Here is a 67,155-nt window from a genome sequence, read left to right on the forward strand (position 1 = left end):
TCCAGCGCCTTTTAGAGAATTGTCTCTACGTGAAGGCTGAGAAGTGCGCCTTTCATGTCTCCTCTGTCACTTTTCTCGGTTCTGTTATTTCCGCTGAAGGCATTCAGATGGATCCCGCTAAGGTCCAGGCTGTCAGCGATTGGCCCGTCCCTAAGTCACGTGTCGAGTTGCAGCGTTTTCTCGGTTTCGCTAATTTCTATCGGCGTTTCATTCGTAATTTCGGTCAAGTGGCTGCCCCTCTCACCGCTCTGACTTCTGTCAAGACTTGCTTTAAGTGGTCCGGTTCCGCCCAGGGAGCTTTTGATCTCCTCAAGAAGCGTTTTACATCCGCTCCTATCCTTGTTACTCCTGACGTCACTAAACAATTCATTGTCGAGGTTGACGCTTCAGAGGTGGGCGTGGGAGCCATTCTGTCTCAGCGCTTCCAGTCTGACGATAAGGTCCATCCTTGCGCTTACTTTTCTCATCGCCTGTCGCCATCGGAACGCAACTATGATGTGGGTAACCGCGAACTGCTCGCCATCCGCTTAGCCATAGGCGAATGGCGACAGTGGTTGGAGGGGGCGACCGTCCCTTTTGTCGTTTGGACTGACCATAAGAACCTTGAGTACATCCGTTCGGCCAAACGACTTAATGCACGTCAAGCTCGTTGGTCGTTGTTTTTCGCTCGTTTCGAGTTCGTGATTTCCTATCGTCCGGGAAATAAGAACACCAAGCCTGATGCCTTATCCCGTCTCTTTAGTTCTTCTGTGGCTTCTACCGACCCCGAGGGGATTCTCCCTGAAGGGCGTGTTGTCGGGTTGACTGTCTGGGGAATTGAGAGACAGGTAAAGCAAGCACTCACTCACACTGCGTCGCCGCGCGCTTGTCCTAGTAACCTTCTGTTCGTTCCTGTCTCTACTCGTCTGGCTGTTCTTCAGTGGGCTCACTCTGCCAAGTTAGCTGGCCACCCCGGCGTTCGGGGTACGCTTGCTTCTATTCGCCAGCGGTTTTGGTGGCCTACTCAGGAGCGGGACACGCGTCGTTTCGTGGCTGCTTGTTCGGACTGCGCGCAGACTAAGTCAGGTAACTCTCCTCCTGCCGGTCGTCTCAGACCGCTTCCCATTCCTTCTCGACCATGGTCTCACATCGCCTTAGACTTTATTACCGGTCTGCCTTCGTCTGCGGGGAAGACTGTGATTCTTACGGTTATCGATAGGTTCTCTAAGGCGGCACATTTCATTCCCCTCGCTAAGCTTCCTTCCGCTAAGGAGACGGCACAAATCATCATTGAGAATGTGTTCAGAATTCATGGCCTCCCGTTAGACGCCGTTTCAGACAGAGGTCCGCAATTCACGTCACAGTTTTGGAGGGAGTTCTGTCGTTTGATTGGTGCTTCCGTCAGTCTCTCTTCCGGGTTTCATCCCCAGTCTAACGGTCAAGCAGAAAGGGCCAATCAGTCGATTGGTCGCATTTTACGCAGCCTTTCGTTTCGAAACCCTGCGTCTTGGGCAGAACAGCTCCCCTGGGCTGAGTACGCTCACAACTCGCTTCCTTCGTCTGCTACCGGGCTGTCCCCGTTTCAGAGTAGTCTTGGCTACCAGCCTCCTCTGTTCTCGTCCCAGCTCGCCGAGTCCAGCGTTCCCTCCGCTCAGGCTTTTGTCCAACGTTGTGAGCGCACCTGGAGGAGGGTCAGGTCTGCACTTTGCCGTTACAGGGCGCAGACTGTGAGAGCCGCCAATAAACGTAGGATTAAGAGTCCTAGGTATTGTCGCGGTCAGAGAGTGTGGCTTTCCACTCGTAACCTTCCTCTTACGACAGCTTCTCGCAAGTTGACTCCGCGGTTCATTGGTCCGTTCCGTGTCTCTCAGGTCGTCAATCCTGTCGCTGTGCGACTGCTTCTTCCGCGACATCTTCGTCGCGTCCACCCTGTCTTCCATGTCTCTTGTGTCAAGCCTTTTCTTCGCGCCCCCGTTCGTCTTCCCTCCCCCCCCCCCGTCCTTGTCGAGGGCGCTCCTATTTACAAGGTACGGAAGATCATGGACATGCGTTCTCGGGGACGTGGTCACCAGTACTTAGTGGATTGGGAGGGTTACGGTCCTGAGGAGAGGAGTTGGGTTCCATCTCGGGACGTGCTGGACCGTTCGTTGATCGATGATTTCCTTCGTTGCCGCCAGGGTTCCTCCTCGAGTGCGCCAGGAGGCGCTCGGTGAGTGGGGGGGTACTGTCATGTTGTCTTTGATCATGTCTTGTCCCTGTGCTTCCCTCTGCTGGTCTTATTAGGTTCTTTCTCTTTCTCTCTCTCTATCGTTCCGTTCATGCTCCCAGCTGTTTCTCATTCTCCCTACGACCTCATTTACTCTTTCACACCTGTCCCCTATTTTGCCCTCTGATTAGAGTCCCTATTTCTCCCTCTGTTTTCCGCTCCTGTCCTTGTCGGATTCTTGTTTGATGTTTGCAGTTTCTGTGTCCTTGTTCCGCCCTGTCGTGTTCTTTTGCCTTCTTCAGATGCTGCGTGTGAGCAGGTGTCTATGTCAGCTACGGCCTGTGCCTTCCTGAAGCGACCTGCAGTCTGTGGTCGCGTCTCCAGTCGTTCCTCTCTATTGACGAGAGGATTTCAGTTTCCTGTTTTGGATTACCATTGATTTATATCCAGGAGAATCATTATTTGTTTTATACTGGAATAAAGACTCTGTTACTATTACGTCGCTTTTGGGTCCTCATTCATCTGCATAACAGATGTAACACTCTGTTAGTCAGGTTAGGGCCTAGATTCAATCAGCTCAAGCGTTAACCGGTGATTGTTGTTTTGACGTGTCGCAGGTGTAGCGTCAGAGCTGTCAAATTGGTGAGCGGCTGCTTGTGTGGTCATTGACACGAACACACCTGTTCCACTCGCGTAAGAAATTTAGAACAAGAAAGTGTCTGCTATATAGAAATAATGACACTCACATGAAAATCATTAAATTAAATAATGATTTACACAATATATACTTAAGTGTGTGGACAACCCTTCAAATTAATGGATTCGGCTATTTCAGCCACACCCATTGCTGACAGTGTATAAAATCGAGCACACAGACATGCAATCTCCATAGACAAACATTGGTAGAAGAATGTTCTTGCTGAAGAGCTCAGTGACTTTCAACGTGCTTCGAGTGTTGTGGCAACAGTTTGGGGAAGGCCCTTTCCTGTTTCAGCATGGCAATGCCCCTGTGCACAAAGCGAGGTCCATATAGAAACGGTTTGTCGAGATCAGTGTGGAAGAACTTGACTGGCCTGAACAGAACCCTGACCTCAACCCCATCGAACACTTTTGGGATGAATTGGAACTCTTGTGGCTGAATGGAAGCAAGTCCCCGCAGCAATGTTCCAACATCTAGTGGAAAGCCTTCCCAGAAGAGTGGAGGCTGTTATGGCAGCAAAGGGGGGACAAACTCCATATTAATGCCCATGATTTTGGAATGAGATGTTCGACGAGCAGGTGTCTACATACCTTTGGTCATGTACAGAGCCCCCTCTTTAGTCTCAACAGCTTTTTCACTGACCCCTAATCAGTGTCTCAATGTCCCCTGCAGAAATATGACAGACCCAATAGCTTTTTTACTGATTCCAAAACAGTGTCTTGATGTCCTGTCTCCTCTTAGGGGTAGGGGGCAGTGTTCGGAAGTTCGGATGACAGACGTGTCCAAAGTAAACTGCCTGTTACTCAGGCCCAGAAGCTAGGATATGCATATAATAGGTAGCATTGGATAGACAACACTCTGAAGTGTCTAAAACTGTTAAAATAATGTCTATGAGCATAACAGAACTGATATGGCAGGGAAAATCCCATCCTGATTTTTTTTTTGAGGTCACAGGCCATTTCAATGCTAGCCTATGGGACATACAAATAAAAAGGACCCAGATTGCAGTTCCTATGGCTTCCACTAGATGTCAACAGTCTTTAGAAAGGGTTTCAGGCTTGTTTTTTGAAAAATTAACAAGTAGTTTTTCCAAGGTGTCCCTCATTAGAAAAGTAGTCTTGTTGTGCGCGTGAATGAGGTGCACGCTCTTCGTTATTTATCTTCCCTATTGAACATACTATTCTCCGTCTTAAATTGTATTGTTTATTTAGATATTAGAGTACCTGAGGATTAGAAACACCGTTTGACTTGTTTGGACGAACTTTACCGGAAACCTTTTGGATTTGTTTGTATGCATGTTGAACTAATGGATTACTGAAATCAATGGCACCACATAAACATACTTTTTTGGATATAAACAACCATTCATTGTGTAGCTGGGACCCTTGGGATTGCAAACAGAGGAAGATCTTCAAAGGTAAGTGATTTATTTAATCACTATTTGTGATTTTTGTGACGCCTGTGCTGGTTTGAAAACGTATTTTGATGTCCTCACTGTCCTCAGATAATCGCATGGTATGCTTTTGCCGTAAAGCCTTTTTTAAATCTGACAACGCGGTTGGATTAACAAGAAGTTAAGCTTTTAAATGATGTAGGACACTTGTATGTTCATGAATGTTTAATATGACTATTTTGTCATTTGAATTTGGCGCGCTCCCACTTCACCGGATGTTGTCGGTTTTGATCCCGGTAACGGGATGGGATCCCTAAGAGAGGGGAAAGATGAGACTTTGTAAAGATTGGACAGACGCTGATGATGTACCAGTTCCCTGTGCATTAAAGGGGGGGACCAACTCTATACTAATATCGATGAATTTGTTCGATGAGGAGGTGTCCACGTACTGTTGGTCATGCATGTATATCAGTGTATATCAGCCTAATGGAGGTGTAGATTATTACAACACACATTCTAGTGTTCCAACTCGTAACAAGGCTACATGGGATTATTACTAATGCGACTCAGCACATCCAATGGCCATGTCCGCGATAGGTAGAACGCCAGGAGCCGTTTGCTAATTTGACACCTCCGACGTCTTAGAAATAAAAAACAAAGAAAATGCTATGCTGTTGTTGGTTATCGCAGGTTAAGGCAGAACTGATTGAATCTGGCCCCGAGTCAATGTATTTAAGTTGACATTTTAACCTGATTTCAATCTCCACAGCACTGGTTGAAATTAGATGAAAACAGTATTGCAGAAACCAAATTTACATTCTACAAATGATTTGTAATTGCATGCTCCGGCCTCCTGACCAGCCACTCAAGAAAAAATCGTCCTGCAGCTGAATTTAGTTGATGTTCCCTACTGTACTGGTTGATGATCCCTGCTGTACTGGTTGATGATCCCTGCTGTACTGGTTGATGATCCCTGCTGTACTGGTTGATGATCCCTGCTGTACTGGTTGATGATCCCTGCTGTACTGGTTGATGATCCCTACTGTACTGGTTGATGATCCCTGCTGTACTGGTTGATGATCCCTGCTGTACTGGTTGATGATCCCTGCTGTACTGGTTGATGATCCCTGCTGTACTGGTTGATGATCCCTGCTGTACTGGTTGATGATCCCTACTGTACTGGTTGATGATCCCTGCTGTACTGGTTGATGATCCCTGCTGTACTGGTTGATGATCCCTGCTGTACTGGTTGATGATCCCTGCTGTACTGGTTGATGATCCCTGCTGTACTGGTTGATGATCCCTACTGTACTGGTTGATGATCCCTGCTGTACTGGTTGATGATCCCTGCTGTACTGGTTGATGATCCATGCTGTACTGGTTGATGATCCCTGCTGTACTGGTTGATGATCCCTGCTTTACTGGTTGATGATCCCTGATGTACTGGTTGATGATCCCTGCTGTACTGGTTGATGATCCCTGCTGTACTGGTTGATGATCCCTGCTGTACTGGTTGATGATCCCTGCTGTACTGGTTGATGATCCCTACTGTACTGGTTGATGATCCCTGCTTTACTGGTTGATGATCCCTGCTGTACTGGTTGATGATCCCTGCTGTACTGGTTGATGGTCCCTACTGTACTGGTTGATGATCCCTGCTGTACTGGTTGATGATCCCTGCTGTACTGGTTGATGATCCCTGCTGTACTGGTTGATGATCCCTGCTGTACTGGTTGATGATCCCTACTGTACTGGTTGATGATCCCTGCTGTACTGGTTGATGATCCCTGCTGTACTGGTTGATGATCCATGCTGTACTGGTTGATGATCCCTGCTGTACTGGTTGATGATCCCTGCTTTACTGGTTGATGATCCCTGCTGTACTGGTTGATGATCCCTGCTGTACTGGTTGATGATCCCTGCTGTACTGGTTGATGATCCCTGCTGTACTGGTTGATGATCCCTGCTGTACTGGTTGATGATCCCTACTGTACTGGTTGATGATCCCTGCTTTACTGGTTGATGATCCCTGCTGTACTGGTTGATGATCCCTGCTGTACTGGTTGATGGTCCCTACTGTACTGGTTGATGATCCCTGCTGTACTGGTTGATGATCCCTGCTGTACTGGTTGATGGTCCCTACTGTACTGGTTGATGATCCCTGCTGTACTGGTTGATGATCCCTGCTGGACTGGTTGATGATCCCTGCTGTACTGTTTGATGATCCCTGCTGTACTGTTTGATGATCCCTGCTGTACTGGTTGATGACCTTTTTCAAATTCAGTGTACTTTCCACGTTGATTGCATGTCGCAATACGTTGAAAAATTACTTTGAAACAACATTGATTCAACCAGTGTGTGTCCAGTGGGTTGAGACATGTGATTTATACTACTTTCTACTACTACTAGGATGTCGGGAGTTTACAGTGGACCTGGGCATTTGTTCCCCAAAACCTCCTCACTAAACCCACTGTTCAATGTGACTTCCTCTGTCTGAGACCAAGGCTACTGTATGAGTAATGGTGGATATGGACCCGATGATGCTCCTCTGTCTCCCTCTTTGATGTGTCCCATCACACTGAACATAACAGAACAGACATTCTGTCCTTGGGCTCTGTAGAACGTCCTGTCTGTGTTGTGTAGACATGGTGGATGTCAGCTCAGTCAACTGGGCTCCTGCCTAAAGACACCCCCCCAGCCCCCCCACACTGGAAAGACTTGGCAAATCCCTTCAGCTCCACTGCTGAATACCTTCAGTCATGTGGTGGTGGTATAGTGGTGAGCATAGCTACCTTCCAAGCAGTTAACCCAGGTTTGATTCCAGGCCATCGCAGCCAAACTCTTTTACAAAGTTGTTACAATGCATTTACAGTATTATATGCAAACTGAAGTCGTAGAATTACAAATTACTGCAGCACTGCATCACCAGCCTGTGTTTGAGTTCATGTACTTGAAGTTCTAATTTATTTGTGTGTGTGTGTGTGTGTGTGTGTGTGTGTGTGTGTGTGTGTGTGTGTGTGTGTGTGTGTGTGTGTGTGTGTGTGTGTGTGTGTGTGTGTGTGTGTGTGTGTGTGTGTGTGTGTGTGTGTGTGTGTGTGTGTGTGTGTGTGTCTGCGTGTGTGTGTGTGTGTGATACAATTCCATATGGATAGACAAGATAAAGTTTTGTCACTCATCATTTGACCAATGGGGCCCCCTTCAGGTTAGGAGGCTGTACTATCACAGCTCTGCAAAGGCCCCAAAATACAGATCAGAATGTGAAAGTATCAAAATTTAATCAGCAATTCAGATTCAACAGCAACAAAAAGATTCAGTAATTGGGGAATCATTAAAAATAGCATTGATAAATGTCTACCAAACCGACTGTAACTGTAACTAACATTAATCAAACACAGGAGATTGAAGATCTTTCCGTAGAACAGAATAGTTATTTATTAATTCATTATACAGAGAAAACGGAAATTAATGTTTTTTTGCTCACACAATAGGTTACCCAACTACCCACTACCCACACGAAATAGTTTATTTTATTTTATTATTATCTTCAAAGCAGTAGATTTGTAACCAAAGTTATACCAGTAATTGTCAGTATCAGGGCTGGCTAATGTTGTCAGTTAAATTTAATTAAATGTTATTAGGAACTTTGGATAAGCCTGCACATCATTGAAGATTAAAAACGTGGTTGGATTGGATGTGTTATCTGTGACACTGTCGTACAAGTCAGCACGCCTCCCTAAAGGTTTGGCAGGGGGAATAATCCAGCCTGGGTGTCCCTGGGTGTCCCTGAGTGTCCCTGAGTGTCCCTGAGTGTGGTCTCCAACAAGAACCCTGGCCAGGTACATGCGATTGGACCCTTGTGCATCAGGTGGGACGTATCCTCTTGGTGAAAACAATGGGTATACGGCAAAGTAAGATCCAATTGCAATTTCAGCTCCTGGAGAAAAACATTCTTGTTTCTAGTGTAACACGTGTATTACACAAGGCTGATCAGTTCCTTATTTTAGGCAGCACCTCTATTCCAGTAAAACTACAGTAACAGTCAAAAGTTTGGACACCTACTCATTCAAGGGTTTTTCTTTATTTTTTATATTTTCTACATTGTAAAATAATAGTGAAGACATCAAAACTATGAAATAACACATATGGAATCATGTAGTAACCAAAAAAGTGTTAAACAAATCAAAATATATTTTAGAAAATAGTCAAAATAAAGATAAACCCTTGAATGAGTAGGTGTGTCCAAACTTTTGACTGGTACTGTATATCTTATCAAAATACCATGAGGAGATCTCCCATTCCTGTTTTCATACCACGTGTTCCTTCGTAGCTGCGATTGAAGCCATGATTGTTGATCTGACTGATGGAGTTTGAATTGGTGCCATGGAAGAGCAGTCTCTCGTTGTTGTAGTGATCTGACTGATGGAGGTTGAACTGGTGTCATGGAAGAGAAGTCTCTCGTTGTTGTAGTGATCTGACTGATGGAGGTTGAACTGGTGCCGTGGAAGAGCAGTCTCTCGTTGTTATAGTGATCTGACTGATGGAGGTTGAACTGGTGCCATGGAAGAGCAGTCTCTCGTTGTTGTAGTGATCTGACTGATGGAGGTTGAACTGGTGTCGTGGAAGAGCAGTCTCTCGTTGTTGTAGTGATCTGACTGATGGAGGTTGAACTGGTGCCATGGAAGAGCAGTCTCTCGTTGTTGTAGTGATCTGACTGATGGAGGTTGAACTGGTGCCATGGAAGAGCAGTCTCTCGTTGTTGTAGTGATCTGACTGATGGAGGTTGAACTGGTGCCGTGGAAGAGCAGTCTCTCGTTGTTGTAGTGATCTGACTGATGGAGGTTGAACTGGTGCCGTGGAAGAGCAGTCTCTCGTTGTTATAGTGATCTGACTGATGGAGGTTGAACTGGTGTCATGGAAGAGCAGTCTCTCGTTGTTGTAGTGATCTGACTGATGGAGGTTGAACTGGTGTCATGGAAGAGCAGTCTCTCGTTGTTATAGTGATCTGACTGATGGAGGTTGAACTGGTGTCATGGAAGAGCAGTCTCTCATTGTTGTAGTGATCTGACTGATGGAGGTTGAACTGGTGCCATGGAAGAGCAGTCTCTCGTTGTTGTAGTGATCTGACTGATGGAGGTTGAACTGGTGTCGTGGAAGAGCAGTCTCTCGTTGTTGTAGTGATCTGACTGATGGAGGTTGAACTGGTGCCATGGAAGAGCAGTCTCTCGTTGTTGTAGTGATCTGACTGATGGAGGTTGAACTGGTGTCATGGAAGAGCAGTCTCTCGTTGTTGTAGTGATCTGACTGATGGAGGTTGAACTGGTGCCATGGAAGAGCAGTCTCTCGTTGTTGTAGTGATCTGACTGATGGAGGTTGAACTGGTGTCATGGAAGAGCAGTCTCTCGTTGTTGTAGTGATCTGACTGATGGAGGTTGAACTGGTGCCATGGAAGAGCAGTCTCTCGTTGTTGTAGTGATCTGACTGATGGAGGTTGAACTGGTGCCATGGAAGAGCAGTCTCTCGTTGTTGTAGTGATCTGACTGATGGAGGTTGAACTGGTGCCATGGAAGAGCAGTCTCTCGTTGTTGTAGTGATCTGACTGATGGAGGTTGAACTGGTGTCATGGAAGAGCAGTCTCTCGTTGTTGTAGTTATCTGACTGATGGAGGTTGAACTGGTGCCATGGAAGAGCAGTCTCTCGTTGTTGTAGTGATCTGACTGATGGAGGTTGAACTGGTGTCATGGAAGAGCAGTCTCTCGTTGTTGTAGTGATCTGACTGATGGAGGTTGAACTGGTGCCGTGGAAGAGCAGTCTCTCGTTGTTATAGTGATCTGACTGATCGAGGTTGAACTGGTGCCATGGAAGAGCAGTCTCTCGTTGTTATAGTGATCTGACTGATGGAGGTTGAACTGGTGCCGTGGAAGAGCAGTCTCTCGTTGTTGTAGTGATCTGACTGATGGAGTTTGAATTGGTGCCATGGAAGAGCAGTCTCTCGTTGTTGTAGTGATCTGACTGATGGAGGTTGAACTGGTGTCATGGAAGAGCAGTCTCTCGTTGTTGTAGTGATCTGACTGATGGAGGTTGAACTGGTGTCATGGAAGAGCAGTCTCTCGTTGTTATAGTGATCTGACTGATGGAGGTTGAACTGGTGCCATGGAAGAGCAGTCTCTCGTTGTTATAGTGATCTGACTGATGGAGGTTGAACTGGTGTCATGGAAGAGCAGTCTCTCGTTGTTGTAGTGATCTGACTGATGGAGGTTGAACTGGTGCCATGGAAGAGCAGTCTCTCGTTGTTGTAGTGATCTGACTGATGGAGGTTGAACTGGTGTCATGGAAGAGCAGTCTCTCGTTGTTGTAGTGATCTGACTGATGGAGGTTGAACTGGTGTCATGGAAGAGCAGTCTCTCGTTGTTGTAGTGATCTGACTGATGGAGGTTGAACTGGTGTCATGGAAGAGCAGTCTCTCGTTGTTGTAGTGATCTGACTGATGGAGGTTGAACTGGTGCCATGGAAGAGCAGTCTCTCGTTGTTGTAGTGATCTGACTGATGGAGGTTGAACTGGTGCCGTGGAAGAGCAGTCTCTCGTTGTTGTAGTGATCTGACTGATGGAGGTTGAACTGGTGCCGTGGAAGAGCAGTCTCTCGTTGTTGTAGTGATCTGACTGATGGAGGTTGAACTGGTGCCATGGAAGAGCAGTCTCTCGTTGTTGTAGTGATCTGACTGATGGAGGTTGAACTGGTGCCATGGAAGAGCAGTCTCTCGTTGTTATAGTGATCTGACTGATGGAGGTTGAATTGGTGTCATGGAAGAGCAGTCTCTCGTTGTTGTAGTGATCTGACTGATGGAGGTTGAACTGGTGCCATGGAAGAGCAGTCTCTCGTTGTGGTAGTGATCTGACTGATGGAGGTTGAACTGGTGCCGTGGAAGAGCAGTCTCTCGTTGTTATAGTGATCTGACTGATGGAGGTTGAACTGGTGCCATGGAAGAGCAGTCTCTCATTGTTGTAGTGATCTGACTGATGGAGGTTGAACTGGTGCCGTGGAAGAGCAGTCTCTCGTTGTTGTAGTGATCTGACTGATGGAGGTTGAACTGGTGCCGTGGAAGAGCAGTCTCTCGTTGTTGTAGTGATCTGACTGATGGAGGTTGAACTGGTGCCATGGAAGAGCAGTCTCTCGTTGTTATAGTGATCTGACTGATGGAGGTTGAACTGGTGCCATGGAAGAGCAGTCTCTCGTTGTTATAGTGATCTGACTGATGGAGGTTGAACTGGTGCCATGGAAGAGCAGTCTCTCGTTGTTGTAGTGATCTGACTGATGGAGGTTGAACTGGTGCCGTGGAAGAGCAGTCTCTCGTTGTTGTAGTGATCTGACTGATGGAGGTTGAACTGGTGCCGTGGAAGAGCAGTCTCTCGTTGTTGTAGTGATCTGACTGATGGAGGTCGAACTGGTGCCGTGGAAGAGCAGTCTCTCGTTGTTGTAGTGATCTGACTGATGGAGGTTGAACTGGTGTCATGGAAGAGCAGTCTCTCGTTGTTGTAGTGATCTGACTGATGGAGGTTGAACTGGTGTCATGGAAGAGCAGTCTCTCGTTGTTGTAGTGATCTGACTGATGGAGGTTGAACTGGTGCCATGGAAGAGCAGTCTCTCGTTGTTGTAGTGATCTGACTGATGGAGGTTGAACTGGTGTCATGGAAGAGCAGTCTCTCGTTGTTGTAGTGATCTGACTGATGGAGGTTGAACTGGTGCCATGGAAGAGCAGTCTCTCGTTGTTGTAGTGATCTGACTGATGGAGGTTGAACTGGTGCCGTGGAAGAGCAGTCTCTCGTTGTTGTAGTGATCTGACTGATGGAGGTTGAACTGGTGCCGTGGAAGAGCAGTCTCTCGTTGTTGTAGTGATCTGACTGATGGAGGTTGAACTGGTGCCGTGGAAGAGCAGTCTCTCGTTGTTGTAGTGATCTGACTGATGGAGGTTGAACTGGTGCCTTGGAAGAGCAGTCTCTCGTTGTTGTAGTGATCTGACTGATGGAGGTTGAACTGGTGCCATGGAAGAGCAGTCTCTCGTTGTTATAGTGATCTGACTGATGGAGGTTGAATTGGTGTCATGGAAGAGCAGTCTCTCGTTGTTGTAGTGATCTGACTGATGGAGGTTGAACTGGTGCCATGGAAGAGCAGTCTCTCGTTGTTGTAGTGATCTGACTGATGGAGGTTGAACTGGTGCCGTGGAAGAGCAGTCTCTCGTTGTTGTAGTGATCTGACTGATGGAGGTTGAACTGGTGCCGTGGAAGAGCAGTCTCTCGTTGTTGTAGTGATCTGACTGATGGAGGTTGAACTGGTGCCATGGAAGAGCAGTCTCTCGTTGTTATAGTGATCTGACTGATGGAGGTTGAATTGGTGTCATGGAAGAGCAGTCTCTCGTTGTTGTAGTGATCTGACTGATGGAGGTTGAACTGGTGCCATGGAAGAGCAGTCTCTCGTTGTGGTAGTGATCTGACTGATGGAGGTTGAACTGGTGCCGTGGAAGAGCAGTCTCTCGTTGTTATAGTGATCTGACTGATGGAGGTTGAACTGGTGCCATGGAAGAGCAGTCTCTCATTGTTGTAGTGATCTGACTGATGGAGGTTGAACTGGTGCCGTGGAAGAGCAGTCTCTCGTTGTTGTAGTGATCTGACTGATGGAGGTTGAACTGGTGCCATGGAAGAGCAGTCTCTCGTTGTTGTAGTGATCTGACTGATGGAGGTTGAACTGGTGCCATGGAAGAGCAGTCTCTCGTTGTTATAGTGATCTGACTGATGGAGGTTGAACTGGTGCCGTGGAAGAGCAGTCTCTCGTTGTTGTAGTGATCTGACTGATGGAGGTTGAACTGGTGCCGTGGAAGAGCAGTCTCTCGTTGTTGTAGTGATCTGACTGATGGAGGTTGAACTGGTGTCATGGAAGAGAAGTCTCTCGTTGTTGTAGTGATCTGACTGATGGAGGTTGAACTGGTGCCGTGGAAGAGCAGTCTCTCGTTGTTATAGTGATCTGACTGATGGAGGTTGAACTGGTGCCATGGAAGAGCAGTCTCTCGTTGTTGTAGTGATCTGACTGATGGAGGTTGAACTGGTGTCGTGGAAGAGCAGTCTCTCGTTGTTGTAGTGATCTGACTGATGGAGGTTGAACTGGTGCCATGGAAGAGCAGTCTCTCGTTGTTGTAGTGATCTGACTGATGGAGGTTGAACTGGTGCCATGGAAGAGCAGTCTCTCGTTGTTGTAGTGATCTGACTGATGGAGGTTGAACTGGTGCCGTGGAAGAGCAGTCTCTCGTTGTTGTAGTGATCTGACTGATGGAGGTTGAACTGGTGCCGTGGAAGAGCAGTCTCTCGTTGTTATAGTGATCTGACTGATGGAGGTTGAACTGGTGTCATGGAAGAGCAGTCTCTCATTGTTGTAGTGATCTGACTGATGGAGGTTGAACTGGTGCCATGGAAGAGCAGTCTCTCGTTGTTATAGTGATCTGACTGATGGAGGTTGAACTGGTGTCATGGAAGAGCAGTCTCTCATTGTTGTAGTGATCTGACTGATGGAGGTTGAACTGGTGCCATGGAAGAGCAGTCTCTCGTTGTTGTAGTGATCTGACTGATGGAGGTTGAACTGGTGTCATGGAAGAGCAGTCTCTCGTTGTTGTAGTGATCTGACTGATGGAGGTTGAACTGGTGCCATGGAAGAGCAGTCTCTCGTTGTTGTAGTGATCTGACTGATGGAGGTTGAACTGGTGTCATGGAAGAGCAGTCTCTCGTTGTTGTAGTGATCTGACTGATGGAGGTTGAACTGGTGCCATGGAAGAGCAGTCTCTCGTTGTTGTAGTGATCTGACTGATGGAGGTTGAACTGGTGTCATGGAAGAGCAGTCTCTCGTTGTTGTAGTGATCTGACTGATGGAGGTTGAACTGGTGCCATGGAAGAGCAGTCTCTCGTTGTTGTAGTGATCTGACTGATGGAGGTTGAACTGGTGCCATGGAAGAGCAGTCTCTCGTTGTTGTAGTGATCTGACTGATGGAGGTTGAACTGGTGCCATGGAAGAGCAGTCTCTCGTTGTTGTAGTGATCTGACTGATGGAGGTTGAACTGGTGTCATGGAAGAGCAGTCTCTCGTTGTTGTAGTTATCTGACTGATGGAGGTTGAACTGGTGCCATGGAAGAGCAGTCTCTCGTTGTTGTAGTGATCTGACTGATGGAGGTTGAACTGGTGTCATGGAAGAGCAGTCTCTCGTTGTTGTAGTGATCTGACTGATGGAGGTTGAACTGGTGCCGTGGAAGAGCAGTCTCTCGTTGTTATAGTGATCTGACTGATCGAGGTTGAACTGGTGCCATGGAAGAGCAGTCTCTCGTTGTTATAGTGATCTGACTGATGGAGGTTGAACTGGTGCCGTGGAAGAGCAGTCTCTCGTTGTTGTAGTGATCTGACTGATGGAGTTTGAATTGGTGCCATGGAAGAGCAGTCTCTCGTTGTTGTAGTGATCTGACTGATGGAGGTTGAACTGGTGTCATGGAAGAGCAGTCTCTCGTTGTTGTAGTGATCTGACTGATGGAGGTTGAACTGGTGTCATGGAAGAGCAGTCTCTCGTTGTTATAGTGATCTGACTGATGGAGGTTGAACTGGTGCCATGGAAGAGCAGTCTCTCGTTGTTATAGTGATCTGACTGATGGAGGTTGAACTGGTGTCATGGAAGAGCAGTCTCTCGTTGTTGTAGTGATCTGACTGATGGAGGTTGAACTGGTGCCATGGAAGAGCAGTCTCTCGTTGTTGTAGTGATCTGACTGATGGAGGTTGAACTGGTGTCATGGAAGAGCAGTCTCTCGTTGTTGTAGTGATCTGACTGATGGAGGTTGAACTGGTGTCATGGAAGAGCAGTCTCTCGTTGTTGTAGTGATCTGACTGATGGAGGTTGAACTGGTGTCATGGAAGAGCAGTCTCTCGTTGTTGTAGTGATCTGACTGATGGAGGTTGAACTGGTGCCATGGAAGAGCAGTCTCTCGTTGTTGTAGTGATCTGACTGATGGAGGTTGAACTGGTGCCGTGGAAGAGCAGTCTCTCGTTGTTGTAGTGATCTGACTGATGGAGGTTGAACTGGTGCCGTGGAAGAGCAGTCTCTCGTTGTTGTAGTGATCTGACTGATGGAGGTTGAACTGGTGCCATGGAAGAGCAGTCTCTCGTTGTTGTAGTGATCTGACTGATGGAGGTTGAACTGGTGCCATGGAAGAGCAGTCTCTCGTTGTTATAGTGATCTGACTGATGGAGGTTGAATTGGTGTCATGGAAGAGCAGTCTCTCGTTGTTGTAGTGATCTGACTGATGGAGGTTGAACTGGTGCCATGGAAGAGCAGTCTCTCGTTGTGGTAGTGATCTGACTGATGGAGGTTGAACTGGTGCCGTGGAAGAGCAGTCTCTCGTTGTTATAGTGATCTGACTGATGGAGGTTGAACTGGTGCCATGGAAGAGCAGTCTCTCATTGTTGTAGTGATCTGACTGATGGAGGTTGAACTGGTGCCGTGGAAGAGCAGTCTCTCATTGTTGTAGTGATCTGACTGATGGAGGTTGAACTGGTGCCGTGGAAGAGCAGTCTCTCGTTGTTGTAGTGATCTGACTGATGGAGGTTGAACTGGTGCCGTGGAAGAGCAGTCTCTCGTTGTTGTAGTGATCTGACTGATGGAGGTTGAACTGGTGCCATGGAAGAGCAGTCTCTCGTTGTTATAGTGATCTGACTGATGGAGGTTGAACTGGTGCCATGGAAGAGCAGTCTCTCGTTGTTATAGTGATCTGACTGATGGAGGTTGAACTGGTGCCATGGAAGAGCAGTCTCTCGTTGTTGTAGTGATCTGACTGATGGAGGTTGAACTGGTGCCGTGGAAGAGCAGTCTCTCGTTGTTGTAGTGATCTGACTGATGGAGGTTGAACTGGTGCCGTGGAAGAGCAGTCTCTCGTTGTTGTAGTGATCTGACTGATGGAGGTCGAACTGGTGCCATGGAAGAGCAGTCTCTCGTTGTTGTAGTGATCTGACTGATGGAGGTTGAACTGGTGTCATGGAAGAGCAGTCTCTCGTTGTTGTAGTGATCTGACTGATGGAGGTTGAACTGGTGTCATGGAAGAGCAGTCTCTCGTTGTTGTAGTGATCTGACTGATGGAGGTTGAACTGGTGCCATGGAAGAGCAGTCTCTCGTTGTTGTAGTGATCTGACTGATGGAGGTTGAACTGGTGTCATGGAAGAGCAGTCTCTCGTTGTTGTAGTGATCTGACTGATGGAGGTTGAACTGGTGCCATGGAAGAGCAGTCTCTCGTTGTTGTAGTGATCTGACTGATGGAGGTTGAACTGGTGCCGTGGAAGAGCAGTCTCTCGTTGTTGTAGTGATCTGACTGATGGAGGTTGAACTGGTGCCGTGGAAGAGCAGTCTCTCGTTGTTGTAGTGATCTGACTGATGGAGGTTGAACTGGTGCCGTGGAAGAGCAGTCTCTCGTTGTTGTAGTGATCTGACTGATGGAGGTTGAACTGGTGCCTTGGAAGAGCAGTCTCTCGTTGTTGTAGTGATCTGACTGATGGAGGTTGAACTGGTGCCATGGAAGAGCAGTCTCTCGTTGTTATAGTGATCTGACTGATGGAGGTTGAATTGGTGTCATGGAAGAGCAGTCTCTCGTTGTTGTAGTGATCTGACTGATGGAGGTTGAACTGGTGCCATGGAAGAGCAGTCTCTCGTTGTTGTAGTGATCTGACTGATGGAGGTTGAACTGGTGCCGTGGAAGAGCAGTCTCTCGTTGTTGTAGTGATCTGACTGATGGAGGTTGAACTGGTGCCATGGAAGAGCAGTCTCTCGTTGTTGTAGTGATCTGACTGATGGAGGTTGAACTGGTGCCGTGGAAGAGCAGTCTCTCGTTGTTGTAGTGATCTGACTGATGGAGGTTGAACTGGTGCCTTGGAAGAGCAGTCTCTCGTTGTTGTAGTGATCTGACTGATGGAGGTTGAACTGGTGCCATGGAAGAGCAGTCTCTCGTTGTTATAGTGATCTGACTGATGGAGGTTGAATTGGTGTCATGGAAGAGCAGTCTCTCGTTGTTGTAGTGATCTGACTGATGGAGGTTGAACTGGTGCCATGGAAGAGCAGTCTCTCGTTGTTGTAGTGATCTGACTGATGGAGGTTGAACTGGTGCCGTGGAAGAGCAGTCTCTCGTTGTTGTAGTGATCTGACTGATGGAGGTTGAACTGGTGCCATGGAAGAGCAGTCTCTCGTTGTTGTAGTGATCTGACTGATGGAGGTTGAACTGGTGCCATGGAAGAGCAGTCTCTCGTTGTTATAGTGATCTGACTGATGGAGGTTGAATTGGTGTCATGGAAGAGCAGTCTCTCGTTGTTGTAGTGATCTGACTGATGGAGGTTGAACTGGTGCCATGGAAGAGCAGTCTCTCGTTGTGGTAGTGATCTGACTGATGGAGGTTGAACTGGTGCCGTGGAAGAGCAGTCTCTCGTTGTTATAGTGATCTGACTGATGGAGGTTGAACTGGTGCCATGGAAGAGCAGTCTCTCATTGTTGTAGTGATCTGACTGATGGAGGTTGAACTGGTGCCGTGGAAGAGCAGTCTCTCGTTGTTGTAGTGATCTGACTGATGGAGGTTGAACTGGTGCCTTGGAAGAGCAGTCTCTCGTTGTTGTAGTGATCTGACTGATGGAGGTTGAACTGGTGCCATGGAAGAGCAGTCTCTCGTTGTTATAGTGATCTGACTGATGGAGGTTGAACTGGTGCCGTGGAAGAGCAGTCTCTCGTTGTTGTAGTGATCTGACTGATGGAGGTTGAACTGGTGCCGTGGAAGAGCAGTCTCTCGTTGTTGTAGTGATCTGACTGATGGAGGTTGAACTGGTGCCGTGGAAGAGCAGTCTCTCGTTGTTGTAGTGATCTGACTGATGGAGGTCGAACTGGTGCCGTGGAAGAGCAGTCTCTCGTTGTTGTAGTGATCTGACTGATGGAGGTTGAACTGGTGCCGTGGAAGAGCAGTCTCTCGTTGTTGTAGTGATCTGACTGATGGAGGTTGAACTGGTGCCGTGGAAGAGCAGTCTCTCGTTGTTGTAGTGATCTGACTGATGGAGGTTGAACTGGTGCCATGGAAGAGCAGTCTCTCGTTGTTATAGTGATCTGACTGATGGAGGTTGAACTGGTGCCATGGAAGAGCAGTCTCTCGTTGTTGTAGTGATCTGACTGATGGAGGTTGAACTGGTGCCGTGGAAGAGCAGTCTCTCGTTGTTGTAGTGATCTGACTGATGGAGGTTGAACTGGTGCCGTGGAAGAGCAGTCTCTCGTTGTTGTAGTGATCTGACTGATGGAGGTCGAACTGGTGCCATGGAAGAGCAGTCTCTCGTTGTTGTAGTGATCTGACTGATGGAGGTCGAACTGGTGTCATGGAAGAGCAGTCTCTCGTTGTTGTAGTGATCTGACTGATGGAGGTTGAACTGGTGTCATGGAAGAGCAGTCTCTCGTTGTTGTAGTGATCTGACTGATGGAGGTTGAACTGGTGCCATGGAAGAGCAGTCTCTCGTTGTTGTAGTGATCTGACTGATGGAGGTTGAACTGGTGTCATGGAAGAGCAGTCTCTCGTTGTTGTAGTGATCTGACTGATGGAGGTTGAACTGGTGCCATGGAAGAGCAGTCTCTCGTTGTTGTAGTGATCTGACTGATGGAGGTTGAACTGGTGCCGTGGAAGAGCAGTCTCTCGTTGTTGTAGTGATCTGACTGATGGAGGTTGAACTGGTGCCATGGAAGAGCAGTCTCTCGTTGTTGTAGTGATCTGACTGATGGAGGTTGAACTGGTGTCATGGAAGAGCAGTCTCTCGTTGTTGTAGTGATCTGACTGATGGAGGTTGAATTGGTGCCGTGGAAGAGCAGTCTCTCGTTGTTGTAGTGATCTGACTGATGGAGGTTGAACTGGTGTCATGGAAGAGCAGTCTCTCGTTGTTATAGTGATCTGACTGATGGAGGTTGAACTGGTGCCATGGAAGAGCAGTCTCTCGTTGTTGTAGTGATCTGACTGATGGAGGTTGAACTGGTGCCGTGGAAGAGCAGTCTCTCGTTGTTGTAGTGATCTGACTGATGGAGGTTGAACTGGTGCCGTGGAAGAGCAGTCTCTCGTTGTTGTAGTGATCTGACTGATGGAGGTTGAACTGGTGCCGTGGAAGAGCAGTCTCTCGTTGTTATAGTGATCTGACTGATGGAGGTTGAACTGGTGCCATGGAAGAGCAGTCTCTCGTTGTTGTAGTGATCTGACTGATGGAGGTTGAACTGGTGCCGTGGAAGAGCAGTCTCTCGTTGTTGTAGTGATCTGACTGATGGAGGTTGAACTGGTGCCATGGAAGAGCAGTCTCTCGTTGTTGTAGTGATCTGACTGATGGAGGTTGAATTGGTGTCATGGAAGAGCAGTCTCTCGTTGTTGTAGTGATCTGACTGATGGAGGTTGAACTGGTGCCATGGAAGAGCAGTCTCTCGTTGTGGTAGTGATCTGACTGATGGAGGTTGAACTGGTGCCGTGGAAGAGCAGTCTCTCGTTGTTATAGTGATCTGACTGATGGAGGTTGAACTGGTGCCATGGAAGAGCAGTCTCTCATTGTTGTAGTGATCTGACTGATGGAGGTTGAACTGGTGCCGTGGAAGAGCAGTCTCTCGTTGTTGTAGTGATCTGACTGATGGAGGTTGAACTGGTGCCGTGGAAGAGCAGTCTCTCGTTGTTGTAGTGATCTGACTGATGGAGGTTGAACTGGTGCCATGGAAGAGCAGTCTCTCGTTGTTATAGTGATCTGACTGATGGAGGTTGAACTGGTGCCATGGAAGAGCAGTCTCTCGTTGTTATAGTGATCTGACTGATGGAGGTTGAACTGGTGCCGTGGAAGAGCAGTCTCTCGTTGTTGTAGTGATCTGACTGATGGAGGTTGAACTGGTGCCGTGGAAGAGCAGTCTCTCGTTGTTGTAGTGATCTGACTGATGGAGGTTGAACTGGTGCCGTGGAAGAGCAGTCTCTCGTTGTTGTAGTGATCTGACTGATGGAGGTTGAACTGGTGTCGTGGAAGAGCAGTCTCTCGTTGTTGTAGTGATCTGACTGATGGAGGTTGAATTGGTGCCGTGGAAGAGCAGTCTCTCGTTGTTGTAGTGATCTGACTGATGGAGGTTGAACTGGTGCCATGGAAGAGCAGTCTCTCGTTGTTATAGTGATCTGACTGATGGAGGTTGAACTGGTGCCATGGAAGAGCAGTCTCTCGTTGTTGTAGTGATCTGACTGATGGAGGTTGAACTGGTGCCGTGGAAGAGCAGTCTCTCGTTGTTGTAGTGATCTGACTGATGGAGGTTGAACTGGTGCCATGGAAGAGCAGTCTCTCGTTGTTGTAGTGATCTGACTGATGGAGGTTGAATTGGTGTCATGGAAGAGCAGTCTCTCGTTGTTGTAGTGATCTGACTGATGGAGGTTGAACTGGTGCCATGGAAGAGCAGTCTCTCGTTGTGGTAGTGATCTGACTGATGGAGGTTGAACTGGTGCCGTGGAAGAGCAGTCTCTCGTTGTTATAGTGATCTGACTGATGGAGGTTGAACTGGTGCCATGGAAGAGCAGTCTCTCATTGTTGTAGTGATCTGACTGATGGAGGTTGAACTGGTGCCGTGGAAGAGCAGTCTCTCGTTGTTGTAGTGATCTGACTGATGGAGGTTGAACTGGTGCCGTGGAAGAGCAGTCTCTCGTTGTTGTAGTGATCTGACTGATGGAGGTTGAACTGGTGCCATGGAAGAGCAGTCTCTCGTTGTTATAGTGATCTGACTGATGGAGGTTGAACTGGTGCCATGGAAGAGCAGTCTCTCGTTGTTATAGTGATCTGACTGATGGAGGTTGAACTGGTGCCATGGAAGAGCAGTCTCTCGTTGTTATAGTGATCTGACTGATGGAGGTTGAACTGGTGCCATGGAAGAGCAGTCTCTCGTTGTTGTAGTGATCTGACTGATGGAGGTTGAACTGGTGCCGTGGAAGAGCAGTCTCTCGTTGTTGTAGTGATCTGACTGATGGAGGTTGAACTGGTGCCATGGAAGAGCAGTCTCTCGTTGTTGTAGTGATCTGACTGATGGAGGTTGAATTGGTGTCATGGAAGAGCAGTCTCTCGTTGTTGTAGTGATCTGACTGATGGAGGTTGAACTGGTGCCATGGAAGAGCAGTCTCTCGTTGTGGTAGTGATCTGACTGATGGAGGTTGAACTGGTGCCGTGGAAGAGCAGTCTCTCGTTGTTATAGTGATCTGACTGATGGAGGTTGAACTGGTGCCATGGAAGAGCAGTCTCTCATTGTTGTAGTGATCTGACTGATGGAGGTTGAACTGGTGCCGTGGAAGAGCAGTCTCTCGTTGTTGTAGTGATCTGACTGATGGAGGTTGAACTGGTGCCGTGGAAGAGCAGTCTCTCGTTGTTGTAGTGATCTGACTGATGGAGGTTGAACTGGTGCCATGGAAGAGCAGTCTCTCGTTGTGGTAGTGATCTGACTGATGGAGGTTGAACTGGTGCCGTGGAAGAGCAGTCTCTCGTTGTTATAGTGATCTGACTGATGGAGGTTGAACTGGTGCCATGGAAGAGCAGTCTCTCATTGTTGTAGTGATCTGACTGATGGAGGTTGAACTGGTGCCGTGGAAGAGCAGTCTCTCGTTGTTGTAGTGATCTGACTGATGGAGGTTGAACTGGTGCCGTGGAAGAGCAGTCTCTCGTTGTTGTAGTGATCTGACTGATGGAGGTTGAACTGGTGCCATGGAAGAGCAGTCTCTCGTTGTTATAGTGATCTGACTGATGGAGGTTGAACTGGTGCCATGGAAGAGCAGTCTCTCGTTGTTATAGTGATCTGACTGATGGAGGTTGAACTGGTGCCGTGGAAGAGCAGTCTCTTGTTGTTGTAGTGATCTGACTGATGGAGGTTGAACTGGTGCCGTGGAAGAGCAGTCTCTCGTTGTTGTAGTGATCTGACTGATGGAGGTTGAACTGGTGCCGTGGAAGAGCAGTCTCTCGTTGTTGTAGTGATCTGACTGATGGAGGTTGAACTGGTGTCATGGAAGAGCAGTCTCTCGTTGTTGTAGTGATCTGACTGATGGAGGTTGAATTGGTGCCGTGGAAGAGCAGTCTCTCGTTGTTGTAGTGATCTGACTGATGGAGGTTGAACTGGTGTCATGGAAGAGCAGTCTCTCGTTGTTATAGTGATCTGACTGATGGAGGTTGAACTGGTGCCATGGAAGAGCAGTCTCTCGTTGTTGTAGTGATCTGACTGATGGAGGTTGAACTGGTGCCGTGGAAGAGCAGTCTCTCGTTGTTGTAGTGATCTGACTGATGGAGGTTGAACTGGTGCCGTGGAAGAGCAGTCTCTCGTTGTTGTAGTGATCTGACTGATGGAGGTTGAACTGGTGCCATGGAAGAGCAGTCTCTCGTTGTTATAGTGATCTGACTGATGGAGGTTGAACTGGTGCCATGGAAGAGCAGTCTCTCGTTGTTGTAGTGATCTGACTGATGGAGGTTGAACTGGTGCCGTGGAAGAGCAGTCTCTCGTTGTTGTAGTGATCTGACTGATGGAGGTTGAACTGGTGCCATGGAAGAGCAGTCTCTCGTTGTTGTAGTGATCTGACTGATGGAGGTTGAATTGGTGTCATGGAAGAGCAGTCTCTCGTTGTTGTAGTGATCTGACTGATGGAGGTTGAACTGGTGCCATGGAAGAGCAGTCTCTCGTTGTGGTAGTGATCTGACTGATGGAGGTTGAACTGGTGCCGTGGAAGAGCAGTCTCTCGTTGTTATAGTGATCTGACTGATGGAGGTTGAACTGGTGCCATGGAAGAGCAGTCTCTCATTGTTGTAGTGATCTGACTGATGGAGGTTGAACTGGTGCCGTGGAAGAGCAGTCTCTCGTTGTTGTAGTGATCTGACTGATGGAGGTTGAACTTGTGCCGTGGAAGAGCAGTCTCTCGTTGTTGTAGTGATCTGACTGATGGAGGTTGAACTGGTGCCATGGAAGAGCAGTCTCTCGTTGTTATAGTGATCTGACTGATGGAGGTTGAACTGGTGCCATGGAAGAGCAGTCTCTCGTTGTTATAGTGATCTGACTGATGGAGGTTGAACTGGTGCCATGGAAGAGCAGTCTCTCGTTGTTGTAGTGATCTGACTGATGGAGGTTGAACTGGTGCCGTGGAAGAGCAGTCTCTCGTTGTTGTAGTGATCTGACTGATGGAGGTTGAACTGGTGCCGTGGAAGAGCAGTCTCTCGTTGTTGTAGTGATCTGACTGATGGAGGTCGAACTGGTGCCATGGAAGAGCAGTCTCTCGTTGTTGTAGTGATCTGACTGATGGAGGTTGAACTGGTGTCATGGAAGAGCAGTCTCTCGTTGTTGTAGTGATCTGACTGATGGAGGTTGAACTGGTGTCATGGAAGAGCAGTCTCTCGTTGTTGTAGTGATCTGAATGATGGAGGTTGAACTGGTGCCATGGAAGAGCAGTCTCTCGTTGTTGTAGTGATCTGACTGATGGAGGTTGAACTGGTGTCATGGAAGAGCAGTCTCTCGTTGTTGTAGTGATCTGACTGATGGAGGTTGAACTGGTGCCATGGAAGAGCAATCTCTCGTTGTTATAGTGATCTGACTGATGGAGGTTGAACTGGTGCCGTGGAAGAGCAGTCTCTCGTTGTTGTAGTGATCTGACTGATGGAGGTTGAACTGGTGCCATGGAAGAGCAGTCTCTCGTTGTTGTAGTGATCTGACTGATGGAGGTTGAACTGGTGCCATGGAAGAGCAGTCTCTCGTTATTATAGTGATCTGACTGATGGAGGTTGAACTGGTGCCATGGAAGAGCAGTCTCTCGTTGTTATAGTGATCTGACTGATGGAGGTTGAACTGGTGCCATGGAAGAGCAGTCTCTCGTTGTTGTAGTGATCTGACTGATGGAGGTTGAACTGGTGCCGTGGAAGAGCAGTCTCTCGTTGTTGTAGTGATCTGACTGATGGAGGTTGAACTGGTGCCGTGGAAGAGCAGTCTCTCGTTGTTGTAGTGATCTGACTGATGGAGGTTGAACTGGTGCCGTGGAAGAGCAGTCTCTCGTTGTTGTAGTGATCTGACTGATGGAGGTTGAACTGGTGCCATGGAAGAGCATTCTCTCGTTATTATAGTGATCTGACTGATGGAGGTTGAACTGGTGCCATGGAAGAGCAGTCTCTCGTTGTTATAGTGATCTGACTGATGGAGGTTGAACTGGTGCCATGGAAGAGCAGTCTCTCATTGTTGTAGTGATCTGACTGATGGAGGTTGAACTGGTGCCGTGGAAGAGCAGTCTCTCGTTGTTGTAGTGATCTGACTGATGGAGGTTGAACTGGTGCCGTGGAAGAGCAGTCTCTCGTTGTTGTAGTGATCTGACTGATGGAGGTTGAACTGGTGTCATGGAAGAGCAGTCTCTCATTGTTGTAGTGATCTGACTGATGGAGGTTGAACTGGTGTCATGGAAGAGCAGTCTCTCGTTGTTGTAGTGATCTGACTGATGGAGGTTGAATTGGTGCCATGGAAGAGCAGTCTCTCGTTGTTATAGTGATCTGACTGATGGAGGTTGAACTGGTGCCATGGAAGAGCAGTCTCTCGTTGTTATAGTGATCTGACTGATGGAGGTTGAATTGGTGCCATGGAAGAGCAGTCTCTCGTTGTTGTAGTGATCTGACTGATGGAGGTTGAACTGGTGTCATGGAAGAGCAGTCTCTCGTTGTTGTAGTGATCTGACTGATGGAGGTTGAACTGGTGCAGTGGAAGAGCAGTCTCTCGTTGTTGTAGTGATCTGACTGATGGAGGTTGAACTGGTGCCATGGAAGAGCAGTCTCTCGTTGTTATAGTGATCTGACTGATGGAGGTTGAACTGGTGTCATGGAAGAGCAGTCTCTCGTTGTTGTAGTGATCTGACTGATGGAGGTTGAACTGGTGCCATGGAAGAGCAGTCTCTCGTTGTTGTAGTGATCTGACTGATGGAGGTTGAACTGGTGTCATGGAAGAGCAGTCTCTCGTTGTTGTAGTGATCTGACTGATGGAGGTTGAACTGGTGTCATGGAAGAGCAGTCTCTCGTTGTTGTAGTGATCTGACTGATGGAGCTTGAATTGGTGCCGTGGAAGAGCAGTCTCTCGTTGTTGTAGTGATCTGACTGATGGAGGTTGAACTGGTGTCATGGAAGAGCAGTCTCTCGTTGTTATAGTGATCTGACTGATGGAGGTTGAACTGGTGCCATGGAAGAGCAGTCTCTCGTTGTTGTAGTGATCTGACTGATGGAGTTTGAACTGGTGCCGTGGAAGAGCAGTCTCTCGTTGTTGTAGTGATCTGACTGATGGAGGTTGAACTGGTGCCGTGGAAGAGCAGTCTCTCGTTGTTGTAGTGATCTGACTGATGGAGGTTGAACTGGTGCCGTGGAAGAGCAGTCTCTCGTTGTTGTAGTGATCTGACTGATGGAGGTTGAACTGGTGCCATGGAAGAGCAGTCTCTCGTTGTTGTAGTGATCTGACTGATGGAGGTTGAACTGGTGTCATGGAAGAGCAGTCTCTCGTTGTTGTAGTGATCTGACTGATGGAGGTTGAACTGGTGTCATGGAAGAGCAGTCTCTCGTTGTTGTAGTGATCTGACTGATGGAGGTTGAATTGGTGCCGTGGAAGAGCAGTCTCTCGTTGTTGTAGTGATCTGACTGATGGAGGTTGAACTGGTGTCATGGAAGAGCAGTCTCTCGTTGTTGTAGTGATCTGACTGATGGAGGTTGAACTGGTGCCGTGGAAGAGCAGTCTCTCGTTGTTGTAGTGATCTGACTGATGGAGGTTGAACTGGTGCCGTGGAAGAGCAGTCTCTCGTTGTTGTAGTGATCTGACTGATGGAGGTTGAACTGGTGCCGTGGAAGAGCAGTCTCTCGTTGTTGTAGTGATCTGACTGATGGAGGTTGAATTGGTGCCGTGGAAGAGCAGTCTCTCGTTGTTGTAGTGATCTGACTGATGGAGGTTGAACTGGTGTCGTGGAAGAGCAGTCTCTCGTTGTTGTAGTGATCTGACTGATGGAGGTTGAACTGGTGTCATGGAAGAGCAGTCTCTCGTTGTTGTAGTGATCTGACTGATGGAGGTTGAACTGGTGCCGTGGAAGAGCAGTCTCTCGTTGTTGTAGTGATCTGACTGATGGAGGTTGAACTGGTGTCATGGAAGAGCAGTCTCTCGTTGTTGTAGTGATCTGACTGATGGAGGTTGAACTGGTGCCGTGGAAGAGCAGTCTCTCGTTGTTGTAGTGATCTGACTGATGGAGGTTGAATTGGTGCTATGGAAGAGCAGTCCCTCGTTGTTATAGTGATCTGACTGATGGAGGTTGAACTGGTGCCATGGAAGAGCAGTCTCTCGTTGTTGTAGTGATCTGACTGATGGAGGTTGAATTGGTGTCATGGAAGAGCAGTCTCTCGTTGTTATAGTGATCTGACTGATGGAGGTTGAACTGGTGTCATGGAAGAGCAGTCTCTCGTTGTTATAGTGATCTGACTGATGGAGGTTGAACTGGTGCCATGGAAGAGCAGTCTCTCGTTGTTGTAGTGATCTGACTGATGGAGGTTGAACTGGTGTCATGGAAGAGCAGTCTCTCATTGTTGTAGTGATCTGACTGATGGAGGTTGAACTGGTGCCATGGAAGAGCAGTCTCTCGTTGTTGTAGTGATCTGACTGATGGAGGTTGAACTGGTGCCATGGAAGAGCAGTCTCTCGTTGTTCTAGTGATCTGACTGATGGAGGTTGAACTGGTGCCATGGAAGAGCAGTCTCTCGTTGTTGTAGTGATCTGACTGATGGAGGTTGAATTGGTGCTATGGAAGAGCAGTCTCTCGTTGTTGTAGTGATCTGACTGATGGAGGTTGAACTGGTGTCATGGAAGAGAAGTCTCTCGTTGTTGTAGTGATCTGACTGATGGAGGTTGAACTGGTGTCATGGAAGAGCAGTCTCTCGTTGTTGTAGTGATCTGACTGATGGAGGTTGAATTGGTGCCATGGAAGAGCAGTCTCTCGTTGTTGTAGTGATCTGACTGATGGAGGTTGAACTGGTGTCATGGAAGAGCAATCTCTCGTTGTTGTAGTGATCTGACTGATGGAGGTTGAACTGGTGCCATGGAAGAGCAGTCTCTCGTTGTTGTAGTGATCTGACTGATGGAGGTTGAATTGGTGCCATGGAAGAGCAGTCTCTCGTTGTTGTAGTGATCTGACTGATGGAGTTTGAACTGGTGTCATGGAAGAGCAGTCTCTCGTTGTTATAGTGATCTGACTGATGGAGGTTGAATTGGTGTCATGGAAGAGCAGTCTCTCGTTGTTGTAGTGATCTGACTGATGGAGGTTGAACTGGTGCCGTGGAAGAGCAGTCTCTCGTTGTTATAGTGATCTGACTGATGGAGGTTGAATTGGTGTCATGGAAGAGCAGTCTCTCGTTGTTGTAGTGATCTGACTGATGGAGGTTGAACTGGTGCCGTGGAAGAGCAGTCTCTCGTTGTTGTAGTGATCTGACTGATGGAGGTTGAACTGGTGCCGTGGAAGAGCAGTCTCTCGTTGTTGTAGTGATCTGACTGATGGAGGTTGAACTGGTGTCCTGGAAGAGCAGTCTCTCGTTGTTGTAGTGATCTGACTGATGGAGGTTGAACTGGTGTCATGGAAGAGCAGTCTCTCGTTGTTGTAGTGATCTGACTGATGGAGGTTGAACTGGTGCCATGGAAGAGCAGTCTCTCGTTGTTGTAGTGATCTGACTGATGGAGGTTGAACTGGTGTCATGGAAGAGCAGTCTCTCGTTGTTGTAGTGATCTGACTGATGGAGGTTGAACTGGTGTCATGGAAGAGCAGTCTCTCGTTGTTGTAGTGATCTGACTGATGGAGGTTGAACTGGTGTCGTGGAAGAGCAGTCTCTCGTTGTTGTAGTGATCTGACTGATGGAGGTTGAACTGGTGCCGTGGAAGAGCAGTCTCTCGTTGTTGTAGTGATCTGACTGATGGAGGTTGAATTGGTGCCGTGGAAGAGCAGTCTCTCGTTGTTGTAGTGATCTGACTGATGGAGGTTGAACTGGTGTCATGGAAGAGCAGTCTCTCGTTGTTGTAGTGATCTGACTGATGGAGGTTGAACTGGTGCCGTGGAAGAGCAGTCTCTCGTTGTTGTAGTGATCTGACTGATGGAGGTTGAACTGGTGCCGTGGAAGAGCAGTCTCTCGTTGTTGTAGTGATCTGACTGATGGAGGTTGAACTGGTGTCATGGAAGAGCAGTCTATCGTTGTTGTAGTGATCTGACTGATGGAGGTTGAACTGGTGCCGTGGAAGAGCAGTCTCTCGTTGTTGTAGTGATCTGACTGATGGAGGTTGAATTGGTGCTATGGAAGAGCAGTCTCTCGTTGTTATAGTGATCTGACTGATGGAGGTTGAACTGGTGCCATGGAAGAGCAGTCTCTCGTTGTTGTAGTGATCTGACTGATGGAGGTTGAATTGGTGTCATGGAAGAGCAGTCTCTCGTTGTTATAGTGATCTGACTGATGGAGGTTGAACTGGTGTCATGGAAGAGCAGTCTCTCGTTGTTATAGTGATCTGACTGATGGAGGTTGAACTGGTGCCATGGAAGAGCAGTCTCTCGTTGTTGTAGTGATCTGACTGATGGAGGTTGAACTGGTGTCATGGAAGAGCAGTCTCTCATTGTTGTAGTGATCTGACTGATGGAGGTTGAACTGGTGCCATGGAAGAGTAGTCTCTCGTTGTTGTAGTGATCTGACTGATGGAGGTTGAACTGGTGTCATGGAAGAGCAGTCTCTCGTTGTTGTAGTGATCTGACTGATGGAGGTTGAACTGGGGCCATGGAAGAGCAGTCTCTCGTTGTTCTAGTGATCTGACTGATGGAGGTTGAACTGGTGCCATGGAAGAGCAGTCTCTCGTTGTTGTAGTGATCTGACTGATGGAGGTTGAATTGGTGCTATGGAAGAGCAGTCTCTCGTTGTTGTAGTGATCTGACTGATGGAGGTTGAACTGGTGTCATGGAAGAGAAGTCTCTCGTTGTTGTAGTGATCTGACTGATGGAGGTTGAACTGGTGTCATGGAAGAGCAGTCTCTCGTTGTTGTAGTGATCTGACTGATGGAGGTTGAATTGGTGCCATGGAAGAGCAGTCTCTCGTTGTTGTAGTGATCTGACTGATGGAGGTTGAACTGGTGTCATGGAAGAGCAGTCTCTCGTTGTTGTAGTGATCTGACTGATGGAGGTTGAACTGGTGCCATGGAAGAGCAGTCTCTCGTTGTTCTAGTGATCTGACTGATGGAGGTTGAACTGGTGCCATGGAAGAGCAGTCTCTCGTTGTTGTAGTGATCTGACTGATGGAGGTTGAATTGGTGCTATGGAAGAGCAGTCTCTCGTTGTTGTAGTGATCTGACTGATGGAGGTTGAACTGGTTTCATGGAAGAGCAGTCTCTCGTTGTTGTAGTGATCTGACTGATGGAGGTTGAATTGGTGCTATGGAAGAGCAGTCTCTCGTTGTTGTAGTGATCTGACTGATGGAGGTTGAACTGGTGTCATGGAAGAGAAGTCTCTCGTTGTTGTAGTGATCTGACTGATGGAGGTTGAACTGGTGTCATGGAAGAGCAGTCTCTCGTTGTTGTAGTGATCTGACTGATGGAGGTTGAATTGGTGCCATGGAAGAGCAGTCTCTCGTTGTTGTAGTGATCTGACTGATGGAGGTTGAACTGGTGTCATGGAAGAGCAATCTCTCGTTGTTGTAGTGATCTGACTGATGGAGGTTGAACTGGTGCCATGGAAGAGCAGTCTCTCGTTGTTGTAGTGATCTGACTGATGGAGGTTGAATTGGTGCCATGGAAGAGCAGTCTCTCGTTGTTGTAGTGATCTGACTGATGGAGGTTGAACTGGTGTCATGGAAGAGCAGTCTCTCGTTGTTATAGTGATCTGACTGATGGAGGTTGAATTGGTGTCATGGAAGAGCAGTCTCTCGTTGTTGTAGTGATCTGACTGATGGAGGTTGAACTGGTGCCGTGGAAGAGCAGTCTCTCGTTGTTATAGTGATCTGACTGATGGAGGTTGAATTGGTGTCATGGAAGAGCAGTCTCTCGTTGTTGTAGTGATCTGACTGATGGAGGTTGAACTGGTGTCATGGAAGAGCAGTCTCTCGTTGTTGTAGTGATCTGACTGATGGAGGTTGAACTGGTGCCGTGGAAGAGCAGTCTCTCGTTGTTGTAGTGATCTGACTGATGGAGGTTGAATTGGTGCTATGGAAGAGCAGTCCCTCGTTGTTATAGTGATCTGACTGATGGAGGTTGAACTGGTGCCATGGAAGAGCAGTCTCTCGTTGTTGTAGTGATCTGACTGATGGAGGTTGAATTGGTGTCATGGAAGAGCAGTCTCTCGTTGTTATAGTGATCTGACTGATGGAGGTTGAACTGGTGTCATGGAAGAGCAGTCTCTCGTTGTTATAGTGATCTGACTGATGGAGGTTGAACTGGTGCCATGGAAGAGCAGTCTCTCGTTGTTGTAGTGATCTGACTGATGGAGGTTGAACTGGTGTCATGGAAGAGCAGTCTCTCATTGTTGTAGTGATCTGACTGATGGAGGTTGAACTGGTGCCATGGAAGAGCAGTCTCTCGTTGTTGTAGTGATCTGACTGATGGAGGTTGAACTGGTGTCATGGAAGAGCAGTCTCTCGTTGTTGTAGTGATCTGACTGATGGAGGTTGAACTGGTGCCATGGAAGAGCAGTCTCTCGTTGTTCTAGTGATCTGACTGATGGAGGTTGAACTGGTGCCATGGAAGAGCAGTCTCTCGTTGTTGTAGTGATCTGACTGATGGAGGTTGAATTGGTGCTATGGAAGAGCAGTCTCTCGTTGTTGTAGTGATCTGACTGATGGAGGTTGAACTGGTGTCATGGAAGAGAAGTCTCTCGTTGTTGTAGTGATCTGACTGATGGAGGTTGAACTGGTGTCATGGAAGAGCAGTCTCTCGTTGTTGTAGTGATCTGACTGATGGAGGTTGAATTGGTGCCATGGAAGAGCAGTCTCTCGTTGTTGTAGTGATCTGACTGATGGAGGTTGAACTGGTGTCATGGAAGAGCAATCTCTCGTTGTTGTAGTGATCTGACTGATGGAGTTTGAACTGGTGCCATGGAAGAGCAGTCTCTCGTTGTTGTAGTGATCTGACTGATGGAGGTTGAATTGGTGCCATGGAAGAGCAGTCTCTCGTTGTTGTAGTGATCTGACTGATGGAGTTTGAACTGGTGTCATGGAAGAGCAGTCTCTCGTTGTTATAGTGATCTGACTGATGGAGGTTGAATTGGTGTCATGGAAGAGCAGTCTCTCGTTGTTGTAGTGATCTGACTGATGGAGGTTGAACTGGTGCCGTGGAAGAGCAGTCTCTCGTTGTTATAGTGATCTGACTGATGGAGGTTGAATTGGTGTCATGGAAGAGCAGTCTCTCGTTGTTGTAGTGATCTGACTGATGGAGGTTGAACAGGTGCCGTGGAAGAGCAGTCTCTCGTTGTTGTAGTGATCTGACTGATGGAGGTTGAACTGGTGCCGTGGAAGAGCAGTCTCTCGTTGTTGTAGTGATCTGACTGATGGAGGTTGAACTGGTGTCCTGGAAGAGCAGTCTCTCGTTGTTGTAGTGATCTGACTGATGGAGGTTGAACTGGTGTCATGGAAGAGCAGTCTCTCGTTGTTGTAGTGATCTGACTGATGGAGGTTGAACTGGTGCCATGGAAGAGCAGTCTCTCGTTGTTGTAGTGATCTGACTGATGGAGGTTGAACTGGTGTCATGGAAGAGCAGTCTCTCGTTGTTGTAGTGATCTGACTGATGGAGGTTGAACTGGTGTCATGGAAGAGCAGTCTCTCGTTGTTGTAGTGATCTGACTGATGGAGGTTGAACTGGTGTCATGGAAGAGCAGTCTCTCGTTGTTGTAGTGATCTGACTGATGGAGGTTGAACTGGTGCCGTGGAAGAGCAGTCTCTCGTTGTTGTAGTGATCTGACTGATGGAGGTTGAATTGGTGCCGTGGAAGAGCAGTCTCTCGTTGTTGTAGTGATCTGACTGATGGAGGTTGAACTGGTGTCATGGAAGAGCAGTCTCTCGTTGTTGTAGTGATCTGACTGATGGAGGTTGAACTGGTGTCATGGAAGAGCAGTCTCTCGTTGTTGTAGTGATCTGACTGATGGAGGTTGAACTGGTGCCGTGGAAGAGCAGTCTCTCGTTGTTGTAGTGATCTGACTGATGGAGTTTGAACTGGTGTCATGGAAGAGCAGTCTCTCGTTGTTGTAGTGATCTGACTGATGGAGGTTGAACTGGTGCCGTGGAAGAGCAGTCTCTCGTTGTTGTAGTGATCTGACTGATGGAGGTTGAATTGGTGCTATGGAAGAGCAGTCTCTCGTTGTTATAGTGATCTGACTGATGGAGGTTGAACTGGTGCCATGGAAGAGCAGTCTCTCGTTGTTGTAGTGATCTGACTGATGGAGGTTGAATTGGTGTCATGGAAGAGCAGTCTCTCGTTGTTATAGTGATCTGACTGATGGAGGTTGAACTGGTGTCATGGAAGAGCAGTCTCTCGTTGTTATAGTGATCTGACTGATGGAGGTTGAACTGGTGCCATGGAAGAGCAGTCTCTCGTTGTTGTAGTGATCTGACTGATGGAGGTTGAACTGGTGTCATGGAAGAGCAGTCTCTCATTGTTGTAGTGATCTGACTGATGGAGGTTGAACTGGTGCCATGGAAGAGCAGTCTCTCGTTGTTGTAGTGATCTGACTGATGGAGGTTGAACTGGTGTCATGGAAGAGCAGTCTCTCGTTGTTGTAGTGATCTGACTGATGGAGGTTGAACTGGGGCCATGGAAGAGCAGTCTCTCGTTGTTCTAGTGATCTGACTGATGGAGGTTGAACTGGTGCCATGGAAGAGCAGTCTCTCGTTGTTGTAGTGATCTGACTGATGGAGGTTGAATTGGTGCTATGGAAGAGCAGTCTCTCGTTGTTGTAGTGATCTGACTGATGGAGGTTGAACTGGTGTCATGGAAGAGAAGTCTCTCGTTGTTGTAGTGATCTGACTGATGGAGGTTGAACTGGTGTCATGGAAGAGCAGTCTCTCGTTGTTGTAGTGATCTGACTGATGGAGGTTGAATTGGTGCCATGGAAGAGCAGTCTCTCGTTGTTGTAGTGATCTGACTGATGGAGGTTGAACTGGTGTCATGGAAGAGCAGTCTCTCGTTGTTGTAGTGATCTGACTGATGGAGGTTGAACTGGTGCCATGGAAGAGCAGTCTCTCGTTGTTCTAGTGATCTGACTGATGGAGGTTGAACTGGTGCCATGGAAGAGCAGTCTCTCGTTGTTGTAGTGATCTGACTGATGGAGGTTGAATTGGTGCTATGGAAGAGCAGTCTCTCGTTGTTGTAGTGATCTGACTGATGGAGGTTGAACTGGTTTCATGGAAGAGCAGTCTCTCGTTGTTGTAGTGATCTGACTGATGGAGGTTGAATTGGTGCTATGGAAGAGCAGTCTCTCGTTGTTGTAGTGATCTGACTGATGGAGGTTGAACTGGTGTCATGGAAGAGAAGTCTCTCGTTGTTGTAGTGATCTGACTGATGGAGGTTGAACTGGTGTCATGGAAGAGCAGTCTCTCGTTGTTGTAGTGATCTGACTGATGGAGGTTGAATTGGTGCCATGGAAGAGCAGTCTCTCGTTGTTGTAGTGATCTGACTGATGGAGGTTGAACTGGTGTCATGGAAGAGCAATCTCTCGTTGTTGTAGTGATCTGACTGATGGAGGTTGAACTGGTGCCATGGAAGAGCAGTCTCTCGTTGTTGTAGTGATCTGACTGATGGAGGTTGAATTGGTGCCATGGAAGAGCAGTCTCTCGTTGTTGTAGTGATCTGACTGATGGAGGTTGAACTGGTGTCATGGAAGAGCAGTCTCTCGTTGTTATAGTGATCTGACTGATGGAGGTTGAATTGGTGTCATGGAAGAGCAGTCTCTCGTTGTTGTAGTGATCTGACTGATGGAGGTTGAACTGGTGCCGTGGAAGAGCAGTCTCTCGTTGTTATAGTGATCTGACTGATGGAGGTTGAATTGGTGTCATGGAAGAGCAGTCTCTCGTTGTTGTAGTGATCTGACTGATGGAGGTTGAACTGGTGCCGTGGAAGAGCAGTCTCTCGTTGTTGTAGTGATCTGACTGATGGAGGTTGAACTGGTGCCGTGGAAGAGCAGTCTCTCGTTGTTGTAGTGATCTGACTGATGGAGGTTGAACTGGTGCCGTGGAAGAGCAGTCTCTCGTTGTTGTAGTGATCTGACTGATGGAGGTTGAACTGGTGTCATGGAAGAGCAGTCTCTCGTTGTTGTAGTGATCTGACTGATGGAGGTTGAACTGGTGTCATGGAAGAGCAGTCTCTCGTTGTTGTAGTGATCTGACTGATGGAGGTTGAACTGGTGCCATGGAAGAGCAGTCTCTCGTTGTTGTAGTGATCTGACTGATGGAGGTTGAACTGGTGTCATGGAAGAGCAGTCTCTCGTTGTTATAGTGATCTGACTGATGGAGGTTGAACTGGTGTCATGGAAGAGCAGTCTCTCGTTGTTGTAGTGATCTGACTGATGGAGGTTGAACTGGTGCCATGGAAGAGCAGTCTCTCGTTGTTGTAGTGATCTGACTGATGGAGGTTGAACTGGTGTCATGGAAGAGCAGTCTCTCGTTGTTGTAGTGATCTGACTGATGGAGGTTGAACTGGTGTCATGGAAGAGCAGTCTCTCGTTGTTGTAGTGATCTGACTGATGGAGGTTGAACTGGTGTCATGGAAGAGCAGTCTCTCGTTGTAGTAGTGATCTGACTGATGGAGGTTGAACTGGTGTCATGGAAGAGCAGTCTCTCGTTGTTGTAGTGATCTGACTGATGGAGGTTGAACTGGTGTCATGGAAGAGCAGTCTCTCGTTGTTGTAGTGATCTGACTGATGGAGGTTGAACTGGTGCCATGGAAGAGCAGTCTCTCGTTGTTGTAGTGATCTGACTGATGGAGGTTGAACTGGTGTCATGGAAGAGCAGTCTCTCGTTGTTGTAGTGATCTGACTGATGGAGGTTGAACTGGTGTCATGGAAGAGCAGTCTCTCGTTGTTGTAGTGATCTGACTGATGGAGGTTGAACTGGTGCCATGGAAGAGCAGTCTCTCGTTGTTGTAGTGATCTGACTGATGGAGGTTGAACTGGTGTCATGGAAGAGCAGTCTCTCGTTGTTGTAGTGATCTGACTGATGGAGGTTGAACTGGTGTCATGGAAGAGCAGTCTCTCGTTGTTGTAGTGATCTGACTGATGGAGGTTGAATTGGTGCCATGGAAGAGCAGTCTCTCGTTGTAGTAGTGATCTGACTGATGGAGGTTGAACTGGTGCCGTGGAAGAGCAGTCTCTCGTTGTTGTAGTGATTGTTCTTCTCCTCCATCTGTTTCTTCTGTATCTGATAGTTCTTCAACAGTGTCTCGTTCTGGACTCGTTCACTCTACCAATATGAGAAAAAGTACAACAAAAAGTTTGAACGTTATATATTTTTACTGAAGTGCCACAAGGGATTTTATGGCCAGTAAGGAAATAACAACTGACATCTGTTAAATAAAGATTAAACGTTACAACATATTTAAACTAATTATGTTCTATCAGTGTCAGCGTGTGTAAAAGAGGCGAAGTCAGGTGCAGGAGAGTAGCGTGGTGTAAACAGGCACACTTTATTAAAGTTCCAAAGCGAGAGCATAACATAAATAAAATGCGCTCAAAAACACGGAACATAACAAAGTAAAGCGCGTAAAAAAGACACCACAGCAACATGAAACAGTTACACACAAAACATGATGGGAAACAGAGGGTTAAATACAATTAGCTTAATTGGGGAAATGAAAACCAGGTGTGTATGGAAACAAGACAAAACAAATGGACATATGAGAAATGGAGCAGCGATGGTTAGAAAGCCGGTGACGTCGATTGCCGAACGTCGCCCGAACAAGGAGAGGAGCTGACTTCGGCGGAAGTCGTGACAATCAGATCTCACTGATTTTAATACTTACATTTATTTATACATTTAATTCATACAGATGAGAATATATAATAGAGTCACCTTTCAGTTCTTTTCTCAATAACTCCATTTCTCTTCTGCCCTTTATGTTGGAAGCTTTTCTGTAGAGGACATTAGCCTCATTATCAACATTGTGGTCTTGGTTCTGCCATCCTCCCAGACTGCTCAACAGGTAGACTGATCATCTGACGTTCTCTTTCCTTTCCACAACCATGTCCCTGATGATTCCGTCTGCAGTAAGCACATCACGGCTCAGGCCCTCCAGACAGATCAGGGAGTCGGGGCCCTTCATTTCCAGGCGGATCCTGACAGTCAGCTCCCTCTGCATGGTCTGCAGCTGCTCCAGATCCGCCTTGCTCAGCTGGCTGATGTGTGGGTCCTTGATGATTCTCTCAGTTTGCTCCTTCATGATAAGGTTTTCAACCCAGTGGGTACGACTCACAGCTTGGGGGATCTCTGCACACAGCTGGAACACAGTTGGCGCAAACTCCTCACCCTTGATGACAAAGACTGCCAAAGCTTCCATCACTGGGTCCCATAAAGACATCTATTGGGTGGAAGAAATGACAAATGGAAAAAACATCAACACCATAATAAAACTTGTGTACATTTAGACCTCACATTGTCTTCTACCTCACACACTTTCATATTCACTGACCTTTGACCTGAAAACGTTCTCCTCCACTCCCTCTCGTCCCCTTGGTAGCCGACTCTTAACACCCCCCCCCCCCCCCCACCACCAACTCTCCAAGTAGAGCTCCAAGATATCTTTAATTAGGACAGGGGAAAGCTTCTCCACTCTCACACTGTGACACCGTTGCAGCTCCCGGCCAATCAAACCATGCTGAGTGAAGTGTTTGTTGCTCTTGCTGTTGGTGAGGAACTGTTCTGCATATTAAAATAAACCATTCGTATCCTCATTATCATAGAGAACCTGTATGTTCCCTTCATCTGCGATACGTCATTTGGGGTATTATTATTATTATATTATTTGTAAAAGGGAAAGGTAAAATAAAACATTAATATTTCTTCAACTTTGGACAACCTTGGCATGTTGATTCCATCATAGATTTTCAGATCATGTTTGTCCTACTTGAAGTTGCTGTGAAACTAGAGAGACTGAGGGGTACTGTGGACTAATACTAAACCATTTCTATACCGCACTAATGCAAAAATACAAAATATGTACGTGTGAATACAGTAGTGACATGAAACGGACATGTGACTCTCAGGCTTCATTCATATATTAGATCAGAAAACTAGCAGCCTGACATAGCAGCTGCTCAACATAAAGTCTCCAGTAGAAAACAGAACTTTATTGCGTGCTGTCACGTTCCTGACCTGTTTTCTGTTAGTTTTGTATGTGTTAGTTGGTCAGGACGTGAGTTTGGGTGGGCAGTCTATGTTTTCTGTTTCTATGTTGGTTTAAAGGGTGACCTAATATGGCTCTCAATTAGAGGCAGGTGTTTTTCATTTCCTCTGATTGAGAGTCATATTAAGGTAGGTGTTTTCACACTGTTTGTTTGTGGGTGGTTGTCTTCCGTGTCTGTGTCTGTGTCTGTGTCTGTGTCTGTGTCTGTGTCTGTGTCTGTGTCTGTGTCTGTGTCTGTGTCTGTGTCTGTGTCTGTGTCTGTGTCTGTGTCTGTGCACCACACGGGGCTGTTTTCGGTTTGTTCGTTTTATGTAGTCTATTCCTGTTCGTGAGTTCTTTCGTGTCTTTATGTAAGTTCCATGTTCAGGTTTCGTCTACGTCGTTTGTTATTTTGATTATTTCAAGTATAGTTCGTGTCAGTGTTCGTCGCTTGTAAATAAATTCATTATGTCATATCACAACGCTGCGCCTTGGTTCAATCCCTGCTCCTCCTCTTCGGATGAAGAGGAGGAGGATCACCGTTACACGTGCCTTCTATAAATTGAAATGCTGACTATCATGTGTAGGCAACACGCAACGTCTCGACGCACGTCCTACATCAATGAAATATTGTGGTGACTTTGAGAGAACTTAGAGTTGATTATTAAATTGCAACAAATGCAACAAGAAATGTTTATATTCATGAGTATATTTCAACATTTTCATTGGCATAATTATGTCTGTTTTTTCTGATGGCATTAAATTCTTTTAAATATCATTTACGGTTTGAACAGGAATACTGAGTGGTACCGGGATGGTTGCAATTTTCTGGGGAAGCTATTAAACCCTACCTCAGACCCTGCTAAAGCTTTTCGACTTCTCTCCTGTAAGAATGCCTCACACAGGTTCTTCAAAGCCAGGTTCATAGGTGGCTTCATGAGGAACTTCCTCTGAAAACTGGACATTCTGGAGATACCTTCCCTTTACACCATAGATCCAGACAGGCTTTGTGGCTACAGAACAGAATGACAGGATCCTGGAATATGTCACAGCACACAGGACAGGATCCTGGAATATGTCACAGCACACAGGACAGGACAGATCTTCCTCCGGGAGAGATGATTTGAAAGCCATTTTCTCACACAATGTGTCATCCCCTAAAGATTACTTTCACTTTTAACAACAATTTTTTTAAAGACTTTTAATTTTAACAACCTCCACTTGCTTTCAACCAAACGTTGAGAAGCACTTGGTCACAGCTTTTATGCCTTTTGGTTTATGCAGTGGTTTATTATCTCGCTATCTCTAAACAATCTCATTCCCAGTGTATGTCAGATGGACTTGGTTGCTGGAGAGCTATAAAACTCCCTGAGTTGAACTTTATCAAGGGTGGGGTGCACAGAAACCTGCATAGATAGGCAGTCATTGCATGTGTGTTTCCTTGTACTATGCTTGTTGGGAACACAAGTCTTGTGGGGACCAGAAGTCCTCACAAGGATAGTAAAACAAGGAAAATTCTGGCGACATTTTGCCGGTCCCCACAAGGAAAAATGCTATTTTGGGTTTAGGGGTTTGGTTGAGGGTTAGGGTTAGGTTGACGGGGTTAGAGCTTTGGGGTTAAGGTTAGGGTTATGGCTAGTGATATGGTTACATGAAGGGTTTGGGAAAATAGGATTTTGAATGAGAATCAATTGTTTGGTCTTCACAAGGAAAGTAAAACAAACACCTGTGTGTGTGTGTGTGTGTGTGTGTGTGCGTGCGTGCGTGCGTGCGTGCGTGCGTGCGTGTGTGTGTGTGTGTGTGCTCCGCTCTTAACTTCTCTTTAAGGATGTAACCACTGTCCACCACATGAGGGCGCACATTCACTGCCTCTTGGCAAGTGTAGACAGAATCAGGAGTGTACTGTATACACACATATTCTGTAACATATAATATAAACATATTATATCATGCAAATACTATTATATACAATAATATAAAAGTATTGCAGTATGAACGAGTTTAAAGTTCAAAATATTGGACTTTGTGTTAATTCCTTCTGTCTCTATATTGTCTGTCACTAGCAGCACCATTTCACCAGGTCACATTCTGACTGAGTATATGTACTTGGTGAATAAAAAGTATTCTGATTCTGATTGGCTATAGACAATGATCATAATACGCCCTCACGTGGTGACAGGTTGTAACTTCAGGTTAACACCAGTTAGTTGTTACGTGTGTGTGTGCACGCCCTTTTGTCCTTGTGTAAATGTGTGTGTGTTCAGACAAGAGGAATCCCGTAAGCTAAGTCTCTGTCGCCACAGCTGGCCCCTATGTCCCTTTCCACAGACATGAGGGACCAGGAGGGAATTCTCCCGGGGGCTTAAGAGGAAACACACGGCAAGCTATAGACACAGGGACCACATGCCCTGACCTCCACCCCTCATGTATTGCTGTGTGTGTGCTCTCTGAGAGCCCCCTAGTCCAACAGTTGCTGGGTTGATGTCATGTTGTCCGGCAAAATACTGCGCTACATTTTTCTCCCAGGCTTTCTCCCAGTGCTTTGTTGTACTGCGTTGGAAGAGGGTGGCAGGCAGGCAGCGAGAGAGAGAGGCAGCTGATATCTCTGTTACTCCCCGGGTTTAGCCGAGTGTTTGAAGGTGTTCCGCATGTGGAATGTTGAGACTGGTGGGGGGATGTATGTTGGTGGGGCCACGCGAAGGGGTGAACGTGAGGGAAAGGCAATAGAGAGAGGGGTTAGGAGGAGTGGGAAGGCCAGGCAGAGAATGAGAGAGGGAGGGAGAGAAAGAGGAGAGAGAGAAACGAGGGTTTGATCTTTTGATGCAGTGAAGACGGGAAGTTATGAGTACATTTCATGCCAGGAAGACATAAAGCTGACTTCTTACAGCAAAACACCAACAGAAAGACATAAAGCTGACTGACTTCTTACAGCAGAACACCAACAGAAAGACATAAAGCTGACTGACTTCTTACAGCAGAACACCAACAGAAAGACATAAAGCTGACTGACTTCTTACAGCAGAACACCAACAGAAAGACATAAAGCTGACTGACTTCTTACAGCAAAACACCAACAGAAAGACATAAAGCTGACTGACTTCTTACAGCAGAACACCAACAGAAAGACATAAAGCTGACTGACTTCTTACAGCAGAACACCAACAGAAAGACATAAAGCTGACTGCTTAAAGCTGTAATTGATCTTGGAATGTACTACTGAGCCAAATCTCTTCCATGCTACTCCTCCGTGCTCGGAGAGAGATTGGCAGAGAGATATAGGGAATGAGATGGGATATTCCAAATGCCCAGACTTGTTACCCAAAATGATCACATGGCACACCATACTTGGAAGCAAGTTGTGTTTACATACCAAATGCCTTGAAACATGTACAGAAGGGTGATGAGGAACATTGAGAAAAAGAGATAAGCAGGGGAAGAAAGAGAGAGAGAGAGATTGTATTGCTGTCATGACTCATGTCACACAGGTGAAACCTCTTACTCCATAATTGATCCTCGGGAATCTACCTAAAATATCTTTATTATTGACTCATGTATTAAGAACCACCTCTGTATCTGTGGCCTGCATTATGTCCACTCCAGTGTAAATTACACCTCTGTATCTGTGGCCTGCATTGTGTCCACTCCAGTGTAAATTACAGCTCTGTATCTGTGTCTGGCCTGCATTATGTCCACTCCAGTGTAAATTACAGCTCTGTATCTGTGGCCTGCATTATGTCCACTCCAGTGTAAATTACACCTCTGTATCTGTGTCTGGCCTGCATTATGTCCACTCCAGTGTAAATTACAGCTCTGTATCTGTGTCTGGCCTGCATTATGTCCACTCCAGTGTAAATTACACCTCTGTATCTGTGGCCTGCATTATGTCCACTCCAGTGTAAATTACAGCTCTGTATCTGTGTCTGGCCTGCATTATGTCCACTCCAGTGTAAATTACAGCTCTGTATCTGTGTCCTGCATTATGTCCACTCCAGTGTAAATTACAGCTCTGTATCTGTGTCTGGCCTGCATTATGTCCACTCCAGTGTAAATTACACCTCTGTATCTGTGTCTGGCCTGCATTGTGTCCACTCCAGTGTAAATTACAGCTCTGTATCTGTGTCTGGCCTGCATTGTGTCCACTCCAGTGTAAATTACACCTCTGTATCTGTGTCTGGCCTGCATTATGTCCACTCCAGTGTAAATTACACCTCTGTATCTGTGTCTGGCCTGCATTATGTCCACTCCAGTGTAAATTACACCTCTGTATCTGTGGCCTGCATTATGTCCACTCCAGTGTAAATTACAGCTCTGTATCTGTGTCTGGCCTGCATTATGTCCACTCCAGTGTAAATTACAGCTCTGTATCTGTGTCCTGCATTATGTCCACTCCAGTGTAAATTACAGCTCTGTATCTGTGTCTGGCCTGCATTATGTCCACTCCAGTGTAAATTACACCTCTGTATCTGTGTCTGGCCTGCATTGTGTCCACTCCAGTGTAAATTACAGCTCTGTATCTGTGTCTGGCCTGCATTGTGTCCACTCCAGTGTAAATTACACCTCTGTATCTGTGTCTGGCCTGCATTGTGTCCACTCCAGTGTAAATTACACCTCTGTATCTGTGTCTGGCCTGCATTGTGTCCACTCCAGTGTAAATTACTGGGCAGTGGTGAGCGAGGAGAGTTTAAGCTTCCCCATCTTTCCATAAAATGACAAATCCTGAGTGAACGCAGATCTCATCAGATTGATGAGGAACCAACGAGCATGCTGGGAAAGGAGCCTCAGTGCTGATTAAGGCAGGTCTTCACTATACTTCACTGACTACAATAGGAGCTAGAGGAAATACCTGGAAAACAGGTTGAAGACAACGCTGTCCAGCAACATCTCCTGTTTAAAAACAGCTCCTGGTCTATACAATGCTGATTTAAAAGCAGCTCCTGGTCTACACAATGCTGATTAAAAACAGCTGCTGGTCTACACAATGCTGATTAAAAACAGCTCCTGGTCTACACAATGCTGATTAAAAACAGCTCCTGGTCTACACAATGCTGATTAAAAACAGCTCCTGGTCTACACAATGCTGATTAAAAACAGCTCCTGGTCTACACAATGTTGATTCAGAACAGCTCCTGGTCTACACAATGCTGATTAAAAACAGCTCCTGGTCTACACAATGCTGATTAAAAACAGCTCCTGGTCTACACAATGTTGATTCAGAACAGCTCCTGGTCTACACAATGCTGATTAAAAACAGCTCCTGGTCTACACAATGCTGATTTAAAAGCAACTCCTGTTTAAAAACAGCTCCTGGTCCACACAATGCTGATTACAAACAGCTCCTGGTCTACACAATGTTGATTCAGAACAGCTCCTGGTCTACACAATGCTGATTAAAAACAGCTCCTGGTCTATACAATGCTGATTAAAAACAGCTCCTGGTCTGCACAATGTGGTTTAAAAACAGCTCCTGGTCTACACAATGCTGATTAAAAACAGCTCCTGGTCTACACAATGCTGATTAAAAACAGCCCCTGGTCTGCACAATGTGGTTTAAAAACAGCTCCTGGTCTATACAATGCTGATTAAAAACAGCTCCTGGTCTGCACAATGTGGTTTAAAAACAGCTCCTGGTCTACACAATGCTGATTAAAAACAGCTCCTGGTCTACACAATGCTGATTAAAAACAGCTCCTGGTCTGCACAATGCTGATTAAAAACAGCTCCTGGTCTGCACAATGCTGATTAAAAACAGCTCCTTGTCTGCACAATGCTGATTAAAAACAGGTCCTGGTCTACACAATGCTGATTAAAAACAGCTCCTGGTCTGCACAATGCTGATTAAAAACAGCTCCTGGTCTATACAATGCTGATTAAAAACAGCTCCTGGTTTACACAATGTTGATTCAGAACAGCTCCTGGTCTACACAATGCTGATTAAAAACAGCTCCTGGTCTAAACAATGTTGATTCAGAACAGCTCCTGGTCTACACAATGCTGATTAAAAACAGCTCCTGGTCTGCACAATGCTGATTAAAAACAGCTCCTGGTCTGCACAATGCTGATTAAAAACAGCTCCTGGTCTATACAATGCTGATTAAAAACAGCTCCTGGTCTATACAATGCTGATTAACAACAGCTCCTGGTCTATACAATGCTGATTTAAAAGCAGCTCCTGGTCTACACAATGCTGATTAACAACAGCTCCTGGTCTATACAATGCTGATTTAAAAGCAGCTCCTGGTCTACACAATGCTGATTAAAAACAGCTCCTGGTCTACACAATGCTGATTAAAAACAGCTCCTGGTTTACACAATGCTGATTAAAAACAGCTCCTGGTCTACACAATGCTGATTAAAAACAGCTCCTGGTCTACACAATGCTGATTAAAAACAGCTGCTGGTCTACACAATGCTGATTAAAAACAGCTCCTGGACTGCACAATGCTATTTAAAAACAGCTCCTGGTCTACACAATGCTGATTAAAAACAACTCCTGGTCTACACAATGCTGATTTAAAAGCAACTCCTGATTAAAAACAGCTCCTGGTCTGCACAATGCTATTTAAAAACAGTTCCTGGTCTACACAATGCTGATTAAAAACAGCTCCTGTTCTACACAATGCTGATTAAAAACAGCTCCTGGTCTACACAATGTTGATTCAGAACAGCTCCTGGTCTACACAATGCTGATTAAAAACAGCTCCTGGTCTATACAATGCTGATTAAAAACAGCTCCTGGTCTGCACAATGTGGTTTAAAAACAGCTCCTGGTCTACACAATGCTGATTAAAAACAGCTCCTGGTCTACACAATGCTGATTAAAAACAGCTCCTGGCCTGCACAATGCTGATTAAAAACAGCTCCTGGTCTGCACAATGCTGATTAAAAACAGCTCCTGGTCTATACAATGCTGATTAAAAACAGCTCCTGGTTTACACAATGTTGATTCAGAACAGCTCCTGGTCTACACAATGCTGATTAAATACAGCTCCTGGTCTACACAACGTTGATTAAAAACAGTTCCTGGTCTATACAATGCTGATTCAAGTAGCTATCAGAGTTTAGAGCACCACACCCCTGGAACTGCAATATGCGTTTTGTCTGTCTGTCTGTCTGTCTGTCTGTCTGTCTGTCTGTCTGTCTGTCTGTCTGTCTGTCTGTCTGTCTGTCTGTCTGTCTGTCTGTCTGTGTGCGTACATGTTATAAGTGTCCATCCCTTTGTTGATATGAGATGATTCAAGTTAATTAACGGATATAATTATGTCTGTCTGTGTGCATGTGCATGCGTGCCTGTGTCTCTCTTCTCTGAGGCAGTGGGTCACAGCTGACACTGTAAACTCATTGACCACCCATACATCACATTCCTGCCCCCCTACCGTGAGTTATGAATGAGGTCCTGAGTGGTCCCCCCCCCCTGAATATACATCCCACTAGCAGGCAGGCCCCAGTGATTAATCATACTTTGGTTCCTCTCCCCAGCTGGATCTTTTTCCCCTCTCTGTTGACATGGCTTCCACTGGCACCACTTCCCACCTAGACTCCCAACTGAGCCCCTAGACAGCCTACTAATGTCAGCCGGGCCAGACAGGAATGCTCCTCTGTTTTTCCTTGACCTCTTTTTTCCCCTTCTTCGACAAGTCATTAACAGTGAGGCGACGCCCTCCTCGTGTGTGAGAATGTTTTTTTCGTTGTGTCGTGGCATGGTCCGGGGTTGAGCAAGAATTGGGATTTGAGGGGTTGGAGAACTCAGAGTCTGGAGGGATGATCGATGATGAAGATCAGAAGTGATGTGTGGCTGTTGTTGATGATTTGTGGAGACAACATCTATATTTAATGCTCTTCTCACCTCTGTAACGCTTTATCTGTAAATGAAAATATCTTCTGTCAACTTTCCTGGTAAATTAAAATGTCTTCTCAGTCAACTTTCCTGGTAAATTAAAATGTCTTCTCAGTCAACTTTCCTGGTAAATTAAAATGTCTTCTCAGTCAACTTTCCTGGTAAATGAAAATGTATTCTCGGTCAACTTTCCTGGTAATTTAAAATGTCTTCTCAGTCAACTTTCCTGGTAAATTAAAATGTCTTCTCAGTCAACATTCCTGGTAAATTAAAATGTCTTCTCAGTCAACTTTCCTGGTAAATTAAAATTTCTTCTCAGTCAACTTTCCTGGTAATTTAAAATGTCTTCTCAGTCAACTTTCCTGGTAAATTAAAATGTCTTCTCAGTCAACATTCCTGGTAAATTAAAATGTCTTCTCAGTCAACTTTCCTGGTAAATTAAAATGTCTTCTCAGTCAACTTTCCTGGTAAATTAAAATGTCTTCTCAGTCAACTTTCCTGGTAAATTAAAATGTCTTCTCAGTCAACATTCCTGATAAATTAAAATGTCTTCTCGGTCAACTTTCCTGGTAAATTAAAATGTCTTCTCAGTGAACTTTCCTAGTAAATTAAAATGTCTTCTCAGTGAACTTTCCTTGTGAATTAAGGGTTAAATAAATCAAAGGGCGCGATAAAGAGCATGTGTTTTTAGAGGTGTTTTTAAGTGTTTTGAGACTGTTTTTAAGTGTTTTGAGACAGTTTTTTAGTGTTTTGAGACAGTTTTTAAGTGTTTTGAGACTGTTTTTAAGTGGTTTGAGACTGTTTTTAAGTGGTTTGAGACTGTTTTTGAGACTGTTTTTAACTGTTTTGAGACTGTTTTTAAGTGTTTGGGTGCTGAGTTGATCTTATCATTTAATCTAAATCAAATATTGTTTGAGAGGGCAGGGACATAATTCAAACCTTCGAGGTATAGAGAGAGACAGAGGTAGAGAGAGAGAGAGGTAGAGAGAGAGGGAGGTAGAGAGAGAGAGAGGTAGAGAGAGGTAGAGAGAGAGGTAGAGAGAGAGAGGTAGCGAGAGAGAGGTACAGAGAGAGAGGTAGAGAGAGGTAGAGAGAGGTAGAGGTAGAGAGAGAGGTGTAGAGAGAGAGAGAGAGAGAGAGAGAGAGAGAGAGAGAGAGAGAGAGAGAGAGAGAGAGAGAGAGAGAGAGAGAGAGAGAGAGAGAGAGAGAGAGAGAGAGAGAAAGAGAACATACTTTTCCCTAATATATTTTACTTAACCCTCCAAAGCTCAATCAAATTCATTTTCACTCTTTAACCATAGAACAGTGTTACTGTATATGGGCCAATATTTTTTTACACCGTCCATTTGGCCATCATTATACATGAAATAATGAGATGAAAAAGATTGGAATCTATGGAAAGTGACTTTTAGAAGCGTAGCATTGAAAGCAGTGGGGTGCGAGCAGGTCCCTCAGCAGTTCTCTGTTGGCTGAGTAGCGGTAGTTGTCATGCTTGCAGCTTGTGGCTAAGCTGGCTCCACAGCCTAGGGGAATGTCTGGGTACAGTGGCAAAACCATTTATTTACAGACACTTCCAGAGTTGAGGTATAACACCCATAGCCAAAGTGCAACCCTCTTAGTGTGTGTGTGTGTGTGTGTGTGTGTGTGTGTGTGTGTGTGTGTGTGTGTGTGTGTGTGTGTGTGTGTGTGTGTGTGTGTGTGTGTGTGTGTGTGTGTGTGTGTGTGTGTGTGTGTGTGTGTGTGTGTGTGTGTGTGTGTGTGTGTGTGTGTGTGTGTGTGTGTGTGTGTGTGTGTGTGTGTGTGTGTGTGTGTGTGTGTGTGTGTGTGTGTGTGTGTGCGTGCGTGCGTGTGTGTGCGTGCGTGCGTGCGTGCGAGAACAGGGAAGCATAGAGTCAATCTCTTTGATCACCCTTTACACACAAAAACATCTTGTCTGATATTCTGAGACATTTCTACATTTTAAATTAACCTAACTTCACTTCAGTCTGTAGAGTTCCTGTTATAATCTGTTTAAATAGAGAAATCTCCCTTCTTCACTGTGAGGTCATATCTAACAGCCTTGTAGAGTTCCTGTTATAATCTGTTTAAATAGAGAAATCTCCCTTCTTCACTGTGAGGTTATATCTAACAGCCTTGTAGAGTTCCTATTATAATCTGTTTTAAATAGAGAAATATCCCTTCTTCACTGTGAAGTCATATCTAACAGCCTTGTAGAGTTCCTATTATAATCTGTTTTAAATAGAGAGAAATATCCCTTCTTCACTGTGAAGTCATATCTAACAGCCTTGTAGAGTTCCTATTATAATCTGTTTTAAATAGAGAGAAATCTCCCTTCTTCACTGTGAAGTCATATCAAACAGCCTTGTAGAGTTCCTATTATAATCTGTTTTAAATAGAGAGAAATCTCCCTTCTTCACTGTGAAGTCATATCTAACAGCCTTGTAGAGTTCCTATTATAATCTGTTTTAAATAGAGAAATCTCCCTTCTTCACTGTGAGGTCATATCTAACAGCCTTGTAGAGTTCCAATTATAGTCTGTTTTAAATAGAGAGAAATCTCCCTTCTTCACTGTGAGGTCATATCTAACAGCCTTGTAGAGTTCCTATTATAGTCTGTTTTAAATAGAGAGAAATCTCCTTTCTTCACTGTGAGGTCATATCTAACAGCCTTGTAGAGTTCCAATTATAGTCTGTTTTAAATAGAGAGAAATCTCCCTTCTTCACTGTGAGGTCATATCTAACAGCCTTGTAGAGTTCCTATTATAGTCTGTTTTAAATAGAGAAATGTCCCTTCTTCACTGTGAGGTCATATCTAACAGCCTTGTAGAGTTCCAATTATAGTCTGTTTTAAATAGAGAAATCTCCCTTCTTCACTGTGAGGTCATATCTAACAGCCTTGTAGAGTTCCTATTATAGTCTGTTTTAAATAGAGAAATGTCCCTTCTTCACTGTGAGGTCATATCTAACAGCCTTGTAGAGTTCCAATTATAGTCTGTTTTAAATAGAGAGAAATCTCCCTTCTTCACTGTGAGGTCATATCTAACAGCCTTGTAGAGTTCCAATTATAGTCTGTTTTAAATAGAGAAATGTCCCTTCTTCACTGTGAGGTCATACAGTATCAACAGCCATTGTGTGTCGTGTCTCCAGGATGGGCTGGTGGTTCTGCTGGATGTGTGGCCAGCTCTCCATCCTCCTGGAGCACCACATCCACCACCTCACCGCCAGCCTGCAGACCAAGTCTACACCGCAAATAGCCCCCTATTCCCTATATTCTACACTACTTCTGAGCTAGGGCCCCTCAGACTGACTTACAAGACACCCTATTGCCTATTTTGTACACTACTTCTGACCAGGGCCCATCACACAGACTTACAAGGTGAGGAAAAAATGTAAATGTTTTTTTTTCCGTGTGGGAAAATTACCAATCGAGTATTGAGTTTTCCAAGTAGCCCATTTGATCATAAAGACACAGACGTACAAAGTAGAGTAGATTGACAGTCTGAGTTGAGGAGATCGATAGCTGGCTATCTGTTCCCCTGCTTCCTCAGTATGAGTTGAGGAGGCCGATAGCTGGCTATCTGTTCCCCTGCTTCCTCAGTCTGAGTTGAGGAGGCCGATAGCTGGCTATCTGTTCCCCTGATTCCTCAGTCTGATTTTAGGAAGCCGATAGCTGGCTATCTATTCCCCTGCTTCCTCAGTCTGATTTTAGGAGGCTGACAGCTGGCTATCTGTTCCCCTGCTTCCTCAGTCTGATTTTAGGAGGCTGACAGCTGGCTATCTATTCCCCTGCTTCCTCAGTCTGATTTTAGGAGGCTGACAGCTGGCTATCTGTTCCCTGCTTCCTCAGTCTGATTTTAGGAGGCTGACAGCTGGCTATCTGTTCCCCTGCTTCCTCAGTCTGAGTTGAGGAGGCCGATAGCTGGCTATCTGTTCCCCTGCTTCCACAGTCTCAGTTGAGGAGGCTGTTAGCTGGCTATCTGTTCCCCTGCTTCCTCAGTCTGATTTTAGGAGGCCGATAGCTGGCTATCTGTTCCCCTGCTTCCACAGTCTGAGTTGAGGAGGCTGTTAGCTGGCTATCTGTTCCCCTGCTTCCTCAGTCTTCCTCCAGTCCTTCTCACTCTGTCTGTCATAAAATGTGTCAGGAAAAACTCACTTGGCCTACAATGAACCATCAGGCCTCCATTTCCCCATGTGAATTCTGAGTAGGAATGTTGTGAGTCTCTGCCTCGTGGTGGTGTTGTTACTGAGCGGTGGTGGTATAGCGGTGAGCGTAGCTGCCATCCAAGCAGTCAACCTGGGTTTGATTCCCGGCCACAGAAGGTTCATTTACATCAGGTGTTCCCAAACTGGGGTAATGCCATTGGGGGTACGCCAAATAAAAATGTGATTCATATTCAAAAATATATACAGTTGAAGTCGGAAGTTTACATACACTTAGGTTGGAGTCATTAAAACTTGTTTTCAACCACTCCACAAATGTCTTGTTGACAAACTATAGTTTGGCAAGTCGGATAGGACATCTGCTTTGTGCATGACACAAGTCATTTTTCCAACAATTGTTTACAGACAGATTATTTCACTTATAAGTCACTGTATCACAATTCCAGTGCGTCAGAAGTTTACAGAAATCAGCCAAGACCTCAGAAAAATAATTGTAGACCTCCACAAGTCTGGTTCATCCTTGGGAGCAATTTCCAAACGCCTGAAGGTACCATGTTCATCTGTACAAACAATAGTACGCAAGTATAAACACCATGGAACCACTCAGCCGTCATACCGCTCAGGAAAGAGATGCGTTCGGTCTCCTAGAGATGAACGTACTTTGGTGCAAAAAGTGCAAATCAATCCCAGAGCAACAGCAAAGGACCTTGTGAAGATGCTGGAGGAAACAGGTACAAAAGTATCTATATCCACAGTAAAACGAGTCCTAAATCAACATACCCTGAAAGGCCGCTCAGCAAGGAAGAAGCCACTGCACCAAAGCCACCATAAAAAAGACAGACTACGGTTTGCAACTGCACATTGGGACAAAGATCGTACTTTTTGGAGAAATGTCCTCTGGTCTGATGAAACAAAAATAGAACTGTTTGGCCATAATGACCATCGTTATCTTTGGAGGAAAAAGGGGTAGGCTTGCAACCCGAAGAACACCATCCCAACCGTGAAGCATGGGGGTGGCAGCATCATGTTGTGGGGTTGCTCTGCTGCAGGAGGAACTAGTGCACTTCACAAAATAGATAGCATCATGAGGTAGGAAAATGATGTGGAAATATTGAAGCAACATTTCAAGACATCAGTCATGAAGTTAAAGTTTGGTCGCAAATGGGTCTTCCAAATGGACAATGACCCCAAGCATACTTCCAATGTTTTGGAAAAACGGCTTAAGGACAAAAAAGTAAATGTATTGGAGTGGCCATCACAAAGCCCTGACCTCAATCCTATAGAACATTTGTGGGCAGAACTGAAAAAGCGTGTGCGAGCAAGGAGGCCTACAAACCTGACTCAGTTACACCAGCTCTGTCAGGAGGAATGGGCCAAAATTCACCCAACTTATTGTGGGAAGCTTGTGGAAGGCTACCCGAAACGTTTGACCCAAGTTAAACAATTTAAAGGCAATGCTACCAAATACTAATTGAGTGTATGTAAACTTCTGAACCACTGGGAATGTGATGAAAGAAATACAAGCTGAAATAAATCATTCTCTCTACTATTATTCTGACATTTCACATTCTTAAAATAAAGTGGTGATCCTAACTGACCGAAAACAGGGAATTGTTACCAGGATTAATTGTCAGGAATTGTGAAAAAAATGTATTTGGCTCAGGTGTATGTAAACTTCCGACTTCAACTGTATATTTTTTTTATAGACATTTTTTTCTTCACATTTTCAAATAGTCCATTTATATTTTCCAAAGGGGCTATACTTTTGGGTGAGTATTTTTTTCTCGCCTGAGTGGCCTCGTTTCACTGCCAGAAATAAAATTAAACCATCTAGCGTGCTGAGAAATAACAACACAATGTAAAATACAGGGAGCCTATTAAAATAATTAACATCCAATCAAATTAACCGTTAATCTCTCGCGGGAATTCCACTCATGGTCTGTATGTAGCAAAACGTGGCTACTGCTCATGTTGGCGCAAAAGCCATGACAGGGAGACATAGTGGAGTGTTAACGCTCGTGCGTGTAAGCACTTGCTCCCGACGCCACTTGGGTACTCTGCAGCATCCACCGAGAGGCTCTTGCTGCCAAGGGAATGCCTGACAGCTTGAAAGACCTTTTAGACACTACAGTGAAAATGGTTAACTTTGTTAAAGCAAGGCCCCTTAACTCTTGTGTATTTTTTTCACTGTGCAATGATACTGGCAGCAACCATGTGACACTTTTACAACATACAGAAGTGCACTGGTTATCAAGCGGCAAAGTATTGACACATTTTTTTAAATTGAGAGACGAGCTTAAAGTTTTCTTTACTGACCATAATTTTCACTTGTCTGGCCGCTTGCATGATGTCGAGTTTCTCACACGACTGGCCTATCTGGATTATGTTTTTTCTCGCCTGAATGATCTGAATCTAGGATTACAGGGACTCGCCGCAACTATATTCAATGTGCGGGACAAAATTGAGGCTATGATTAATAAGTTGGAGCTCTTCTCTGTCAGCATTAACAAGGACAACACACAGGTCTTTCCATCATTGTAATTTTTTGTGTGCAAATGAACTCAAGCTTATGGACAATGTCAAATGTGATATAGCGAAGCACCTGAGTGAGTTGGGTGCGCAATTACGCAGGTACTTCCCCGAAACGGAACACACAAACAACTGGATTCGTTATCCCTTTCATGCCCTGCCTCCAGTCCACTTACCGATATCTGAACAAGAGAGCCTCATCAAAATTGCCACAAGCGGTTCTGTGAAAATATAAAATAATCAGAAGCCACTGACAGATTTCTGGATTGGGCTGCGCTCAGAGTATCCTATCTTGACAAATCGTGCTGTTAAGACACTGATGCCTTTTGCAATCACGTACCTATGTGAGAGTGGATTCTAGGCCCTCACTAGCATAAAAACTAAATACAGGCACAGACTGTGTGTGGAAAATGATTTAAGACTGAGACTTTCCAATACAACCCATCATTGCAGAGTTATGTGCATCCTTTCAAGCACACCGTCCTGTGGTGAGTTATTCACAATTTTCGATGAACAAATAAGATTTTATATGTAAGATGGTTAAATAAAGAGGAAAATAATTGATTATTATTATATTATTATTTGTGCCCTGGTCCTATAAGAGCTCTTTGTCACTTCCCACGAGTCGGGTTGTGACAAAAACTCACACTCATTCTTATGTTTAATAAATGTATCGTATAGCGTGTGTGTGGCAGGCTTACAATGATGGTAAAAAACAACATTTGAGAGCGTGCTGACCCTGGTGCTAGAGGAGGTACACAGCTGGAATGCGCTGACCCTGGTGCTAGAGGGGGTACACAGCTGGAGTGCGCTGACCCTGGTGCTAGAGGGGGTACACAGCTGGAGTGCGCTGACCCTGGTGCTAGAGGGGGTACACAGCTGGAGTGCGCTGACCCTGGTGTTAGAGGGGGTACACAGCTGGAGTGCGCTGACCCTGGTGCTAGAGGGGGTACACAGCTGGAGGTTGAATGTTTGAGGACTATAAAAAGTTTGGGAAACATTGATTTACATTATATCCCTGATGTGAGATTACTGCAAGTTAAATATGAACAACTGTTTAACACTTTATAGAATGTTGTGCTTAAACCTGTGTAGTAACAATGTAACGACACTTTTAAAAACATTGCCTTAACCTTTTATTAAAAACACTAAGATTAAATCAGATCACGCATTAACCGGCGATAGTCGACACCACATAGCTGATGTTTTGGCAGGTGGAACAGTCAAATCGGTGAGCAGCTGCTCTTGTGATCATTGTCATGAAGCCACACCCATCCCACTCGTGTTACAAGTTGTGAACGAGAAAGTGTAGGCTATATAGAAATTCGGAAGCTCAAATTGAAATGTATTAAACAAATGAATGAGGATTTGTATCAGCCTAACCGAGGTGTAGATTACATCTCACATTCCGGTGTTTCGACCTTGTAAACACGGCTGCATGAGATTGATCTTAATGCGACTCTGTGCAGCCAATGGCAATTTCCGCTTTAGGTATAATGCCAGGATACACTTGTGGATTTGACAGCTCTAATGCACTTCCACCTCCAGCAACGCCTCAACAACCGCTGTGCTGATGTCGGCTAAAGCAGATCGGATTGAATCAAGCCTGAAGTTCTGTGCTAACAGCGCCCCCAGCTGGTTGTGCACTTAAACTGCATGATCCCGTGTTCTCTAAGTCTGAGACATGTTGGTTCTACATCTTTTTTTGACATGAATGTTCCACAACGTTGTGCCTTGCTGGACGCAGCTGTGGCCTCAGCTCACAACGGATGGGTAGCAGCAATATTCTTAACAGCAATCAAGTTGTTTCAGATTAGTGGTCAGAGACAGAAGACAACAAGGCAGAAGAATATTTAACTTTACTGTTCTTCTGCTCAAGCCTTACAGTTATTTCACATTGAATACAGATTCAAATGTTTATCATCTATAATAATAAATATGTAATTTTGTAGACACTTGTATCCAAAGCGACTTACAGTCATGAGTGCACACATTTTACATATGGGTGGTCCCGGTAATCAAACAAACTACCCACATTTTGCAAGCACCATGTCCTACCAACTGAGCTATAGGCAGGACCACAGTTTTATGTTTTGTTCCTCCATCTCAGTGGAGTGTTTTGTTCCTCCATCTCAGTGTGGAGTGTTTTGTTCCTCCATCTCAGTGTGGAGTGTTTTGTTCCTCCATCTCAGTGTGGAGTGTTTTGTTCCTCCATCTCAGTGGAGTGTTTTGTTCCTCCATCTCAGTGTGGAGTGTTTTGTTCCTCCATCTCAGTGTGGAGTGTTTTGTTCCTCCATCTCAGTGTGGAGTGTTTTGTTCCTCCATCTCAGTGTGGAGTGTTATGTTCCTCCATCTCAGTGTGGAGTGTTTTGTTCCTCCATCTCAGTGTGGAGGGTTTTGTTCCTCCATCTCCGTGTGGAGTGTTTTGTTCCTCCATCTCAGTGGAGTGTTTTGTTCCTCCATCTCAGTGGAGTGTTTTGTTCCTCCATCTCAGTGTGGAGTGTTTTGTTCCTCCATCTCAATGTGGAGTGTTTTGTTCCTCCATCTCAGTGTAGAGTGTTTTGTTCCTCCATCTCAGTGTGGAGTGTTTTGTTCCTCCATCTCAGTGTGGAGTGTTTTGTTCCTCCATCTCAGTGGAGTGTTTTGTTCCTCCATCTCAGTGTGGAGTGTTTTGTTCCTCCATCTCAGTGGAGTGTTTTGTTCCTCCATCTCAGTGTGGAGTGTTTTGTTCCTCCATCTCAGTGTGGAGTGTTTTGTTCCTCCATCTCAGTGGAGTGTTTTGTTCCTCCATCTCAGTGTAGAGTGTTTTGTTCCTCCATCTCAGTGTGGAGTGTTTTGTTCCTCCATCTCAGTGGAGTGTTTTGTTCCTCCATCTCAGTGGAGTGTTTTGTTCCTCCATCTCAGTGGAGTGTTTTGTTCCTCCATCTCAGTGTGGAGTGTTTTGTTCCTCCATCTCAGTGTGGAGTGTTTTGTTCCTCCATCTCAGTGGAGTGTTTTGTTCCTCCATCTCAGTGTGGAGTGTTTTGTTCCTCCATCTCAGTGGAGTGTTTTGTTCCTCCATCTCAGTGGAGTGTTTTGTTCCTCCATCTCAGTGTGGAGTGTTTTGTTCCTCCATCTCAGTGGAGTGTTTTGTTCCTCCATCTCAGTGGAGTGTTTTGTTCCTCCATCTCAGCGGAGTGTTTTGTTCCTCCATCTCAGTGGAGTGTTTTGTTCCTCCATCTCAGTGTGGAGTGTTTTGTTCCTCCATATCAGTGCGGAGTGTTTTGTTCCTCCATCTCCGTGTGGAGTGTTTTGTTCCTCCATCTCAGTGGAGTGTTTTGTTCCTCCATCTCAGTGTGGAGTGTTTTGTTCCTCCATCTCAGTGTGGAGGGTTTTGTTCCTCCATCTCAGTGTGGAGTGTTTTGTTCCTCCATCTCAGTGTGGAGTGTTTTGTTCCTCCATCTCAGTGTGGAGTGTTTTGTTCCTCCATCTCAGTGTGGAGTGTTTTGTTCCTCCATCTCAGTGTGGAGGGTTTTGTTCCTCCATCTCAGTGTGGAGTGTTTTGTTCCTCCATCTCAGTGTGGAGTGTTTTGTTCCTCCATCTCAGTGTGGAGTGTTTTGTTCCTCCATCTCAGTGTGGAGTGTTTTGTTCCTCCATCTCAGTGGAGTGTTTTGTTCCTCCATCTCAGTGGAGTGTTTTGTTCCTCCATCTCAGTGTGGAGTGTTTTGTTCCTCCATCTCAGTGTGGAGTGTTTTGTTCCTCCATATCAGTGCGGAGTGTTTTGTTCCTCCATCTCAGTGGAGTGTTTTGTTCCTCCATCTCAGTGTGGAGTGTTTTGTTCCTCCATCTCAATGTGGAGTGTTTTGTTCCTCCATCTCAGCGGAGTGTTTTGTTCCTCCATCTCAGTGGAGTGTTTTGTTCCTCCATCTCAGTGTGGAGGGTTTTGTTCCTCCATCTCAGTGTGGAGTGTTTTGTTCCTCCATCTCAGTGTGGAGTGTTTTGTTCCTCCATCTCAGAGTGGAGCGTTTTGTTCCTCCATCTCAGTGTGGAGTGTTATGTTCCTCCATCTCAGTGTGGAGTGTTTTGTTCCTCCATCTCAGTGTGGAGTGTTTTGTTCCTCCATCTCAGTGTGGAGTGTTTTGTTCCTCCATCTCAATGTGGAGTGTTTTGTTCCTCCATCTCAGTGTGGAGTGGACTCAATACATAAGCAGGTATCACCATGAAAGTCCAATATCCAAGCGAGAGCGAGAGAGTTTTTCTTGAAATACTTGACACAAACCTACAATTCCCCTGTTGAATTCCTTTTTCTCCACTTGCGTTGGTGGTATAGTGGTGAGCATAGCTGCCTTCCAAGCAGTTGACCCGGGTTCGATTCCCGGCCAACGCAGATGCTTTTCATTTTCACTGATCGGTGATGGAGATTTTACATATGAAAATTCAAAATCCAGCGACGTGTTTGCATTCAAACAGCATTATTATGCTAAAACCTGTAGGAGTTGAGTGGGAATTGAAACTCTGCAAAATACATCACCGTGAAGAGAATGACATTCATATCCATCATTATGCATTTCTGTGTAGTACAGATCAGGGAGCCATGATGTAATTCTGTTACCGGATATAAATCCACTTCCCCTACCGTAGTTAAATAAACAAAGCCATGGTGTCATGTCATAGCTGACACCCCATTCTTTCTGCAGTCATAGTTGAATCTTAATTAGGAGCAGATATTTAACAGAGTTTTTGGAAAGTGTGGTCACATAAAAAACGAAGGGAGATTTTACTGTAATTCTGTTACCAAACGTTGCATCTGCACAGTTGTTCCAGTACATGTGTTTTTGTGAAGTAGTGCTGGTGCATAGAGTTGTATAGTTTGTCAAACTTTGAAATCAATGTTTTTTTATTTGACATTTAAAGTAAAAATTCTGAGTCAAACCATAATTACCATAGTTTGGAAAACCCCGCTCTAGACTAACATACAATATACATAACAACTCATCTCTCTCCCTCTCGCTCTCGTTCTACCCCTCCCTCCCTCTCCCCCTCCCTCTCCCTCTCCCTCTCCCTCTCCCTCTCTCATATGCACACATCACACAAGAATGCACACGTCACACACACACACAAACACACACACACACAACACAAATAAACATTAACTTGAGTACACGAACCCAACACACAGGATTGTCATGGCACACTGCAGTGATTTGGAAAACAATTCTTAAGCCTCCGTTTGCATATTATTTATGTACTATAATCAATCAATCAATCAATCCAATTGTATTTATATAGCCCTTCTTACATCAGCTGATATATCAAAGTGCTGTACAGAAACCCAGCCTAAAACCCCAAACAGCAAGCAATGCAGGTGTAGAAGCCTTTAGACTGCGATGGCCAAGAAGCAAACTCAGGTTAACTGCTCACTGCTTGAAAGGGAGCTATGCTCACCACTATACCACCATCACATTGGAGAAAGAGAAGGGATTCAGCAGTGAAGGTATGTGTCACGTTTTTCCAGTGGGGGAGGGATGCTTAGCCAGGGGCCAGACTCACATCCACAGGGGACTACCTTTCTGCCTTGTCCCTCACAGACCCAACAGGACTGGATTGGTAAAAGCAATGTGGTCTCCATATAGACTTTTTGAAAATCAAGATAGGTACATTTCCATATTTCATCCATTTATCCTGTACTTTCAGACCTGTGAAATCCTCAGCAACATAGCAGAACATTGTGATTGTGAACACACCCCGACTCTGAGGAGAGTGGGCTGGCCCAGGCCGAAGCTGCTCCCAGTATAATTACAGGTTACCATTTTGTTACATCCCAGCCATACCTGCTCTACACACGCCTGCTTTGCTCAAACAAAGACGATGAATGACAATCTAACGTTTCTTGTCTTTTCTTTTTTTGAAATTCTAGGTGACAGTTTGGGTCTCCCCTTGATTCAGAAAACAGACAAACACTCACAGTTTCTAAATAAAACCCAGAATAAAAGACTTCCTCTTCTGTCACTACCAATAGTGCAGATCAGTGGTAGGCCTTCATCCTCAGACTAAACAGACCTTCTGTCACTACCAATAGTGCAGATCAGTGGTAGGCCTTCATCCTCAGATTAAACAGACCTTCTGTCACTACCAATAGTGCAGATCAGTGGTAGGCCTTCATCCTCAGATTAAACAGACCTTCTGTCACTACCAATAGTGCAGATCAGTGGTAGGCCTTCATCCTCAGATTAAACAGACAATGAAAACAGAAGAAAGAACACACCGTGTGTATATCCTCTTTAGAAGCAGAGCCCTGTAGCCAGAGTAAAATGACTGTTTTTACTTTGCTAGAAGTTGCTAGTCTCCTCCTGCCCTCCCCGTGGCAGCCCTGCGGTCCTATACTGACTCTATTATAGGGTTAGAAACAAAGTTGCCTAAATTAGAGCCGCTCGGCATCCAGTTGTCAGGGCCGATCCCAGATGTCGGCTTTGAGAGGGACCATGCTGCAGTGTAATTTAGCTCTGGGGCTGCTTCCACATTACCTCCCTCATCTCTCTCTCTTTCTCTCTTAGCTCAACCCCCCCCCAACAGCCCAGGCCCAAGCACATACAGAGTTACAGCCAACCATGAGCCATAGGCAGGGCCGGCTTAATGCAGGGGCTTACCAGGGCTGAAGCCCTTGGGCCCAGTAACTTTGAGCACACAAACTCAACACACAGGATTGTCATGGCACACTGCAGTGATTTGGAAGCCAATTCTTAAGCCTCAGTTTGCATATTATTTGTGTACAATAACAAAAGGGAAAAAATGTATATATATTTATTTTTTATTTTAAGGAAATATATACTGCTTATGTTATATAATGCACTGTATATCTTTTTACTGCAACCGCTAACCACAGGAGCCCGCTCTCAATGAGTATAGATAGCCTGCTGCAGCCTGCTGCCGCTCTGCTAATCATCAGATGGGGGGAGGAGAGGATGTATGGGCCCAGTGGGTAACTGTGGGCCCCCGACCTCCAGAGATTACACTAAAATGAACTGCATAATAAATAAATGTGACTGACCAATTGTGTGAGTCGGGGGCTTGGCCCAAGCCTGCAAGGTACATTTTTTATCCAACCACAGGAGCCCACTCTCAATGTTCAAAAAACACCAGCGATCATCATTTAGCCACAGAGGATAAATAGTTTATTTAAAAAAAATAACTGTTGACTAAGTTTTATCACAAACACATACAGGTATCTGCCAAAATGAGGGAAACATCAACATAAAGTGTCTTAAAAGGTGTTGAGCCACCAGGAGCTGAGGAACAGCTTCAATGCTCCTTGCCATAGAGTCTACAAGCGGACCTAAACCAGGTCAAATGCACCCAACACCATATACTTTGTATTTTTTATTTAATTAACTAGGAAATTCGGTTAAGAAAAAAATATTATTTACAAGGGCAGCCTAGGAACAGGTTAACTGCCTTGTCCAGGGGCAAAACACCTTTTTATCTTGTCAGCTCAGGGATTTGATCCAGCAACATTTCAGTTACTGGCCCAAAACTCTAACCTACCTGCTGGTTACTGACCCAACACTCTAACCTACCTGCTGGTTACTGGCCCAACACTCTAACCTACCTGATGGTTACTGGCCCAACACTCTAACCTACCTGCTGGTTACTGACCCAACACTCTAACCTACCTGATGGTTACTGACCCAACACTCTAACCTACCTGATGGTTACTGACCCAACACTCTAACCTACCTGCTGGTTACTGGCCCAACACTCTAACCTACCTGCTGGTTACTGGCCCAACACTCTAACCTACCTGCTGGTTACTGGCCCAACACTCTAACCTACCTGCTGGTTACTGGCCCAACACTCTAACCTACCTGATGGTTACTGGCCCAACACTCTAACCTACCTGATGGTTACTGGCCCAACACTCTAACCTACCTGCTGGTTACTGGCCCAACACTCTAACCTACCTGCTGGTTACTGGCCCAACACTCTAACCTACCTGCTGGTTACTGGCCCAACACTCTAACCTACCTGCTGGTTACTGACCCAACACTCTAACCTACCTGATGGTTACTGGCCCAACACTCTAACCTACCTGCTGGTTACTGACCCAACACTCTAACCTACCTGCTGGTTACTGGCCCAACACTCTAACCTACCTGCTGGTTACTGACCCAACACTCTAACCTACCTGCTGGTTACTGACCCAACACTCTAACCTACCTGATGGTTACTGGCCCAACACTCTAACCACTAGGATACCTGCTGGTTATTGGCCCAATGCGCTTACCACAAGGCTATATGCTGGTTACTGGCCCAACGCTCTAACCACTAGGCTACCTGGTGGTTACTGGCCCAACACTCTAACCATTAGGCTACCTGCTGGTTACTGGCCCAACGCTCTAACCACTAGGCTACCTGGTGGTTACTGGCCCAACACTCTAACCTACCTGCTGGTTACTGACCCAACACTCTAACCTACCTGATGGTTACTGGCCCAACACTCTAACCACTAGGATACCTGCTGGTTATTGGCCCAATGCTCTTACCACAAGGCTATCTGCTGGTTACTGGCCCAACGCTCTAACCACTAGGCTACCTGGTGGTTACTGGCCCAACACTCTAACCACTAGGCTACCTGGTGGTTACTGGCCCAATGCTCTAACCACTAGGCTACCTGCTGGTTACTGGCCCAATGCTCTAACCACTAGGCTACCTGCTGGTTACTGGCCCAATGCTCTAACCACTAGGCTATCTGCTGGTTTTTGGCCCAATGCTCTAACCACTAGGCTACCTTCCGCCCCCTGCCATATCCCTCCTTTACTCACGTGTTTCCTTTATTTTGGCAGTTACCGGTATGCCTATAGTCAGGAAGGCATCAGCGTGGGCAGCATGAGCACCAAATATACAGCTTGTTGCGTTGTGGCCATTGACATACAATCCATAGAAGGGGTTTGTAACCTCTGACCCTGGCAATTTGACTGTTAAACTCATGGGTACACTGGCAATGGATGCCAGCTCTGACTTGAATGGGAACAGCCGTCTCTGGATTATATTTCTATGGCTGGTTGCAGCTGTCAGTTTGCTTTTTACAGATTTCAAAATAAAATCACAGGGAAAAGTTTGGAAACCAAATGCTTACTGTCTGTAGAACCAATATAAACCATTTTGTCCACTAGCTCCTCCCTGATGCCCTCACAGCTCCATAGTCTCTCCCCTGGGACATCTGATCTCTCTGCATTACCTTATGATAATGACAACGAATCAAATCAAATCAAATCAAGTTTATTTTATATAGCCCTTCGTACATCAGCTAATATCTCGAAGTGCTGTACAGAAACCCAGCCTAAAACCCCAAACAGCAAGCAATGCAGGTGTAGAAGCACGGTGGCTAGGAAAAACTCCCTAGAAAGGCCAAAACCTAGGAAGAAACCTAGAGAGGAACCAGGCTATGAGGGGTGGCCAGTCCTCTTCTGGCTGTGCCGGGTGGAGATTATAACAGAACATGGCCAAGATGTTCAAAATGTTCATAAGTGACAAGCATGGTCAAATAATAATCAGGAATAAATGTCAGTTGGCTTTTCATAGCCGATCATTAAGAGTTGAAAACAGCAGGTCTGGGACAGGTAGGGGTTCCATAACCGCAGGCAGAACAGTTGAAACTGGAATAGCATCAAGGCCAGGTGTACTGGGGACAGCAAGGAGTCATCATGCCCGGTAGTCCTGACGTATGGTCCTAGGGTTCAGGTCCTCCGAGAGAGAGAAAGAAAGAGAGAAGGAGAGAATTAGAGAGAGCCAAGATTTTCAAAATGTTCATAAATGACAAGCATGGTCAAATAATAATCAGGAATAAATGTCAGTTGGCTTTTCATAGCCGATCATTAAGAGTTGAAAGCAGCAGGTCTGGGACAGGTAGGGGTTCCATAACCGCAGGCAGAACAGTTGAAACTGGAACAGCAGCAAGGCCAGGTGGACTGGGGACAGCAAGGAGTCATCATGCGTCAGGTAGTCCTGACGTATGGTCCTAGGGCTCAGGTTCTCAGAGAGAGAGAAAGAAAGAGAGAAGGAGAGAATTAGAGAGAGCATACTTAAATTCACACAGGACACTGGATAAGACAGGAGAAGTACTCCAGATATAACCAACTGACCCTAGCCCCCTGACACATAAACTACTGCAGCATAAATACTGGAGGCCTTATGATAATGACAACGTCACTATCTATACGTAGTCTCTCCTCTGGGACATCTGATCTCTCTGCATTACCTTATGATAATGACAACGAACTGCCCCGTAGTCTCTCCTCTGGGATATCTGATCTCTCTGCATTACCTTATGATAATGACAACGAACTGCCCCGTAGTCTCTCCTCTGGGATATCTGATCGCTCTGCATTACCTTATGATAATGACAACTAACTGCCCCGTAGTCTTTCCCCTGGGATATCTGATCTCTCTGCATTACCTTATGATAATGACAACTAACTGCCCGTAGTCTCTCCTCTGGGATATCTGATCGCTCTGCATTACCTTATGATAATGACAACTAACTGCCCCTGGGATATCTGACAGATGTGGGTTAGGGGCACAGATAGGACTAGAATGTACAGCCAAGATGAAGACTCTGCCCATGTCCACATTTTCCTCTCTGTTCGTCACGACCATGGCCCACTGATTATACTTAGTTATTCTCTGGAAAACGTTGTTTAAAGGACCATGTAATTACCATTATGGTATAGTCCTATTATTAGAACCACAGAATAGGATAAAGCCAAAGCTAATATGCACAAATATGCTAGCTGAGATGTAAATTGAGGAGGCATTAGCCAGACAGAAGGACAGACGGACGGAACGTCAGATGGACGGAGGGACCGAAAGATAGATGGACAGATAAGCAGAGAGATAAACGGACAGATAAACAGATATACAAGGAAGTATGTAGCTCTGTCTCATCAGACAGCCCCAGAGTTCACAGCCTTCGCCTCAGATCCCTCTTCCTCTTCCTGCTCAGAGAGCAAGCCAGACGGCAACAGGAAATTGGGGGGCGTTTGGGCAACGGTCTCGCCTTTGACCCCTGAGCTGCCGTGCACCCTGCCTTTGAAGTCAAGAGGGAGAATCACAAGCAATTACTGGTGATATAAAGCACATTCTCTGGAAGGCCCAGCCCATGCTGTGAACAGGACAGGAGGACTTTTACTGGTCTGGGGGATGGGAGAAGTGGAGGTTTGTTTGACATCCTCTCATAGTGCCCTGTAAGTCAATCCTTTTGGGAATACAGCCTTTTAGAGTATACACTGGTTGGAACTGATGCAATGCAACCATTGGATGGTTCCAGGCCTTGTCTATACTTGTAGCTCCAACAGACATTGTTGCTAAATTGGAAATAATATTTTACATGGAAATGTTCAACTGTTCCTGGCCCTATTGTAGAACTTTGGAATGAACATTCTGTCTGACTCTGCATCCAAGAGCGCAGGGTGTCTGGCACTAAGCACAAAACATACATGTTAACTCTCTTTCCCTCTCTATCACTACATATTTATTTCTCACTCTTTCCCCCTCCTTCCTAAAGGCATATGTAGAGCGGCTCGAGAAGCATACATCCCTATCTCTGGCATCACCACGGCCTCACGGCAGAGCTTTCTACATCCTGGGGGTGGATGGACCCTGATCGCCCTCACACCATGGCCTTAAAAGGAAGCTGAAGAGGACACACCCCTCACCCCCTCTGTACTTGACTCTGTGGGAGAGAGAGGAGGGGGGGGCAGGGGGTTATGTCCTTGAGGCACTGAGGGTCTTAAAGGATCTCCCCCAGTCAGTCTCAGTCAGTCTCGGTGGCAAATGTCTCAGCCTTCTCTGGGATTGTCACCTCCATTTTACATCTCTCTACTTTGCGCCTCACCGCCCGCCTCCCCATCTGTTGCAGACCCTGTGAGAACAAAATAGTTAGGAAGCTAGCCGGCAACTGTTGCTGTCTGTCACAGTCTAGCTGCAGTGGTAGGAGGAAATGTACAGAGAGCCCTGGGTGTTAAGGTGCCATGGCTGTTAATAAAGTTATTTTATGATTTCCGGTGTTGTAAATCCATATAGGCCTATCAACTTCTTGGTTATTTTTTAACTTCCTGTGTTTGTGTGGTGCACTGCTGCCTAGCTTAGCAGTTAGCGGTTTTGCCAACAACACGTAATGTACTCAGTGATAAATGACTGACATCGTTCTGTAATGGAAATCATGTATGAAACAGGAAGCTGTGAGAAATGGACTGATGAGGTCATTTTAATGCATTTCCAGTTTATGGCTGTTTTTTAAAAGACAGAAGCCTTGGAAAAACAAGATAGCTAGTTGTTTAAACTAGCACAGCACAGATGCTAGTTCAGACAGCTTAGCCTATTTGACCTTTAGTCTATTCTCATAAAGTAGCTCGCTAGACTCAATGAAATTGAAAATCCTTTCTGTACGGAGGTAGCTTGAACTTTGATGATTGCACACACAAGGCAACCGGCGCCATGGTGATATGTGTATCAAAAATCCAGAAACCAACGTTTACATAGAGTCCGTGTTCACGCTTACGTTTCTATATAATATGAGATTGAAGGATCTCTTTGGCTTTGACATGTGATGAGCAGTAGATTAGCAGCTCTCCCTGATCACCTTGTCTGTTCTCCATGAGGTCATAGCAGCTCTCCCTGATCACCGTGTCTGTTCTCCATGAGGCCATAGCAGCTCTCCCTGATCACCGTGTCTGTTCTCCATGAGGCCGTAGCAGCTCTCCCTGATCACCGTGTCTGTTCTCCATGAGGCCATAGCAGCTCTCCCTGATCACCTTGTCTGTTCCCCATGAGGCCATAGCAGCTCTCCCTGATCACCTTGTCTGTTCCCCATGAGGCCATAGCAGCTCTCCCTGATCACCTTGTCTGTTCCCCATGAGGCCATAGCAGCTTTCCCTGATCACATTGTCTGTTCTCCATGAGGCCATAGCAGCTCTCCCTGATCACCGTGTGTATTCCCCATGAGGGCATAGCAGCGCTTCCTGATCACTGTGTCTGTTCCCCATGAGGCCATAGCAGCTCTCCCTGATCACCATGTCTGTTATCCATGAGGCCATAGCAGCTCTCCCTGATCACCGTGTCTGTTCCCCATGAGGCCATAGCAGCTCTCCCTGATCACCGTGTCTGTTCTCCATGAGGCCATAGCAGCTCTCCCTGATCACCGTGTCTGTTCTCCATGAGGCCATAGCAGCTCTCCCTGATCACCGTGTCTGTTCCCCATGAGGCCATAGCAGCTCTCCCTGATCACCATGTCTGTTATCCATGAGGCCATAGCAGCTCTCCCTGATCACCGTGTCTGTTCCCCATGAGGCCATAGCAGCTCTCCCTGATCACCGTGTCTGTTCTCCATGAGGCCATAGCAGCTCTCCCTGATCACCTTGTCTGTTCTCCATGAGGCCATAGCAGCTCTCCCTGATCACAGTGTCTGTTCCCCATGAGGCCATAGCAGCTCTCCCTGATCACCTTGTCTGTTCTCCATGAGGCCATAGCAGCTCTCCCTGATCACCTTGTCTGTTCCCCATGAGGCCATAGCAGCTCTCCCTGATCACCGTGTCTGTTCTCCATGAGGCCATAGCAGCTCTCCCTGATCACCGTGTCTGTTCTCCATGAGGCCATAGCAGCTCTCCCTGATCACCGTGTCTGTTCTCCATGAGGTCATAGCAGCTCTCCCTGATCACCTTGTCTGTTCCCCATGAGGCCATAGCAGCTCTCCCTGATCACCGTGTCTGTTCTCCATGAGGTCATAGCAGCTCTCCCTGATCACCTTGTCTGTTCCCCATGAGGCCATAGCAGCTCTCCCTGATCACCTTGTCTGTTCCCCATGAGGCCGTAGCAGCTCTCCCTGATCACCTTGTCTGTTCCCCATGAGGCCATAGCAGCTCTCCCTGATCACCGTGTCTGTTCCCCATGAGGCCATAGCAGCTCTCCCTGATCACCGTGTCTATTCCCCATGAGGCCATAGCAGCGCTTCCTGATCACTGTGTCTGTTCCCCATGAGGCCATAGCAGCTCTCCCTGATCACCGTGTCTGTTCCCCATGAGGCCATAGCAGCTCTCCCTGATCACCATGTCTATTATCCATGAGGCCATAGCAGCTCTCCCTGATCACCGTGTCTGTTCCCCATGAGGCCATAGCAGCTCTCCCTGATCACCGTGTCTGTTCCCCATGAGGTCATAGCAGCTCTCCCTGATCACCGTGTCTGTTCTCCATGAGGCCATAGCAGCTCTCCCTGATCACCGTGTCTGTTCCCCATGAGGCCATAGCAGCTCTCCCTGATCACCGTGTCTGTTCCCCATGAGGTCATAGCAGCTCTCCCTGATCACCGTGTCTGTTCCCCATGAGGTCATAGCAGCTCTCCCTGATCACCGTGTCTGTTCCCCATGAGGCCATAGCAGCTCTCCCTGATCACCGTGTCTGTTCCCCATGAGGTCATAGCAGCTCTCCCTGATCACCGTGTCTGTTCCCCATGAGGCCATAGCAGCTCTCCCTGATCACCGTGTCTGTTCCCCATGAGGTCATAGCAGCTCTCCCTGATCACCGTGTCTGTTCCCCATGAGGTCATAGCAGCTCTCCCTGATCACCGTGTCTATTCCCCATGAGGCCATAGCAGCTCTCCCTGATCACCGTGTCTGTTCCCCATGAGGTCATAGCAGCTCTCCCTGATCACCGTGTCTGTTCCCCATGAGGCCATAGCAGCTCTCCCTGATCACCTTGTCTGTTCCCCATGAGGCCATAGCAGCTCTCCCTGATCACCGTGTCTGTTCTCCATGAGGCCATAGCAGCTCTCCCTGATCACCGTGTCTGTTCCCCATGAGGCCATAGCAGCTCTCCCTGATCACCGTGTCTGTTCCCCATGAGGTCATAGCAGCTCTCCCTGATCACCGTGTCTGTTCCCCATGAGGTCATAGCAGCTCT

General features: G+C 46.3%; 1 protein-coding gene and 1 non-coding gene across 2 annotated transcripts; one reads left to right on the forward strand and one right to left on the reverse strand.

Annotated features, from left to right (window-relative positions):
- Positions 1-35,477: 35,477 nt before the first annotated feature.
- LOC139575191 (protein mono-ADP-ribosyltransferase PARP14-like) lies at positions 35,478-37,066 on the reverse strand. Its single transcript, XM_071400190.1, has 2 exons — positions 37,011-37,066; positions 35,478-36,899 (listed from the first exon to the last, which is right to left on the reverse strand). The coding sequence occupies exon 2, from the start codon at positions 36,897-36,899 to the stop codon at positions 36,534-36,536; it is 366 nt and encodes a 121-aa protein (XP_071256291.1). The 5' UTR covers positions 37,011-37,066; the 3' UTR covers positions 35,478-36,533.
- Positions 37,067-56,521: 19,455 nt separating this feature from the next.
- trnag-ucc (transfer RNA glycine (anticodon UCC)) lies at positions 56,522-56,593 on the forward strand. Its single transcript has one exon. It is a non-coding gene; the product is annotated as a tRNA-Gly (tRNA).
- Positions 56,594-67,155: the final 10,562 nt, after the last annotated feature.

Source organism: Salvelinus alpinus, chromosome 5, assembly GCF_045679555.1.
Source record: "Salvelinus alpinus chromosome 5, SLU_Salpinus.1, whole genome shotgun sequence".
Taxonomy (NCBI): domain Eukaryota; kingdom Metazoa; phylum Chordata; class Actinopteri; order Salmoniformes; family Salmonidae; genus Salvelinus; species Salvelinus alpinus.

Bases quoted from the DNA above. Each gene is read 5' to 3' on its own strand.
- LOC139575191 (XM_071400190.1), bottom strand. From the start codon at position 36,899: ATGTCTTTATGGGACCCAGTGATGGAAGCTTTGGCAGTCTTTGTCATC.